At 52.7% G+C, this 64,738-nt stretch overlaps 3 protein-coding genes across 3 annotated transcripts; all 3 read left to right on the forward strand.

Annotated features, from left to right (window-relative positions):
• Positions 1-14,909: 14,909 nt before the first annotated feature.
• LOC100900819 (fez family zinc finger protein erm) lies at positions 14,910-34,467 on the forward strand. The gene is made up of 7 exons (XM_029110678.1): positions 14,910-14,930; positions 18,624-18,928; positions 19,092-19,310; positions 30,162-30,436; positions 30,578-30,790; positions 33,235-33,441; positions 33,650-34,467. The coding sequence occupies exons 1-7, from the start codon at positions 14,910-14,912 to the stop codon at positions 34,465-34,467; spliced, it is 2,058 nt and encodes a 685-aa protein (XP_028966511.1).
• Positions 34,468-41,703: 7,236 nt separating this feature from the next.
• stau (double-stranded RNA-binding protein Staufen) lies at positions 41,704-45,689 on the forward strand. Its single transcript, XM_029110679.1, has 7 exons — positions 41,704-41,806; positions 42,851-43,281; positions 43,738-43,972; positions 44,091-44,632; positions 44,766-44,991; positions 45,102-45,418; positions 45,528-45,689. The coding sequence occupies exons 1-7, from the start codon at positions 41,704-41,706 to the stop codon at positions 45,687-45,689; spliced, it is 2,016 nt and encodes a 671-aa protein (XP_028966512.1).
• Positions 45,690-52,684: 6,995 nt separating this feature from the next.
• Positions 52,685-57,710, forward strand: LOC100901108 (uncharacterized). The gene is made up of 8 exons (XM_003740560.2): positions 52,685-52,766; positions 52,938-53,044; positions 54,652-54,787; positions 56,541-56,603; positions 56,698-56,750; positions 56,828-57,016; positions 57,114-57,187; positions 57,401-57,710. The coding sequence occupies exons 1-8, from the start codon at positions 52,685-52,687 to the stop codon at positions 57,492-57,494; spliced, it is 798 nt and encodes a 265-aa protein (XP_003740608.1). The 3' UTR covers positions 57,495-57,710.
• The last annotated feature ends 7,028 nt before the right edge of the window (positions 57,711-64,738 follow it).

Genomic DNA, 64,738 nt, shown 5'->3' on the forward strand with positions numbered 1-64,738 from the left:
CGATAACTCGGGGTCACCCTCAGTCCGACCATCCGATGCGCCCCGTTTTACTTCGGGACAGCAATCGTAGACGATAAAAAAATGTTCAGGAATTTTTACTCATATTGATGAGACCTATGGGTCCGGAGGAATGGGGGAGGGGAGAAGAGGACGGATACGTTCACTCGACTCGATGAATCCATTTGAAATAATTGTCTGCGTGGACGGGGAACAAGAGGGACGGACGAACGGACGCACAAGCGAACGAGCGAAATCCATTCGCATGCTATGCCCCATCTCCATGTCTCTTCGGTCTTTCTCCCCCACTTCATTTGTTGCCAGGTTTGTTGACTGCTCGGTTCGTTCTTTCGGTCTGATGATCGGGCCACCGACTCGATAGGCATTTGCCGATCGTCTTCATCGTATAGATTTCCGTTCTTGATAGAGACTAATGAAAACTATACATAAGCAAGCGTCGAGTGATCCGAATCCACCGACGGCGATTGAACCGAAAGGAGTCGACCTCGGTACGGTCTAAACCGCTGGATGCCTAGAAAATGTTAAATGAGAGTTCCCGATGTATCGAACTTAAGAAATTTGTCGTCAGGCACTATCCTATTCTCGTTTCGTCCGTTTTCTCGAGCGACGGTCGGAGCGCCTTAGCCGGTGCCGTTCCATCTCGTGGGTGCTAGGTAGTGTTGATGCTGGCGGTGAAATCATTGGTGACCGAAACTCTGTTGGCTGTTCTGGGTGCAGGACGCGACGGGAACGGCGGCGGCGGCAGCAGCGGTGACGACGACAAAGGCAGGATGTGTATCTTTGTTCTTATGAGGAGGCATCGGCCGCCGACGTAGTGTAGGATTGCGCTCATTTCAGGAGGTGGCCTCCTGAGTTTTTTTTTCTCTAATCTTGACGCTCATTGGCTCCGAGGCGGTCGAGGAGGCGGTGTCGCTTTTTAAAACGCTCGATGGAAAAAGGAAAAATAGAGGCCGGTAGTGAACGGCGAGAGAGGGGGTGCCACCTCGCAATGACCAGTAGTAGTGAAAACGCTCGGCTTGCTATCAGCCGGCCAGTCGGGTGTCCGAAGCGGAAGAAATACACCCTGCGCGACTAACAAACATCAATTTCAGTGCCTCGTCAGGCATTGAAGACTACCAGACACTCTTCGATAGATGAAAAATTTCTTAATTTTGGCCCCGTTCGTCGTCAGAGCAGCAAGACAGCAATTGGCTCGAGAGCCATGTCGGATAGTTCTATTTCTTAATGGGCGCTGCCTCCGTCAGACTTTCTGCGCCCGAACTTGCTCCCCATTGTTTCTTGAGAGCGGACTCTGGTCAAATCGAACGCCGAGTGCTTGATTAGTCTAAGGACCTGTCCCTTTCATCAATCTCAAACCCCACAGCGGTAACTTTCGTCTTCTCGAGACGGGCAGGCAGCCTCCACTTATCGACAGTTTCGGATTTCGAACCCGATCCCAAAATCATGGGACTGTGATCTCGGGAGTTGAGCGATCTGAGACTCGAGCCGTTTTGCGCGTTTCGAAGGAACATTCTCGGGTCATATGGAGCACATTCGGTGTAATGAGGAACTTGTCGTAGAGCTTCCCCGAGACGGTGGGGGCACGAGACGGATGGGGGAATAAGAACAGGGTAAGAGGGGAATATGCTTGCACGGTCGGCTGACTATGCCTAAAGGAGGTGTTGGTATGCCTCGCTGGACGCGTCTCGTTAGGAGCCGATAAGGGCCTCTATCCTGTTGGTTTGGCATGCCTACCTCGTTGGGGCATGGGTCCTGGTCGGTGAGCTCAACTGACCCTGGATTCTCCGCTGACTCGGTCGTCTTTATGCCTGCCTTGCTTTGTTCACTGTGCTTTGCGGATTGATGCTTAGAGGCCCATGCGATATGCACTCCGGGACTCTCCGTCATCCAACTGAATCCGAAACACTTTTCCCGCGCTTAAGCTCGTATTCAAGCCATGTTCGATCGACGATACAGCCAAGAACTCCGAGATCTACGCGGTTTCAACGTCATACGGAGATCCGCGTGGCCAGCCTGACGTTGTTTCGAGCGGAAGGCGACGAGGCCGGAGCCGGTAGCCGGTCATCTTCTGCAGCGAAGACGCGAGGCATCTTTTTGTTGAGCCGCAAGTCTCCCCGTGCGAATGCCAAAGCTGATCTCTAAACTCATTGCTGTCCAGAGTCCGCCCCCCAAGTTCGTCGACTCTGGTCAGTGAGGGCTGTACTGACGGGCTTGGTAAGGCGAGGACCAACATTGAGGACTTCATCCATTTCACCGTTTTCGAATATTGCTGGCGTCCCCAATGCTCCTCAGACACCGAGCAGCTCCAATTAATTGATGGGCAACTCTCGATTCGGTCACCCCGAATTTTCGGGAAACGAACGAGACTATTTCGAGCTCGAGCTCCTCCGATTCTTTTCCTGCAGAATCGGATTCGGGCGAAAGCGCGAAGGAAGAGGGTCACTATTGTATTCCTCGCTGCGGAATGGAAAAAAAGAGATGGGTGTGGAAGAAGAAGGAAACGTCCATCGGACGCGGCGAAACTTTTCCAATTCAAGAAAAAACATTCGAACGATCGGTATTCTCACCACTGCTGCATCAGCAACAGGGACTGCGGGAGGAGAGCGAGGAGTAAAACGAGAAGAATGGGTGAGCGAGCAGCCGAAGGAGGAGGAAAATGCATCTCGAATTCCTTCACACATCACCATCGGGGCTTTTTGAACTAACGGTTCGACGGTCGGGACGGGAGGCGAACTGGTGAGCTCGTCCTTCCGACTGGGCCGACGGACAGGGACGACCAGCCGGCCGAGTCCGGAACGTTGTGCGGTCGTCTGGGGCTAGCACCTCTTGGGTCATTCACGCGATTCACCTACGGCGACAACAGACGGGCAGGGAAACAATCGTCAGTACATGTTCTGCCCCTTCGGCACTAGGCGGACTCGATCGATTGTTCCGTGGAGAGCTGGTACGGAGTACGTTCGCGCTCCGTCGGAGACCGACGACTGAACGGACGAGAACGGTTCATAGGTTGTTCGCAACAGCTGTCTGCCTACCTGCATGTCCTGACCGCAGCGTGCGAAAGCGGGAGACGTCCGCTTTCGTCCCTCGCGTCGCAACAGCTAAGTATTACTCCCTCTTTTACCTATGGCAGAAGTTGCGAGTCTTTACGTCCGTCACCCGGCAGGTCCATCGTTCGTTCGTTCGTTGGTCGCGTAGCCGGTATTGGTCGCTTGATATTTCCCCATAAAGAACACGCAGGCAAGCAGCGAGCCACAGCATTGTGCCCAAGCTCGTTGCTCGGCAGAGCGAGTAGGCGCGCAGAGCGGGCAGACCACACAAGTGAGGAGCTCTGCTCTCAGAACATAAAACCGAGAAAAAAGCAAGGGCATAAAATGTACGCGTGCCGCAAACTCGGAGGGCTCAGGGAATGATATCGTGGATCTGTTCTCCAGCCGGCAGCTGCTCTCCTCGGCCGTGAACGCCTCCGTTTCTCCCGACGTATTCGCCCCGAGCTCGGGATCCGTGTGCGTTGTCATGGGATCTCGATATTCGGTTCCCCGATGCAGGAACAGATTTTCCCGTGAGCAGAGACCCGCCAGACGCAGAGAAAGTGTCGGGATATTCTGAGAACTTCGCGGTCGCAGCCCCCCGGGAATCGATGGAGGGCCGACCCATTATTATCTTGCCGCGGCTTACCTCCAGGCCTTATGGTCAAGATGCATATTATGCTCTTACGCAAGTCGCTCCATGAGAGATAGGGGCAGCTCGATTGGCCTCCCCGTGGAGGCAAGTCAACGATTGTTGCGGTCATTGGGACGCCACCGTTATTCGTGTATGTGCGACTTGGACGCGACGTGGCTTTCTTCGGTAACGAGCTCATCATGCTATTCATCGGCGCTCTGTGACTCCAGACACCTCGGACCAGCTACGGACAAGCAGAAAGCAACGAGAAGCTTCGTTCGGCCGTGGTCAGCGCTTGGAACTAATACGCGCTGACACCGAATTTGTTTATGAACGGGTTCTTATTACCATTTACGTGTTGCCGCACGGCGACGTCATGGTCATTCGCCCGACTCTATTGAATGTGTTGTTTATTCCGCTGTTAACTAGAAGGACAACACCAACCAACTGCTTTGTCTGTCTGAGTGAACGATGTCTTGTTGACTAAGCCGAACCAGGATCACTTTCGATGAATGAAGAACTTATCGGATCGAACGAAGGCTTCCCTCGGCAGAGACTCGTTGGAAGACGGTTTTGAGAAGCTACGAATATTCCGAACAAGGTCCGAATTCGCGTTCACGATAGAACAGTGTTGCTCCGATCGCGCGGCCGTGCTCCGGAGGTAAATTGGCGAAAATGCAGCGTCCGGACCAATGGAGAAACGAAGATTCGCCAACGTTCCTCCCAGTGACGCAAGGAACATCCCGAGCCTGCTGAATGGTGAAGTTCTCGTGCGGGTACTCGGAATATTCTGCCTGCATTGTTCGGGAATGTCTTTTTCTCAAGTCAGTGTTTTCACATCGCTGTTTTTTTCTCCTACAACGGTTTTCTGAGAGGTTGAAAAGTTGATCTGCTGAGGAATTTCGGGATTCGATGTCGAACTTCTAGGAAACAAACACGGAACGATAAGATCCGAAGCGTACATCTTCGACCTCCCAATCATCGCAGACCATCAGGTTAGCGCGGTGCAAAGAAGCGCGCTGAAGTCTTGCTCAAGCCGATGGTGGCTAACGAGACGATTTCTTTCGTAGAAATAGAAAAATAAACCTGCTGGGGGACAGCAGTCACAAGCGTTTTGACTGTAAGCAAAAGAAGAAAAATGTCATCCGTTCACGGAAGACTCAGTGCGGGAAATACTTCAAGTGAGTCACGGGATAAATGAGGTTCACCGAAAACTAGTAGACACATCGCAGGAGAGATCCGCAGCTCCGACTTTGGCTCCATGGAGCGGAGCGTGCTCCGTTCTGTGTATTCTGATAATAGCCGTCGTCGCTTGCGTCGTGGTCGAGGAAAATGAATGCGACGTGATCGAACTACAGTTCTCGGACTCAAGGGCCGCTCGTCTGACCGGGGAGTGAATATTCGATCCCAGAGTACAAGAAAAACTGCTCCAATTCCGGCGCTAAGTCTGTTTACCGAAGCTCGTATGGGGCCATTTATTATAGTCGCTGCCGGTGCTGCGGCAGTGCCGCCAGGAGCAGCAGGGAGCATCGAGGAGCCATCAAACACGAATCGAAATCCTTGAAAAAATGTTCTTTACGCAAATCTCCGGATCAGCCTTCAGGATTGCGATCGCGAGTCCGCTGTCCTGCTCGCCGCTTTCCTCTCACGCCAGCGCTCCCTTCTCCGAATTTGTGTAGCATGACGTACATATTCTCGTGTGACTGATCGATTTTTCCCGCGATCGTCCCCCCCTCCGTCGCCGCGCCGCCCGCCAACTCCCAACTCTTCCCGGTTCCGATTGGAGATCTCGAATCGGGTCAGCTCGGACTCGGAACAGAATCTTCAACGAGACGTCTCAGAAATGGGTCATATTCAAATACAGATTCGATTGTGATCCGCTGAGGAAATTCCGTTCGATCGCTGTTCCTGACACGACGAGCTCGGCGGTTCATTGACCAATCAAATGTTCGAGTTTGCTGTAGGCAAATACAAGGGGAAGGCTCTCTCTGATTTTAGCTCGATGCCGACATGGTCGACGGGAGCCTCGGCAGCAGTTTAAACATGATCTGAATATTGAAAGTGCATAGAAACGGCACAACTCGGCGGCATGCTTTGCTTCGCCCAGTACCAATTATGAATATTCCGAGCATGTTCCCCGCTGTTAGTCGCGGAGAAATTTGTGGATTTCATTATTCAGTATGTACGGCTCGGGCGAGCTTGCAATGGCTATCGATTCGTCCTTCCCCGCTACCTCCTGACCGTTCGCCATCGGGGGCGAATTCCCCTACGGCGACGATTGAATTACCTACAGAAATAATTATTTCTCGCGAGTGAGTTCGCGGGCAGAGAACGACATTTTAGGGAAATTCCCGCGCTTTCGCGATCGAGTGGAGGCCGCAGAAGGCACATTGTTCAGGTGACAGAGGATAAAGAAGCAAGTAGCGATCGGCAAGCATTGTCAACATTGACCGTGTCAATCAGTATTAGCTTGTTTTGGTGAGTGGTCAGAATAGCAGCTGGCGAGAATATGGAACGCCCTAGTTATTGTTGTATCATCAGCAGCAATCCTCGTGGTTGCTTATATGCAGAGGCAGGTGTCCGCGGGTCTGTTTTTCTCCCGCCAGGGTCATAACCCGGCGGCAAAAGCATGTATGGACAAGGAAGATACCGACTCGCGGACGGCGGCCACAACCCGCATTCGCACTCTCCTCCCTACATACATATATCCGTAAGTTTGTCTGCTTGTGAGCGGACGGCCGAGCGAGCGTGGGTCGGTCCGTCCGTTCGTTCGTGCGGCCGTCTATGCCCTACTTGTGAACACATACGCACAACTGAAACAATGCTCCGTTGAGTATGGCCCTCCGACCGAGCGCCTTCGTATGATGCCGATTAATAAAGAGCGGACGGAGCGAGGTGGGAACGAGTAAATGAGAGGAGAGGAGCTTGAGGTGGAAGAGAAAAGAAGCGGAGGAGGGTGTCGCTCAACGTGACCTGTGGTTTGTGGTCTGAGCGCTCAATCGGAAATCGTGGACTCTGTATCACAGTGTCACGACTATGGCTACTCCGAGCTGTCAAGTCCCATGGAATCGGCGGCGAATCCAGCGACGCATCCGAAATGGGCTCTTGAATGCATACGATTGATCTTCGAAGCTCTCTCAGTAGAACGAGCAAGTGGCTCGATGTCCCTCGCGTTTTGGAGTGATGCGGCGGACTGAGACGCATTCTGATCCCAAGCTCTCACTCAGAGAAGGGTGTGGTTGTGTGATCGGTAGCGCATTGTTTGTTCCGAGAAGTAACAATTTGAATATTGACGCCATATATTCTTTCCTCTCTCCCTCTGTTCCGAATAGGCGCAGTCGTTGGTCGGCAATGGTTGCCTCCTCGGCGGTAATGCTGCCCGCAAGACAGCCGGTCGGCCGGCCCGCCGGCTAGCGCCCCCCTCCACCCGACGGCCCCTCTTCGAATGTGTGTCACTTGCAAATTTGCTCAATTTCTCGGTTTCTCTTTTTTCTCCCGTCTGCTGGATCTCTGCGCCGTCTGCATCATAGTGGCGCTCGCACTCCCTTGCATCGGGGAGCCTTGCGCCACATCAAAGAGAATTTCGAGCGAAAAATTACTCGCGATTTTGCATTTCTCCTCCCTAGTCCCCGCGTGTTTCCTCTCGTCTCGTTTCCGCAGTCTGCTGTTCCAGTACTGTCCACGGATTCTCTAACGTTCGTACCAAATACGATCAACGTTTGTCACTGTTCCCTGTCATTCCATTTCGGAGCCTCTCACAATCGGTCAAATGATTCATTCATCGGCCTCTGAGTATTAATGACTCCAATGATGGCAGGTATCGCATAGAGTATCGCTTGTCGTGTTTCTGTCACCCATTCATCCATTCATCTATTCATCTATCCACTTCATTTCGAACGGTCAGTCGGTCAGCCGGGTTGCGGGACGGTCGGTTGACCGGTAGGTCAGTCCCTTTGTCTGTCTGACAGTCAGTTCGACCGTCAATGTCGGGTATCGTTTGCTGGACGCATCGGTCACATTAGGCGAATTGAATGGACCTGATGAACATTGCACTTGCACTCGTCACTGAAATTCATCCATTAAAGCAACTTTCAAATTGATCCATGTGGAAAGCGCGAGGACGATCGCCGATTTGCTCTGACTGACCGACTAACTTTCGATGCCATCTACATTTCGCCACAGTACAGGAGAACCCGCTATCGAGGATTCCGCGCGTTATTCAACCCTAACGTAAAATAAATGTTCGGAGAGAGTTGGACGTGAACCCCTTTATCGACTTCCCGCTATGGATTCAGCCGTTCAGGGCGTCCCGCAGGGGGGGGGTGCCCTCTCCGGGGCCCTGAGTCCGGCGGGCGCCGCGCTGGGAAGACGATCCCACGCGAAAGCTGAGGGCGTCCGCGTCGAACATGCGCTCGTTCATCTCGAGGAGGGCGAATTTCATATTCGAACTCGTCGAATCTACTATACATTAACGGTTACCAACGTTGGAGGACCGAAGCGAGCCGTGACCATTAAGTGTAGGTGTGGTATGGCCTGACTAGCTAGCTTGAACGCGGCGGCAGCAGCGGCGGCGGCAGTCCCACTTCCATGGCCATCAAACCACTGACTAGGTAGCAGCCGACGCACCAGTGGAGAAGAGATGAGAGAAGCTAACTTAATGGCTCAACTGGGAGTGACCCTTAAGTAGAGGGGGTCAACTTGATGAAGCTGATCGATCGAGGTGCGAACTTGTGAGTGTGCGAACGAGCCAGCCAAAAGTGTGCAACCTAATGATTTTCGAACGACCACCAACTCTCACGCCGTCTCCATGGCCGGCGTTTCGACGCCGCTTACATGTCACACGAAACTTCGACACGACCTCACGAGACTATTTAGATGTAGACCTATGTTCTCCATCTTGGTCTTGCCGTTTAGTGTTACCCTCACGACATCCCGATCGTCGGTCGATCGCGTGGTACATCTCATCTTCGAATCATTAACGCGACGGGATATGGAATCCTGTGGACAGTTGGCGACGAGAACTTCAGTGGATCATATCAGCCAACAAAGCTCAATCGAACTGATCTCAGAGACACCCCGCGTTACAGCGCTCCAGCAGCGAGTCTTTTTCTCGCTCGGTCGAGATGCTTCCCCGCCTCCCCCTCTCCCTTCGTTTCGTCCGTCGCTGACTGACTGTGGAATTCAATGGTGGAGATTCACCTATTCTTCAGGTGTATACTCGCACATCGGAGGGCGAGCCCACATACACACACGCAGCACCCAGTCCACAGCAGAGTAAGCTTGCTGGACGGTGAGTCGATTGGTTGCTTGGTTGGCTGGCCGGCCGGCTTGACCATTCCTTCCCCTCCCCCTCGCTCACCTCCAGGAGTCTGGCGGCAGGCATTCCGAAGTAGCCCCTGGCTAACACCCTTCGATGTGTTCGTCTCTCACCTTCAGCAGCTGACCATCTCAGTCGGCGTGGTCTCTTCGCTGGCTGCTAGTGAGTCATAACTCAAAACAGCTTTAAACTGCAATAATCTTCGGCCCCACCCATGCCGAGTGTCCAGTGGGCCGGGAATTGCAAAGACCCCTCCGAGTCTGGTCACTTTGATGAGGGAATGCTTGCCCCCCTCCGATTCCCCATCGGTCCCTTCGCTTCTCATTTGGGTTCCCCGTCCCCTCAAGTCCAGCTCTCGTCCAGCTCGCCCCTCCCCCACCGTCCCTTGCTCCTCATGATTCTGCGACGAGAGAAAAACTCAGCGAATCCAGATAGTCAGTGCTCCGAACAAACGATAGTTTCAAGAAGCTTTTTGCTCTCCTATCGATGGAGCGGCAGCACTATTGGCCATGGCAGCAGTCGTTTCTCCGAGTCGTTATAATCATCTGTGGACTCGTTGTTTTCTGTTTTTACGACTTTCAAATCGTCTCCGCCGCTCCTCGGATCTCCGCGACTCATACAGAAGCAGTTTGCCGCATAAGCAAATGCAAATTCCCGAAAGCGTACCGACCGCACGACGAGCGAAGTTTGATAAAACGCAAATAAGACGACATATGCTCTCGGCAAGAGGAAAGGAGACCGTCGAGAGCAACGTAAATATGTGAGCAGGAATCTACGCGACCAACTCCTGAGCTTTCGGGAGAGACGACGGCGAAATCGTATTCGGAATAATAGCGAGCGACGTTTTCAAACCCTTATGCGCCTCCTCGTCTTCCTGCCCCAGTCATCTCTTATCCTTTGCTGCGCTCGCCAACTTCATACACGTCCCGTCTCCGTTCTCCTCGTTCGCAGTCGTCGTCGTCTCTCCCAAGTTCTTCTTATTTCCTTGGTCTGGTTCCCGTCGTCCCCATCCCGCGGCTCGTTCTCCCAACAGCGCTCCTGCTACAGCAGCTCGCGGAGGGTTTACTAAATTTAACCATATTTCATCTGGCGCTCGTGTATAAACATTCTTCCTCTTCTCCGGAGGACGGACATATCCCCATATGGGTGGCTTATGTATGGTGCAGTTATGGGAAGGGAGGCATGGTTGAACTGGGCCGAGCATAGTCGAGCCGAACAGCCGAATCGCGGCGGCGGCTGCTGCTATTCTCCCCTGGCACGGGCCAAAGAAGAAGAAAATTGCGATTTTTCAAGACCAACAACCCCGCGAGCACGTTGACCACTCGTATTGGAGCAAAAGAAAACTTCGACAAAAAAAAATGAAACGGCACACTTTCCGAGAACTGGTGTTCCTACGCGTATCATCTCTTCCTGGCCGTTCTACGTCTCACTCAGCGGCATAACGGCAATCGTCCCAATTAGGTCGAATTCATTCAAAAACCTGTACCTGAGGTATTTACCTAATTCGGACCACGACCTCTTTTCCTTAATCGTCGCCGTGGCAGCCGAGAGCTCGCATAAGGATTTTGCGTCAAATCGTGTCCACGGTCTTGATGAAGAAGTTTAAGAATGGGCTTGCATAATCGCTGGGCTCGGACCGACCCCAAAGGCTGAAATCCCGCCTTCGTGATTCTCTCGGATTCTCAATTTCATGCATGCATCCATCCGTCCGTCCGTCCTCACCTGCGGCGCCCGCAGCCCACCCTTTCGAGCCGCAGGCTTCTCCTGCCGTTCGCATAACGACTCGAGCCAATAGAATCAGCCGCAGCTTTTCAGCCAATAACGATCTCGTGTGATTTCAATATTCTGGGAAAAAGCCAACACTGATTCGAGGCCGGCGGAGTCTGATGGGAATAAAACTACTCGGCCGACCACGCGAGCCTACTGCCTGCAAAGTCTACGGAGTACTCGTTAGGTGGGCGACCATTGCGACGAGTTCGACGACGACCCCTCCCATATAGAATTACAGCTTCACCAAGCAGCCAGCACGGCTGCAAGAAAAGCAGGCAGGCCGGCCGGCAACTCACAAAGATGGACATTGGGGGACGCGACCCCTTAGGATTAAACTTAAACTATGACTCATGGACTGCGAGCTATTGCTCCCGCTAGTCAAGCTCGCTGCTAGCTAGCGAGCGAGCGAGCGACAAGAGCACAACTAGACATACAGCAGTCGTCGCTTTCTCCGTTGTCCAAACTGGAAAACCTGAGCTGACCGAATCATGCAAGCAGCCATTGAATGAGAGAATAGTGAAAGAGACTTAAAAAAGCCTGGCTAGCCAGCGAGATGACCGGCCCGGAGGGAACCGACGAGGGGATGAGTGTCTGTCTGTCGATAGGGGGTAGAGAGACCGCCGAACGAACGGACAGACGGACCGATAGACAGACCGATGGTTGGTCGAATCAATGTGGACACACAGACGCGCGGACCAAATGAGACACTCCCTTTTTTCGAATGCAGCAATCGCTGCTTCTGCCGCCAGATGATTTCATCGGCTGCTTTCTCTGAGATTTCTTTCCGACCGGGGGTCCACTTCTTCTAACTCGGCCTAACACGATTACTACATCCTGTCTCTGTGTTCTAATCCCGCCCAGCCCATGGCCTTATCAATTCCGCTCATATTTACAGTGAGAGAGTTAGCCAGTCGGCTGGCCGGGCAGATAAAACACCACGAACTGCTTCGGTGAGGAATTTGAGTCCGAACGAGCGATCTCCGGCGATGTCTCCGGAACAGTCTGTTAATACTTTGAACTTCGAGTTTCAACAGAGCCTCGACACAGGGGGCTTAGATTTGGGAGCCTTAAAAATGTGCTCCAGCGGCCAGCGAGGCTCCAAATCAACCAGTGGCTACGCTTGTTGATAATGTGCGCTGCCAAACGTATTTTAGATTACCGCAATGGCGACATCTTGCTTTGTCGAACGACATCTGCCGCCAGAGATGAGGTTTGACAAAGTCAAGAAGCGGGGACAAGAATTCCTCTCCTCGACTAAATCGACTCCAAATTGTCGGGATCACCATCCTCGAGTTAGTGACTCCGCTGACCGATCGACGATAGTTCGAATCGTAGACACCGTCGACATCTTGGTCGCCGGCCGGGCAAATCGTCTTCCGAAGCACAGGCTCGAGCCAGGCTCGGGAGTTGCCGCAAACCCTCGAAGTCCCGGGAATTCCTCATCCCATCCAATTTCGGCATCATCTACCGAGATTCTGCTCAGGGTTTCGCCCCGGTCCCTCTGGAAGAGAGAGATGCCGTGTTTGATGAGAGTCCGTTGACGAGCGAAATTCCTAGGTGCGAGAGACGAGCAAATTTTTCGCGGTTCGAGTTGTGAGCCCAGTCGGCCATTTCGACGTAGGAACTACGTCACTTCCGCCAATCAGCGCCCACGCGAGCTGGCCACGCAGTCGACGAACTGGGCATTAGGGCAAACTGGGTACGGAGCGAGTTGGCCGGCCGCTCCAAGGAGCAACGAGCCAGGCGGGTAGTCAGACAGGCAGGCGGTTCGCGGGCGGGATCCGGCGGAAGTCTTTCATCAGCTGTGGTTGGACGGCGGCGGTGTCGAAGGCTCGCGAGTGGAAAAAGACGAAGAAGGTAGACTTACAAGAGATTTAGTGCAAGAATATCGGCGGACGTACCCAAAGGCAGCTGGCCCATAGAGGTGGGATGGATATGGACCATTGCACAGAACGGGTTACCCGCCCGGCACCCACCCGCTAGCTGGGAAGCGCGGCTAGGGTTCGGCACGCTCATCTTCACTCGTGCTCGTCGTGCTTACTTCGTTGCTGCCACCGCGTTTACAAACAAACTCACTCAAAGCAGAGGCAGCATCATCCACTTCGGAAGCGCCGACAGCGACAACAACAACAACAACTATAATGATGAGAGCCACACCGACCGCAGCACAGACTCCAACAGTGGCGACGACAGCAACAACAACGAAAACCGCAGCGACCAACATCACAATGATCTATCACTTTGCGAAGTTTGCAAGTACTGCATACACCAGCGTCAGCGAGCAGGAAGCGAGGGTCTAACGGGGTGCGGTTAACGATCCCTCTAAATGATCGATTTCGTCTTCGGCCATAGATGCAGCACACGGGGACAGCTTACACTGTTGATACATACACAAACGAACCGAGCATCCTACCAAGCATGGCGCTCACTTTTGGCGAATGCTTTCAATGCGCCTGATCGGGCGCTCTCTGTCAGCATCCTTCCGAATGCCGACTCAAAATCTAGCGCGAAGACCTCATTCGATTCATTGAGCTCGTGCGTGAATGAGCTGAGGTGGATCCGAGTCTGACAGCGATCCAAATCATAACAATGGAGCTCTTACTGGCGGGACTTCTCGCGATCCGCTCAGAAATCCCCCTCGAATGAATGGAAGTTCCTTCTTTGGAACTTCATCGAGCCCCCTACCGTGACTGCCAAGACACGAATACTGAGGACTTTCCGCGCGTCTCAACACGCCCAAGTCTCGCGAATTGCCACGACTTCCACTAGGCTAAGGACTTGCGGACATCGCTATACGTCAAAACGACGGTATTCGATACTGCTCTCGCACAGTGTGAGGTTGCGAGAGCGGAACCCACAGGGAGATACTGGGAAAGTTTCATTCGATGAGCAGCTTTCGTCATTCGAGCTCTTCTCGAGCGATCGACCACCAATTTATATGATGCCAAATATCTACGGGTAAACGAGATTCCGAGAATCTCGTTATATATATGTGGAAGGACGCACGCGCAAATCGACTCAGCTCAACCTAAAGGAGAAATTAGCCGTTGATTTAAGCGTACGCCTTACGGAATCCGAGTGGCAATAATCGTGACTTGATAGTTTACGCAGATTCTCTCAGTTTCGGAGCCGAGTCTAGCCTGTTGCTCGCCGGGGGAACTTCGACCTCAGTGGATCAGGCCGACTTTTGATAAAGTGCCATCAGGTTCGAGAATGAATTGCGCCTCATCCTTTCCCTGATTGCGCGCACGATCTCCCGCGTCGCGAGTGGTGGAGAGTCGTAAGGACAGCGCGGCCGCTATGGCTAATTCAAAGTCGCTGCTGCTTGTGATGGCGATGATGATGGCGGTGGTGGTGGTGGTGATGGTGGGTCTGTCCAAGGAGTTCAAGCTCAGCGTGTGCTTCTCCGTGCACCCACCAGAGGGCAGTGGGTATACATTCAGAGAGCTGGCAGGCAAGCAGGCAGGCAGGCAAGCAGGCAGGCAGGCGGCAGGCAAGCGGGCAGGCAGGCAGGCAGAGCAAGCAGGCAGCAGGCAGGCAGGCAGCAACCGTCGCCTCTCAGTGAGAGCCTGCACGAGCCCCAGACCACACCGCGCGAACCCGGTCTTCGCTTACTCTACAACGTGCACCGATCCGAATGGTGGTGGCAGTGGTGCCGATGGTGAATGATGTGCAGAACGGTGACGGAGTTGCCTCCTCGATCGTAGTGTCTGTTCAATGAGCGCTGGACGGTAGGCGGGCGGCCGGATTGCGCTCGCGTCCCGCGCGATTCCGTAGCGCGAGTGACGTCATGTACCACTGATTGATAGCTCAACGTGTTCTACCTGGTGTTCGTTCTGCCTCCTATGAAACTGACTGTGATAGAACTCGAGTGGGATAGTTAGCTCTGTTTTGTGACGTATTGTCCGACGGTGACCGAACGGGGGCAGTAGCGGACGATACGAGCAACAGTATATTACAACAAGCGACAACAAAAGCAACAAGCATAACAACAATAGCGGCGTTGACGGCGGCGGCGGCGAAGGTTGTGCGCGGACCGACAAGTTGAACGGTCAATCCTATCGGAGCGAGTTCAAGGACTGAACTCGTTTAAGTGTGCGGCTTTTGAAATATTGAGGCACGAGACAACCGACACTGCAATCTTATGATCCAGCTGGAATTATTCGTAAGTTGAATGGTATCCGACTGTTTTTCTCTGTGACATTCTGCTCTTGGATCGAATCTGAAGGCTTTCCGATGGAGTTCGATTTGGTTCGGGGCTCCGCGAGATGGATTGGAATGATCCGAAGCCGTGAAATTTGAATATCTCCGCTCACTCACGCGGCCGACGAGCACCTCGAGAAGACTACGTATATCGAAAAACTATTTGATCCCGATATGCTTTCGCGTCACGTGATGTGAATATTATGCAAATTAAAATTCAAGCGACGCGCTCTCCGAATTCCATGACTTACTGTACCGGGACTCCTTGCTGGATCGAGCCATTAGCCCACTCAGCCCAACAGGCCTCCGGATTCCGTAGATTTGCGAGAAAAAAAAAAATCGGGGCAATCGAGTGATTTCCCCGCGCCTCGATTCCCTCGACACCAGCGATATCGGAACCTATCCGTGACGATTATCCTCTGATTCGACGCGTGTCGTCGTCATGCATCGAACGTGTCTGGATTATTCCATCGAGACGCATCAGAATCGGCCTACTGAGTTGGATAGTAGAGCTGTCAAGAGCATTCCGGTTCTACACATCGCTGTATTGTAGAACGAGTTGAAGAAGAACGATGCCGTGAAGTCCAACCCTCTCTGGGCGGGCGGGCGCATATGCACGGCCCTCAGTGGTCCGCGCTGGCTCCCTCTAGCGGGCCCCAGGGTTGAATATTCCAGCGCGTCCCTTCCCTCGTCTTTGAATACCCTCACTCTATTCCTCGACTGCGCCCGCTCACTCTGAGCGAGTGAGTGAAGTCGGGGAACGGTCCCAGCACGCGTTCGAATATTTTATGAACGCGACCCGCCCTTCGCCCGCGGGCCCCGCCACCCTCTACGATGCCGGATGGCACGCGAATCGTGCCATCATTTTTATGCCTACGACGAGCCGATCGAAGGCAGTGGTTTAACTTATAGCCGAGCTTGACAACTTGACTTGACAACTTGACTCGCATGGCCCGTACTGGACTAGGAAATCTCCCATCAGATGGAACCGGAGTTCTCAAGCCTCGATGAGCCCCCGATCGGGACAATGATCAAAAGTTGACGTTTGCCCTTGCAACGATATCAAGTTCAACTCGAACTCCCTAAAATTGTGGGTGGCTTGACCGCTCGAGATCCTCCGACGGAGTTTGCTCGATGGAGCCTGCGAGGGCACAGTCAAACCTCAAGTGCTGTGTTTCCGTTGAGGAACAAGTTGAAATCCGATTGGCCGGGTTGACATTCTCATGATAAATAGTTCCCCGGACGTCGCCAACATCGCGGATACGGAACGATGCTCGGACTCGACCTGAGGTCTTTCCGTTTTCTACCTACGAGCGAACGGAAGGACCAGCGAGCCGACCGAGGGGACGGGGAACGAGAGATTCGGAGCTTGACGACAAGTGGTCAACTGGCAACGAGTTCGGGTAATATTTCTCCATCCTATGAATTTGGGGAACATTTCGTGTGATCCTGGGCAGTTCACGATCTTTCCCTCGCCGACTACCGAAATCTCCCCATGAATGTCTTTTCTGTTCACGGTCTTGACTCTGGTCGTCTGGACCTTGTGAAACGCGGCGTATGACAATCCGCTCCGGGTAGATCAACTTTCGTGGGGCACCAATTAGTCCCAGCCATCAGCGAAGGGAGCGCAAAGACATTACAGCAGTCGAGGGTGAATTTTACGAGTCTGATCCCAGATGCGAACGTGTATTGCCGTGCGCCTATCGCTCTCGCGAATCTCCAACGCTTCTTTCTGCTTCTGATACGTCCCTGATGAGTTCGTGGCGGACCGCCTCCAGATGGCTCAGACAGAGGACTTTTTTCATCGATTCGGGAAAGCGAGATCGATCTTTTTGGTGCCGAGATACATTCGGAAAGAGATTTACGCAAAAAAAAGTTATCATGAGCGAATGGCTCCCGGTCGACGTGCCGTCCGAACTTATGCAATTCGTGGAAGCGAATCGATGGCTCTGGGTGCTATATGGATAGGGCGGATCAGCGACATCAGCGACAGTCAGACGACAACTGTCGGTCAGAGTTGGGGGTACGAAGCGTTGATTGGCTTTTAATTGTGTGTTGTGCGAGGCATGTTCCCCAACATAGTTTGAGGCTTGACCTCGAATCAAACTCAACATTAATCAAGTACAAAACGCTCTGGGCGGTCGCCTCGGCCGCCACCGACCGAGTGTGGTTCCTACTCTAGCTGGCGGTGCTAACGGTGGTGGCGAACGGTATTGTAGGCAGGGCCACAATTAGCAATAATTTGACAATCCGTATGTAATCAAACGGTGATCAAACTGCAATGATATCTATGGCTCTCGGCTCAGATATGAGCTTTCACGCTGGATGTTTAACACGAGAGCTTTCTGTTACTAATCTACTCTCACCGCGACAATGTGGCGGGTCATGTTAAGATCACGTCCGATCACAGACTATCATCGTGATCTCTTTGAGTGGGGGCGCTTTCCGCCACTCCACATGAGCTGACTTCTGCTTTTCCATATGATATTCGAATAGGCGTGTTTCTGAGCCCTTGAGAGAATTGGAGGGAGAAGTTGCCTGATTCAGCTCAACGGGCGTGATAAGAACCACAACAAGGGCGAATCATTCGATGATAACCCCCTGCGAGCTCGTTGAGCGAAGCGCGAGCTTGAGCCGATTAGCATCGGTGCAGAGCAGGAAGACGAAAAACGAGCGGACTCGAAATCCACGAACCGTCGTCGCCTTCCGTCGTGTCACGCACTTAGCAGTGCTCCGCTTCCGTGGCACAACACATCTCCAGACACTGCATACTAGGTAGGTCTAGACAGACCTCGAATCTTGGAAAATTCACGGAATGATCGCGCCTTGCTCAGTGAAGCCCAAGTGAGTACGATCCCGGACAGACGCGGCCATAGCTCAAGATCTTCGGCTTGATGTCTTTTCGCGGGACGGGGTCACAGGTCGCTACTGCATATTAGGTCCGCGGCGGTCGGAGGTGACTCCATACATAGTGAGCAACGCATTTCCCTCTTATGCTGTCTCTCGTTCGGGGAGTGACATCGACATGAGGGAACGGGCGAAGCCACACGGCCAACGTGCTGGCAATAAATCAGGAAGCGCATTATTGTTTTGTTTATAAGCCGGTGATGATCGAGAGCCGCGAATATTCGGCTGCGCAGCAATCACGTCTCCCATTCGAGGGAGGAACGGCGACCACTTGTGTCGTCGACCTGCTCGTCGTTGTCAACGTTGCCATCGTGCCTGTTGCCACTGTCGTTGATGGTGGCGAGCAAGTCACCACTCCGACAAGCTATTACCGGCCCGAGCGCTTTCCCCGACGACCACATAGGCAAATTTACGAGGACACTGTCGCAATTGGCGTCGGCGCCAAGTTTTTCGGCCGAGTATAAATCTGTCAGAGTTTTCCCCCTACTCGACTCATGTGCAGCGCCCTCGGCCTCCTGCTGTTCATTAAGTTTGATGTGGAATCTTAAAATCGTAAAAACGTAGCCATGTGTAGCGCGATTCGACGCTCGATATTTGTCTACTATGTCGTTTTAACTAATATGGGTCACAACTGGCATCGCTATTTCCCCCAACTCTCGCCGGAAAGAAACGGTCCTGTCGCGAAATAGTATTCGTTCCGCCTGAAATATTAGTCGCTCAGGCGTTCATCATGCGCTTGCCGTTGCAGGAACGAAGTCTGGACGCCATGGATTACATGAGCCAACTGAATCAGATGCACCAGTTGCTGCAGCAACAAAGGGCATCTCCCCTAGTGCCTCCTCAACCTCTTCTGTCCCCGCTGCCGCAAATTCCGTCACCCACCGGAAACAATGGCGGCCCGTTGAGAGCCCCGCAGTCGTCGCGCCGACCGTCGGCGGCAGCTGCGAAACCTTTCACGTGCAACGAATGCGGTCGTGGATTCAAGTATCTACACACTCTTCGTTTTCATGTGAAAACGTCGCACGATTCCGACGGAGGAGGCGCCGAGCCTAGGTGAGTTATCTTTCGGTCGATTTTCGGATCTGTCACCCAATCGATATCTTCGCTCCTGAGACTGCACGTAGTTTGTGAATTATGAGCCCCACGATCCCCTGCCCTGCTGTTCTAGTTCGAGATTAAGATCCGGTCTTAATTTGGCTTTCTTCTCGGGCCGCAGTCCAACATTGTCCCATAGACTATCTCGTATGCGCAGAGAACCGGCTGGAGGAAGCACGAGTCCACCCTCGCCCACGATGTCTCCAGTGTTCCCGTCTTCCAAAAGAGATCAGCTACAGATGATGGGTCAAGCGATGCCTCTGCTTAAGAAATCTCTCGACGGTGGCAATTCGGACGATCAGCCATTGTCTCTCACGAAGAGGACCTCGCCAGGCGTGGGGTAAGTTCATGCGAAGTTTCGTTATTTATCGTGGGTCCGGAAGTCGACAGGTGATCGTGCGCATAAACCTTCGGGGGCTCCCCGGAGGAGCTGCGCGAAATGCTTGAATTCATTAGTGAGCTGCTCGATGAACGAAATCATCACCGGAAGAGTCGTACAGCAGAGTTGACAAAGACCACTCATATGGGGGAAAGTTGTGATCCGTGACCAAGACTGAAGTCGATGATCTCCGATTCGCGTGACAACGCTCTACTTGACGGAACTGGAGGGGCGGACGCTTGCAACTTCCGTGCAGCAGCCACTTGGTGGAGATAGGCGCTAAATCCGTCCATTACCGACATCTCGTCGAGCTCATGTGTCGATTAGTTGGCTGTCCACAGAGTCCAAAGCGACTTCACTCGGAACAACTCGGATCGAAAGCCACGCGGCTGAGCGAGCGAAGAGGGTCAAGGGACCAGGCTGCGAAGGCAGTTCACTCGACACGGGGTTGATGATCGTTCGAACTTCAGACGATCGATTACCCCTTCGATGGGAGGCGTCACGCTCTTCAATCGCGTTCCTTCTTCTGGACTGATTCCACGCAGAGAGAAATCGACAAATCGGCGGCGAACAGTGAAATTCTCACGCGGCATGAGCCCCGGCCATCTCGAGCGGGACATTGACGGAGACTTTTCGTCGGACGCTAAACCGCCGGAACGACGTGCCTTCAGTGGCACGTGAACGGTGGACGACCATTGCCGCAACCAGAATCGCGATCACCGCCATCTGCGCGTGGTGGAAGATGTGCCGGAGACGATGGAAGATATCTCTGATTAGACAACTGATCAGCATAGTATTACCGTCGGCATCTGCGGTTGCGTCGACAACGCAGGCGTCGCACGGCCGCCGAGCGAGCAGCATCGCTGTCGACGTCGTCGTTATATTATAATGGAAATTCAGCTAAATCTCGATCCTTCAGCAGGCATAAGAAGCGAGAGACTGACTCGTCAAGCCTGCGGGCGGGGGGCGGTCGAGCGAGCGAGTGAGAGAGAGAGCGGGAAAGAGAGAGAACGAGCGAACCACCGAGCCAATATCGCGTTGCGGCGTACGGTCGCCTGCCTGCTTGGAAGCTTACTACTCTTCGGTTGATCGTTCGGGAGCCGTAGGCACCCGAAAGGTAGCTCGGAAGCCAATCGGGCCAACACGAGATGAAGAATGGAAGAAAAAGCGAGAGAAATACGGGCGCACAAGAAACAAGAGCGCGCTCGCTTGCCTTCGTTTTGGCATGGGCCTCGCTCCGCGACGGTAGACGGCGGAACGGGACGCAGGGAAATTCAATAACTCCCGGCCAACGAGCGCCTACTCGCGCCGTTCCCACTTTCAACCTACAACGTCTCGTTCTCCAACTGCCCTGCCTGCCCGCCCGCCCGCCTGCCAGTCCGTTTGCCCGCCAGCCCCTCTGACGGCCCAAGCGTCCGACGGCCGTCTGCCTGCGCGGCCGAAATACCCCACGTCCCGTTTTAAGTCCGGCCCCGCTAGGCTCCCCGGGTCCTTTTGGTAGCCCTCTTTGCTTAGTCCTCGTTTCGGTCTCTTTCGCGTTCTCCCGTCCCCCTTCTGTCTGAATCTCCCGTTTACCCTCCTCCAATCGGCTCCTCCTTGGCAGGCAGGCAAACTGACTGCTTGGTGCGTACTGTCGGCTGCATCGGTGCCCGCTTTCCTGCACCCGCTGCCGTCTTCTTGGCGAAGCAAACCATATTGCATTTCGTCATATCAAAGTTTATCCACCGCTCCCGTCCGACCGCCGAGCTGGCTTCGCCCGCTCTCCTCCTGTTCGGCAGCTTTGCCTTCGCGGAATTTCGTTTCATGCGTTTAGGCAACGCAAGGGAGAGAATGCTTTATTCAACAGTGTACCTGCGAGCGCTCCTCCATCCTCGTTCACGGTCGACTCGCTATTCTGACACAATACGTCCTTGACGAGCGATCCTGGACGCACTCGAGGGTTCCGAGAGAATTCCTGACCGTCTCCACTGAATCGAAGGCAGAAGATATTCCGTTAGATGAAACTTGAAGTCTGCATCGACGTTCGCTCCGAGACCCGATTAGACGTCACGCGTCCACGGTGGCGCATCGTTCCAACGGGGAGATGTTCCCGATCGCCGATAGATCTGGTTCGTATCTGCGCGCTCGGAGCCTCAACCCGTACCGTGTACGATCTGCGTTCGTGTACATACACGAATGTGCCTACGTATGGTAAGCAGAAGACGAAGCGGGAAATGATAGAGAGGGGAAAAACCCGCCGGACGACGGCCACGTCGTGCACTAAATGTCTTATAGCTCGTTCCTCTGGCGGTCCCCGATGCTCCTTTCAAGAACTCGCTCGCTCGCCCACATATTCGGCAGTCGATGGCGCCCGGCTTAGGCCATCTAAGGCTTGTATTGCCACTGGCCGGTTACATGCTTTACTGGCCGCTTGCTTGGAAGGTTGGTCGGTCGGTCGGTCGTCTGGCTTGCTTACTCGCTCGTTCGCCGTAGGAACGGACGGCGTTTCTTGCCTGCTTGGTTAATACCCTGAATGTACGTGAGCCGCCTTAGTGCTGTTACTCGCTGTAGAACTGGCGGTGGCGGCGGCGGCGTGGCTGACTACGGACGTTTCGAAGCTAAACGTTCAACTCCTTCGTCTAGTTGGTCCGGAGACGGCAAGCGAACGCTACTCCGCCCGCTCGCTCGCCCCCCCTCCTCTGCCACTACCCGCAAGCAACGGTGATGGCACCGCCGCCACCATGACCACCGCCGGCACCACGACTGCCGACTAATGACCCCTGCGCAGAGCGGCGACCGTGCAGGCAGCAAAACACGCAGGGAGCATAAAACAGCCTCCTTTTCCTCAGAAGGCGTAAGCTCGGGTCCGTGCATTTGGTGGAGCTTCAGAAGAACTCGCCGTTCTCCTGTCCAACGAGACCGAAGAGATATCTCATTCGTCCGAGGCGCCTCGCATGTCGGTCAGCGAACGCCGGGCGCAGCCGTGCTTGGCCATCAGGCCACCTCGAGGGCGTTCATGTGACGGCAGAAACAGAATATTTCGCATGAATTCCGCTCTACTGGGAGTCGTCGATAGGGGGGGGGGTTCGGACCGCGAGCGGCCTTAATAATAAAATAATAATGTTGATTAAAATCATCGGCGATCGCAAGACTGCGCAGGACCTCGGGCAAGGGGACTGCGAGTCCTCCTCGAGGTTTTGGTCGTAGGTTTTGAGCCTTCGGGACTGCTCTATCGTCTCGTTGCGAGCTAGCAGCGAGAAGGAACCGCGGTGCATTCCGAACGGGTCGAAACAGTCCGGGCACTACCGATATATAGTGAGTGAGCTATGAGGAAATGAGCGAAGAGACAATGACCACCCCGGCCGGTCACCGAGCTGCTTGGCCAGCTCGCTAGCGTGCCCGACTGGCTGCAAGTCACAGTTGGTTTCTCGGTCGGTCCGATGTGCTAAGCCGATAATCCATCCATTAGGAGTTCTATTCAATCATGGCTCTTTCACGCCTTCCTCTTTGGCCTCATGTCTACATATATGCTGTTCTATGTTCGTTGTCTCTCTCTCGCTGCCGTTGCGTCTCGCTTTCCCCGCACATCTCCCCCGCCATCCGAGCGTGTATCTTGGGAATCAATCTTAGGGCCGAGCCATCGCATCCCTCGACACTCTCAGTGATACTTGCACGTCGGGATCGGGGATCATCAAAATAGGATAGGGTAGTCCTTGATTTCCATTTCTTCGGTCCTATTCTTCCATCGACGGAAACCTCCCATTATCTCTCACTCTCGATTAGCTTCGAGCACCACGAATTCAGGGAGCTCCTCCCCGAGTCTTATTCCTCTGATCCTGTGCGCCATTCAGTCAACGACGACGACGATGACGACGACACGGTCACTCGGTTGGTCGGTCGGTTAGATGCTTGGTTCGCTTGTTCCTCACTCTATCGGTCGGTGATGAATCGGTCTCGGTGCCGGCGAGAGGATGAGTTATTCGTTTGCAATTAATGCTCACGCTGTATTCCTCCCTGGCTGGCGGCCTGGTTGAACGAGCGAACGAATGAACGGGCGGTGCCGATGCCGCTTAGCATGTGACCAGCTCAGCAGCGGGCCCGATAGCGCGTCGCCAGCACTTTTGCATTGGTCGGCCGCCTGATGTCTGTCTTTTTTGCTCCTTCTTCTTCTTCTCCGCCGCCGCAGCCGTCGTCGTCGTCGGCGCCTCGTACTCTGACCGACCATGTATCTATCCTCACCGGGTGCTTGCCACGCACTGAGTATCTCTTGATGCCGAGATGGACAACACACGAGCGAACATCTTCTTCACAAGATCGAAAGGATGGATGTGTTGATGTTCAGCTGGAGCTTGTCGTCGGTGTCGTCCCAGTCGAACAGGGATCCTAGTCAAGCAAGGGTCGTGCGAGCCGGACAACGAGCTTCTCGGCAACCACGTGGACTAAACAAAGCGAATAGAGAGGGCGAACAAAGAATCTAATAATACATTACAAGCTCCAGCAGGCAAGGCTCCATGCGGCTCCTGGGCTCAACGCTTCATTAGCGATAACGAACTGCGTATTCATCATTATCTCACCCCTACAGATCCTTTCCCTCCATCTCCTTCGGTGGGTCTCGGCGCGGCGATGCGAGACAAGCGAAATAAGGAGGAGGGGAGCGAGCACGGAAGGAAAGCACGGCGGGGGCCTGTGGAGGGGAGGGAATCGGATGAACGCCGACGGAGGAGCGAGCGTTCGAGGCAAATCATAGAATGGGGGCAAGTGGTCAGACTTAGGACAATAGATGCTGCAGTGCCACGCCATTAGCTGTTTGCTTTCACACATCTACCGCTCTGCATATGCCGAACTCCCCTCGGCTCAGCCGGATTGAGCGTAAAACGGGCCAACTGCAGTGGGTATACAGGAACGCACGGTCGGAATTTCCGCACCATCAGATGATAAGATTTCCTGAAACTACGGATAATCAAACTCTCATGACTTTTCGAAATCACCGAATTTGAGGAGGGAATAGCGCTCAGGTCGGCAGGCCAGAACAACGATATTCTGAGCATGATTAGTAGTCGCGCTCCCGACGGCAAACGTTGCCCGAACAAGAAAGATCACACCGTAGAGAAGTCTGCCGGTCGCTGTCTACTCTAAGACTCGGACCCCGTCCGTCCCTCGATTTTTCCCACTCGGGGACATGATGGGATTTTTCCCTGTTGGCGTATCTCCGTTTTGTTCTGTTGCGACGAGTCTCGTTTTCCCTTGCAATTCTCCCCAAACCCCTATTTGAGCTGCGGTGGCAGCAGCTTCCTCCGGGCACTGTTCGCTACGTTCGCTGATTTTGTCGCGCTCCGTCTTGCGTAGCAGACAGACCGCGCTCCGCCGACGTACACGACGACAAAAACGCTCTCCGTGCAAAACAACATTTGGGCGACAAGTTTTTGCTTCTCCTGCCAGATGCGAGACCGCGTTTGCCCTGTGGCCGCAGCGAGCGCTATCAACAAAGGAGTCCGTTGTTGGTTATTTAGGTCCATTGCCTTTCGCATTTGTTGTTTGGAAGGGGCGCGGGGCATAAAACGAGATCGGCGCTCCGCTCGCAGTTATAGATACACGCACACAAACAGGCACGACGCTACGAACACACAATCTGTGGCATTGAGCATTTCAGGACCGAATCATGGGTTGCCGATCTTATCGCTCCCATACGCAGTGGAGAAGCGCTGAAAATCAAGTTTCGGTATTTCTTCCGAAGCCACCGTTGGATCGGTGTTTCGTCTGTCGTTCCCGGATCCAATCAATTCCAGGGACCGCTCGCGGCAGCTTCTGCCTGAATTGGGAGTTTCGAATCGACGCCGGGACGCTTTCGTTAATTGGCGCGATTGCTCTCAAGAAATGCTTTATTTTTTTCCGAGAAAATTCCTGACGGCAATAACGCGGAGCGCGATCGACGACCCCATAGTCGTTTGTTCCATATGGCCCTAATACTCGACACGACCCTCAACGGCTCAGACTTAGAGCTCGGCGTGGCTAACGACACCTCGAACGGAAATCAATGGATCTGCCTAATAAAGGCTTCGACGACCATTGGCGCGGTGCATACCTCCCCTCGCGGAGCCGTCTATTCCCTTCCTCGAGATGATGAGGCATCTTGACAGACTGCATCACGCAAGCAGGCAGGCGGGCAGTCAGTCAGCAAAGCAGGCGCAAAGACGAGTGGTCAAGCGGACGGGCATGCAAGCTAGCTAGCTAGCCTTTCTTGTCTTGGCTGCTTGCCCTGGCCCGGCATCCGATTCGACAGGCAATCCGATCAAAAGGACGGAGGAACTGACAGACTGATTTGCATCTCGCTATGGGGTCAGCCGTGCTAATAGATTACATCGTTAGCACCCCCATACAGAAACGCAGAGCGAACAAACGAACGAAAGGATGTTGGACAGTCACACGCAAGTTGTGTTTCGGCGCGCAAAGCACGGACAGGCGCGCGGACAGACCTCCCGACAGCCGAGCAAGGTGGAATACATAAGGCTTGATATATCTATGGCATCTATGGAAAACACGAGCATTTACATGATAATCTGATTATCATCCTCTCCCGGGCACACGAGACAGGCCATGTAGAGCGTGAGTGTTTCTATGTGTGTGTACGTAGCACTGACGAGGCGACCGCGACTATTCAGAGGACGCCTACAGCCTTTCTTCGCACGGGGAGGGTCTCGATCATCCGCGTACACGGTACGGTTTCACTGCATCGGCGATATCCTCTCGTGACCACCCAAGCTGAATCGGTGCATAGAAAGAAAAGGTCGGCGGCGCTCGGAGCACACAAACCCCGGTCGGTCGAATCAAGCCGCAAGGAGCGAGTAGTCTATACCTACACACTCGGCAGCCGGAAGATGTTCCATCAGCGCTAATGTTGTCGATGTAAACGCATTGCGATGTTCTTTTTATGCAAGTGACCGGCTCTCTGTGTCTATCGGTGAGCGGTGTCTGCATGTCCGCGTCTCCCTCGTAGTATGTAGGGTATTCGGATGTCCGCGTACGTAGACATGTGTGTGTCTTCCCTCCTGTCTCTTCTTCTTTCTCGATGTCAGCGGTATTTCTATTCTCGTGCTGATGGCCACGCTCTCGACCTCGTTGGCTCGCTCGTCCGTCCATAGTATCTACATTGATGAATAAGCCGAGCATTAATGAGCCGAGTATCGATACGGCGCCAGAGGTCTGCTTTCGAAGACCGATGTCTTCCTGTGGGTGGCCGCCGTCTCCTACGACGACGTCGTCGTCGTAGTGGTTGCCGTGGTCTTGCCCGTGTTGTCTTGGTGTGCTTGAAAAGCGAAGCATTTTCCCTACACGTTGCTGGAGGATTTCAGCTGGTTGCTGCCTCCTGCCCCTTCGGGCGTGGCTTCCTTTCTGCTCAGATTTATCCTAAGGAAAAGTTCTCCTACTCGCCCGCTCGATCCTCTCTCCCTGGTCCTAGTCATCGTCTTCGGAGTCCTATTGATTTTAGTTGGAGAGATGTCGATATCCGGCCCGTATTCTACGCTCGGTGTTCACGGTCGGTGCAACTTGTGCGGAGAAATCTTCTTATGATAAGCGCGTCGTTGCCCCCGCTTGGCCACTATTAACAACGCCTTATCAATGTACGAAATGGAGCCTTGTTCTGACCCGGCCTGCTCCTTTCCTCTTAGTATTTGCTCATAATATTTCTCAGATAAGTCTCGACTCCCCAATGATCCCCTTATGATGTTCAGCTTCAATGGATGCTTACACAAATGTAGCATCATCTCTACCGCCTATCCCCTCCCGCCCTCTGTCGTTTGCTTGCCCCTGCCGCTCCCGGCTCATGCTCGTCTCCTATGTTTCGGCCCTCGTCTCGGATGGTCGTTGGTTTCTTTTTTCATCTCTTCCTCGTTGGCCATATTTTCTTCTGCTGTGCGCGGAAGTTTTTTCCCCCGAACCGATGCGGGCGATTCTCTCGGCAATCGCGATCAGTTTTTTCGTGACCCCTGATCGCTCTGATCACACTTCTCGCTCGCTCGCTGTCGTCCGCGATTATCGCGAGCCTCAATTCCACGTCTTGTCGTGTCGCGACGAATGTATTTGACAGGTCTTCACACTCCAGCCTATTTATTTGATCCTCAGGTTGTTGCTTATCCGCGCTGTATTTACTGTCGCGCGGCATCTTTCGCTTCGCCGATGCAGATTTGCATCGAAACACTACAGCCCGCGCCACGGGTCCAGAACGCGGGCTCGAGCGCAGTGAAGTCATTTCACTGCGTCGATCAGAGGCCGGATCAAGCCTACGTTCCCGACCGAGCCGGAACCGAACACGAGGGGTGGTTTCCGCCAAGCAGGGCTTGAACCTCGGAGGCTCGCCCGGGAAGTCGGCTCCAGATCTCGATCTGGTGTTGTTCTGATACATATACGCCTAGACCTCTGATCCCAGCGACATCTGCACGGAAGACGAGTGCTCCGTGCATTGCATAAGCTGTTGCACGCAGCATCTCGATAAGACCCGCTGTCCGGAGCACATGCTCGTTGGCAGACAGACAGAAGGCAGCCGAGCAGACTAGCATAATGCAGCCCAACGTTCCACTGGATGACTGACTGCTCAATAGAGCTGCGGGGTCGTACATATCATATTAGAACGTAGGCGTAAGTTCTGTCCCGACCCCGAGAATCACGCTCCATGGGCGGCCGATACGGAGTTGAGCGCACGCGGGATCGGGAAAATCTTCGCTCGCGCCCCAAACGCAAACCTTGACTATGTGCTTACGCCTATGTCTCCGGTAGATTTGATCCGAGCGTCTTCGCTGGCCCGGATCGAAAACGCTTGGATCCAGCTCGAGTGATCGTTCGCCTGGTAAAGATAGCTATGATTTATGGGGGATCAACATCAAAACAGAGATATGCACATGTCTACGGTCACCCCACGGGGATTGAAGAGGTCTTTAGCTCTGACTGAAAATACACACACTCACTCCCGTGGATCACGATGAGACATTGATCGCTAGATGCCCGGCGCTTATTGGTCTCCCATCGTCGGAGTCGACGATGCAAAGCTCGCCCCTCTGCACAGAATGGAGGCAAGTGCTCAGACTTGGCTTCGACAGCCTCTTGTCCCTCGCTTATGCCGGGAGGTCTCCGTGAAGGTCGAAGCGCAGAGAAAAAATTCCACAGCCGAATCGGTGGAAAGCCTCGACTGATTGCTTACGTGCTATTATTGCGAACCCGAAGCCCAGGGAACAAGTCGAGCGAGCGTTCCATATTTATAACATTGTACCACCGAAAAGCGTACCAACCTCGAGAGAATTCTAAAGGGAGCGGCCATACAAGCGAGTCGGAGGAGAATCCGACGGGTAGGGCAGCGGGGCAGGTACAAAAGCAAAGTTGTTCTACGCTTGTGCCGAACGGAACTCGGTATTAAATAAAATAATAATCTGCTTTTCGATTGTCCATTGAAAACGTGTCCAAGCTCCGCGTCCGTGCCACGTCCTGTTCCAATTCAATTATTAGATGCTTCCGAAGCAGAACAATGTGTTTCAAAGTTGCCGCTAGAATCCGAACTCGGCCATCGAAAGCCCACGTTGCCGATTTGCCTCACCAATGACTATCTGACCAGCTGACTGAATAAATCATAAACTTAGCGAAAAGAGAACTCCGAATCGGCCGCGTCGCTTTTCCCTTCGTATAATTCGATGGACGTAATCGAGCTGAAGACAGAAAGATTCCTCGCAAACCTATATCAGAACGTATCCGGATCCGGTTATTCTCTCTGATATCCTCCCGAATATTTTAGCTTCTCGTGACTATCCGACGCGGCTCCTCCAATATCGTTGCGATGGAGGAGCCGAGGAGAGAAAAGATGCTTATTCCGAGCAAATCCATCGGGTCCGATCCACGCGCGCCCAACTCGAGAAGAAAGACGGGACTCTCGTATGAAAATGTTTGAGCTCTCGAGGGTGGCCAAAATGTAAAAAATCGACGACAGCTTTGGCCACGTCGCCTCGTAGGGATCTTGGTGGTAGTGGTTGCCGGCTTGGTGGTGCTCTGGAACAGCTGTGTGAATAGCAATTTAAGGGATATGGCTATCCGCCGGATATACGAGCAAGACATTGCCCAGTCGTCAGTCGACCGAAAGATACAGTCAGTTTGCGTTCTTCATAAACACCACGTGTTGCAGCTAGCTCGGACTTGGGGAGGATCCCCCGGCATATCTCCTAATCATAGCCGAATACACTAAAGCAAACCTGCACCCGTGAATGAAGGATCAATTTCGCGCCCTGATGAGATAGATTCTAAAACTTCGAGAAGAACCGATATCGCATGAATTCTCGCCGCAAATTCGGACTCAAGCTCGGAATTGTCGAAATGTATCCGCCTCGAAATCTCTTAGAGCGCAATGGGCTTGCCGCCGCGATGCTCTCCGGGTGGCAGACAGGCGTAAGGCAAGCAGACAAACTGGCTGGTGGGCTCGAGCTTTAAATATGGTGCTTGCATCGCATCGCATCCGCTCGTTCCCTTGGAGGTTTCGTTCAAATGGCCTTAACGGCAAATGTGCCCTGTGGGAAGGGAATATGCATCATGAAGACAGATGCTGCCAGCTTCCCCATACGGCTTGCATGGGGCCCGTGGGATCGAGGTGCATCTTTCACAGTTCGCGGGGTCAAGCCCGCCGTCGTTCGCTCCTATTCAGAGGAGACGATCTAGGGGAGCCCAAGAACACATGGATGTGGGTGCGCGAAAAAAGCTGGGAAACTCTTCCAGCGGCATTCTTTGCGCAGCGGATTTGTCTCCCAATGAGCCAGATCGCGTAAGCTAGCTGATCCTAATCGATTCCATTCTTACTCGCAGGACCATACCATCACCACCCATGCTGCTATCAACGAACCCTACACCCTCGCCGTCGTCGATGCCATCCCCGATGCCTTCACCAATGTCCTCTCCGGTAGTGAGTACCTCGGGAGGACATCCTTGCCAAGGCTCTGGTCAGCAAGGTCATGGCTCGAATCCGCCTACGGCCCCTTCAACGCCAACTCCACAGGAGTCGTTTCATGCGCCCTCGATTCTCCAACTCATGAAGAGCATGCATGTGGAAAGTCAGACAAATCTTGCCATACAGATCAAAGGTGAGAGGCGAGAGGTCTTCGGAACAGAATGAGCGGCGGCGATCGGATCGATCACGAGTCCGGTTCGGACCCCTGTGGAATTTCCTCCCGATGTGATTGCGTTCCCAGTGTCTCTAAAAGTTTCTTTTCATTCTCGCTCAGGTGTGTTGCCGGACGGGAGCAACATGAAGCAATTCGTACTGTTTCGCTGTGGGATTTGCAACCGTACGAAAGCTTCTCTGGAGAGACTCCTCGGTCATCTGATATGGTTCCATTTTGCCGATAACCGTAAAAAGCACTGCAACAAATGCGGAGCGCTCTTCCGACTCAAAGATCAGCTCGACAACCACATGAAATTGCATCAACTCGCTAAAGGTGAGCCGAACAATTCCGATCAACTTCTTCGGAAGGCTTCGCCCCCAACGCCGACCAGGGAGCGGATACCTCCTCCAGATAATGGAACAGAAACCGAATGACACTGTTGCGTGACGATCTACCGCCAGATCCTAAGACGAATAATAATTCATTCAGAGATCGAATCAATGATGATCTCCGCCAGGAGAATGATATCGAAGATTGGAATCTCGAAGTCAAAGAGATTCGGATCGCTGGCCGCAGTAGAAGTTGCAGACAACGCTCTTGTCCCTGCGAAGCCGAGAGTGAAAGTCTTCCGGTAGGGGAAAGCAAGGCCAAGCGAGCACGGTGGCGGTCGAGCGAAATATCATGGGACGACAATCTGAACCTCATCCGTCCGGGGAGTGGCCATCTAGCTTTGGTGATAGTGGTGGTCCTCGTCGTCGTCGTCGTTGTTGTCGTCGTCTGGGCTTAAATTTCTCGAGCATTTCGCTTGAGGCGGCCATTCCCGAACTGTTAGCCGACTGCTGCGCATAACTGGCCTCATGAGTCAGCGAGCTGCTCACGGTTAGCGCTGGTTAGTCCCCGTAGGCAACCTCATATTTCACTTCGACCATAGGAGCTTTAAACCGCGTTGCTCCTGCTTCTCCCAGACAGTCCGATCGAGCGAACGAGGCACGATGGACGGACGGACGGACTCACCGACCGACCAGGAGACCCAGTCCTTCTTCGCATATATAGGGACGCTCGTCCGCTCGCTCGGAGCGCTGAGGGACAACGGTGGAGAGTCGCACACTTCTTCTTGTTAACCATGGGGAGAGGCAGTATAAGAAATTCAAAGAAGTCCTTTTTTGCCTTCTTCTTTTTCGTCTCTTTTTTTTTCATTCGTCCGTCCGTTCGTTCGAGTGCCGCTATGGTTAGATTCGAAGAGGGCTTTTGAAGTTATTGCAAATTCCAGTAGCTTCGCCTAAAGCTGCTCGAGCTCCAACACTGGCTATAGATAGCTAGATAGATGGATATGTGAGCCGGTCGGTCGGTCGTTCGCTCACTCGCTCCCTTGCACGGCGAGCGAGTGCATATCGATACGCGCTACAGCGGTCTCGCGTAGAACGGGAGAATACCAACGAGAAGAAATATCGCTCCACCCTCAAAATGCAGCGGCGGGGCCGGACAGTTGGGCGAGCGAACGCGCGAATTCGAATTCACTTTCGCTTTGTTTTCGCGCCATCGGCAAAATACATAAAGGTGATGTTCGTCATCGGGTCTTGTTGCTTTTCCGAGCCGCCTCTACTCGTTTTTAGCCCCCCAATTCCCGATCTCCCGCCAACCTTCTCCCCCTCCGCAGCTCCGTGCCCGTCACCCCGCCCCTCTCTCGGTTTCCCTCTGCCGCTCGGAGTCGCACTCCCTACTCGGTGGTCACTGGCTGTCAACTGTCGTTGGATGTGCTGTTCGAAGAGCGTCCGTTCGTTCTACAGTCGTCGGTGTCGTTGTTGCTGACCGGCTGGCTGGCTGGCTGGCTGTTGTCCGGTTTGATGTCGCCGCACTGCTGCATAAGACTCGCTTTTTTCCCAATACGAATAGTAGTTGTGAGATGGCTGTCCTTTTATGAAAACATCCACCGGTCAGTCGGATGTCAGTCAAGTCGCTCGCTGAGTGACAACTAGCTACGATTTTGCATTTGAAGGATCTCCTTACACTCTGCATAGCCTCATTGACTGGCCGACTGTCTGACTGGCTGGCGGGCTGGCGGGCTGGCTGGTCGACCGAACGAACAAGCGACTGGATGGACGCTCAGCTGTGTCGCGGCCCTTCTCGACTATTTGCGATTGGTCAGGGATGTCCGCTTGCATTCTGAGGGTTTTAGCATCCAGTCGGCGAGGCGAACGGTAGCAGAAACGAGCGAAAAGAACGAACGAATTTGCAGCCCGCCAGCCCGCGCGCTGCCCGGCGGCCAGCCAGTCGAGCAAAAGCTCAGTGTTCCTCCTCGCTCCCCTACCCACCTTGAAACTCTCTTTGAGCTTTGAAGGAACGGACCGGCCTCCTCGTCGTGTGCAAAACAAATAAGCCCATTTCATCGTTGCCAGTTTGCTTGGCAACTTTTCAAGCGGGAGAAAATTCGAGCCAATTCGATTCCAACGCGCAGAAGATTTGTCATATTCAATATATATGCAATGCGGACCGACCAACCGACCGGCCAGCCGGCCGACCAGCCCGTTTTCTCGCCCACCCGTTTGCCCGCCCCGACGGAAGCTGACGGGGCGGTCAAGCTTTCAACATCCTCTACAAAGAGCGAAACAGACTCCTCGAGAATATGAGAAAAATATCTATACTGTCCACGAAGAGCACCGATTGCATGCCCTTCATGATTCAGAAAGATGGTCGTGATGTTCCTTCCTTTCTCAAACAACGCCCCATTTGACTCCTTGGAAAAACTTTGAAATTGAAATTCTCCCGATCTTTTACAGAAAATGCAAATAATCACGATGGACAGAAGCATCATAGGGAGACTCGCACGGAGTTGACGGAGGATTTCGAGGATCGTCGATCATCCATCAAACGTGAACCCGAAGATTCAAATCTCCACGCGAACTCGAACAACAACCAGATTTTACCGCAGAATATGGGCACCACGCCTACACATCATGCGCCTGCGGAGGAGCTTAAGAAAAAGGGTGAGACGAGCATGATCTGCCCCTTGTGGGGAATCGGCTCCTCAACGGAACCGATGAAACGATAGCTCATAACAAGCTTCCTTGCCTCGAGCATCGATTGAGGCGAAAAATTTGAAAGATGGAAACTGACTTCCATGATTTGATGATAGGTCCTCCTTTCCAGTGATTTCGAGCGCAGCTGACTCTGACTGATGCTTTTTCTTTGCAGTTTCGTCAGCGACGGACGGTAGTTTGCCGTTCCACTGCAATTTTTGCGACAAGTCGTTCGATAGGCTGTTTTCGCTACAACGCCATGAGAGGATCCATACAGGAGTGAAACCGTGTTATTGCAAAGTGTGCGGAAGAGGCTTTAGTGAAAGACGCAACCTGCGACACCACATGATTCGCTTCCACGCCGACGACGAGATCAAGGAGCAGTTCAAAGACGAACTGCGTGGTTTCGACGTGCGAAAGCTGGGAGCTCTGCAAGCCGAGGACGATTTAGAAATGGAAGAGGAAGCCGACGCAGATCGAGATTCCCTCGATCGGGAGGCTTCGGTCGACAGACTGGACCGCGGTTTCACGTCGAGTCCCGAACAGCCCCCTTCGACAGCAGGGAGCGATGATCTGAAGTCGGCCGTTTCTCTCCGATCCGAAGTTCCACCGGGAGCAATGGAACTCGTTCAGAGATTGTCCCAGAGCCCTCCAAGCCCTTCCGCCCAAGCGGCTTTCGCAAAGGCAAGTTCCTTCTTGGCGCTGATGGCGCAGCAGAATCAACTACAAAACGTTCAACAGATTCAAAACAGTTTAGCCGCTTTCGCTCCTCCATCGTCGAAGCGACGAAAAGGTATTCCAACCAAATACACTGACGGCCCAGGGGGTCTGGACGAAACTGGAGCGCTTCATGGTCTTCCGCCGCCGACCGAGGGTTTGTTCGACCTGTCGGCGCAGGGTCAGGCCCAGACATTGAACAACAATTCCGCAACTCCAGAGGAGACGAAACTGCCATCAATGCCGACCGACCTCAGCGTCGGTAGCGAGCACTAGAGCGCAATGAGTCTTGTACTACAAACAACAGATGTCTCGCAATCCAGGATTGGAGAATTTCCTACTATGAAGAAGAAGAACCAATATTTTGATCCTCAGCTGACTGAGAACATCGGATAACTACAGCTACAACATGAAGTATGGCTATTGAAAATGCCCAGAACTACACTCACGGTTCTCCAGCACCGAATTTGCCTCCCCTTGCCCTCTCCCCGATTTCCATGATGTTCCAATCATCCTCCAATCATTCCATTCCCCCCCTTATCTTCCTCCCTCAGCTGTCCTATCCTTGCCATCTCACTGAACTTATCAACCTAGAGCTGAATTATGGGACGAAGAGAAACGAGTCTGAAGACGAGCAACCAACCGTGGGTGTTGGATCAGTGTACAGAGAAATACATCGGCAACAGCGGAGAATATACAGCCATCATCCATGGGACGTAGCGAATATCTTCTATTCTACTACTAGGTAGTAGTAGGTGGACTGGTGCTGCTCAGGCCGTACAGAGACAGGTGGTCTCGATGCATGCGCGGACCTCAGCTTCACCGAACAGTCGACCTATGAAAAACTTTCTTCTGACCCCGCTCGAGCCGCGATGACCGCTGCAGCACATTGTGGAGTCATCTCGGAGGAGACCGGGGTTCCGATGATCAATGCAAAACAGTAAAAAAAATCTACTCATTTCAACTCAAATCCAGAATCAACGAGGTGTCTGGAGGGCCGATCCGAAGGGGCTCTTGTTGACTGCGTGCAATTTTTAGAAATGACCCCATCCTAATGATATATCTTGAAGGAATGGAAGAAACTCGCGATGACAAGAAGAAATGAGTACTGAGAAGACGGTGAAGACGACGAATATAACGGAAAAATGACGAAACCCATGTATGATCATAGAAATGTGTTGAATGTTCCCTTGCGTTTGCTAGGTTGGGTCTTTCTCCTTTTTGTGTATGTCGGAAAACATTTCTTCTTGTCGTGTTGCCTATTGTTCATAATATAATGATGATGATATTAATTATGAGAATTTCGACGAAAACGATTGTACGAACTCTGAGGATGATTACCATGATCATGACGAGTAAGCTGACGATAATGATAATAATGATTATAACAATAATGATCGAGGTGGCGACGATCGATTGTAACGATGATAGCAACAGAAACCATTTAAAGTATGACAAGAAGGTGACCGCGAGGATGAGCGAACATATTGAGTGATTGTATTGTGGAATTAATTAATCGCGTCATAGAAATAGTCGGAGGTGGTTCGGAGGCGATCTGGCGCTCTGGTTCGACGCAGAAGATCGAACTGGGATGTCTTGAGGGCGATAAACGCTGCCTCCGCCTAAAACAGAATCCTCAGGCGACTCGAGGACCGGACCAACGGCTCAAGAACGTGTCACGCGGGCAATACGGTCCGCCTCGAGCACACTGGGTGCTAGGTAATTAAGCAGGAAACGCGAAACAGTGCCAATCGTAAATAGACCGTGTGGCGCACCCCAAACATCCGTGCACTAATCTACGTACACCAAACCACTAACTGGACGTCTGCTGTACGCGGAGTCGCCACTCTGCGTGCGCGAGCCACCATTTCCATTGAAATTCTTCTACGGGTAACTTTGTCACGTCAATCGCGCACGGCAACGCCGAGCGGCCGACATGTCGATATAAATCTTCGCTTTGGGACGATAGCGAGCAAATACCGGTGTGCATGCGTGTGCGTTTGTTGGAGCGTAAATTTTGTCTGGAACACAAAGCGAACAATGCAATATATGATGAACTTGATGATAAGGATGACTATGATCGAGATGATTCTACACTGATATGATACGCCAGAACACAAGAGACACAACAAAGCCTGCTTCCTGCAGGCCGAGCGGACACAAACTTCTCCACTCAAACAGAGAAAGAGAAATACCCGATTACATACTGCAACACAATCGAAATCGTAAAGTTTGATTGCGATTGCCGACACCCGACCCGATCCCGGGTGGGCTCCCCACACCGAACACGGCTACCATAATTTGAGCAGGACACAACTGGATCGAGGCTGTTCTGAGGACACGAATGCTAGAACAAGGGACAGTTCCCTCGGAATCGCCGAGGAATTCGCGTTTCGCGTCACATCAGAGCAAGAGGTTCCGGCAACACGATACAACGCAAAACGACGGACACACATAGATACGATGAAAAACGGGTTCAACGTCATTTACAGAAAGGCCACTCCACGGATGTTCCACCAGTTCAATCGCGGGAACGGCTCCGAATGAGGCTCGTTCGAGATATGAGCTCGGATGTACACGCCGAATCGAGCCAATTCCAAAGGAACGACGGAAGAATATTCATCAGCGATGCGGGAAATTTGAATTAATTGAAACACCTGAGCGTTATGATACCGCTTACGCGGGGACTCCCAATCGATGCCGAAGGAGGCCTATGATGTACGATGACGAGTGATTATATTTATAATATAATGGAAGTAATGAAACAAAATCAATAAAACTGTAGTAATAACAACAAACTGGACCGAAGTCTCCTGCCTCATAAATATCGGACCCGACGGCTTCGGGTATTCTCTGAGCAGGATCAAGACCACTCTTCTGACCCGATCAGAGCCTAATTGGATCCTGGGCCATCGAGAGCGAAGATCTCGAATGAATGTCATCCAGCTTCTATCCGAATTCCTTGCCGATCCTCCTCTCTCGAAGATCAACCATGGGAACATTCACGGGAGATGTTTCGCGAGTCTCGAGCTGTCACGAGGTGCTGTGGGTGTATGCATTCAACGAGTCCTCGATATTGGGTTGATGCAAGCTCAGGATCGAATTCCAAGGCGCTTGGGGTTGAACTCATATTCGATGAGCAAAGACGAAGACGGTCTAATTTTTCCAACACATAATTTTTTATAACAAGGTTCTCTGCGATCGACTTCCGAGGGAGCTGCTGGCATCCCCGGAGGGCAGAAGGTCATCAGGACAAGACGGCATTTGTTATCCTTGAGTAGCAGTGTGTATGCGTGGCAATGCCAACGGGAACGGGTCTGAAAGACGCGCCGAAGAGCTTCGCGCGGGGCTCGAGCATGAATCTGGATAAGCTGAAGCGAATGCTGCGGGGAAAAGTTCGGAGCAGAGCGACACGGGATTTAGTCCGTCCTAGTAGCTTCTCGGTCGGAAACTACGCGATGCGGTATCACTGCTCAGTGAGGAAGATCGCCACCCCCTTCGTTATCGCGTCATGTCATGACGATATGATAACTGATGATAGACGCGCCTTATCAGATGTCTACCGGATGGGGAAAATCACGCTGAAATTTCGTCATTATCATACTTTTTCGCTCTAGCCATCCTGTTTCTCAGAAACGGGCAGAAACGTGAATTTTCCGTGGCGATATCCGTCGTCAATTGTTCCTCAGTCTTTGTACCTTCGCGAGTATAAGCCTTCATTCACGCCGAGGCTCCCCGGCAGACCGGAGGAGTCTGGTTAGGTGCTCGATTGAGAGCAGCTCCGGAGACTCCCTTGGCCAGGAGTGCGTGACATACCTTCCCGGTCCATCCACCGAGAGAGTGGACAAATCGGATTCAACGTGAGGTACGTGATATTTGAGACCATCCTCGAACCAAACCAGGCGTCGCGTGCCGGGAAACGCTGACATCAGAGCAGAGAATCGTAGACACTCGTCTCATTCTGTGTAGAACACCTGAGGATCTGCATCACTAGTTTGGCCTTTGATCAGCACTGGGTAGCGCTGCCCCTCCTCTCGCATCGTAAAAACTGTAAATATCTCGGAGGAGAAATACCCTTTTACTTTCGCAGAGCATGGGAGAGGACGCCCTAGACATCGGAAACGGCCCGATTCCGGCGGACGGGTCGGACTGCTCCACAGCGAGTTCCACTGCTCTGAGACGCTCAAGTACCACGGTGGTAGCGACCCGTACCACAGTCGATCGGGGATGGGATAATATGGCGGTGTCTATGAGCTTATAGAGAGCCGCGAGAATCAGGAGTGCGAGTTGGAGCGAGTCCACGATTCCTCCGATGCTTTGCTGAGTACACCGACTTCTTCACTGAAGATCAGGGACACTGCACTTCGCCCCAAGATGACAGGTGAGCTTCTCGAAATACGCCAAAGCCACAGCTGATCCGGAAATCGGCTCTGGAGAGTGTCCCCGAACCTCAGAGAGCCCCCTGTGGATGACCGTGGAGAGTTCTCTCCGCGGTGCGCAACAGCTTCGAATGGAAACTCGGCCGAATCTCTTCCCTCAGCCGTGGAGCGCGACTGAAGAGTCGGATTAGCCGAATTCGCGGTGTTTCGGATCAGCTGGATCTCCCGATGAGCGTAACCCACTTAACCCGAACTCGTATTCGGGGGTACCGTTGCGAAGGTCTTACTTCCATATATTCAAGGGGCGCTAAAACTGGGACAGCATTAGGATCACAAAGTTTTGACGCGGCGAGCTGCAATTTCTTCATTCAGTGGAAATGCGTGGGTTCGCGCAGCGGACCATTCTGAGCGCCAGACCGCGGGGCGAGATCAGCCCAGGAGCACGATGTGACCCTGCATGACGGAACGCTTTTTTTTCCGAAAGAACTGCCGTTCTCGGTAAATACTCGATCCCCCGGACTGCGGAAACGTGATTCGGGTTTTGATTACTCGCTCCCCCCTTGCGATTTGTCGGAACAGCAAGACTCGCTGCATCGAAGCCTCCGTTGAGATCGAATAGTGGATCCTCCTGATCCCTTCCTTCCGCTTGCGATTTGCTCACGACTCGCGACCAGTATTGTCCTTCTATGGTGAGTCAGATCGACCTGATATCTGGCCGCTTCAGCAACTCCGGCTTGCGAGCTCGAACACTTCACAGGTCGCTCCTCATTCCCTTTGTTCGGTCATCGCGCGGACTAGCCCTTTTCGCCGGCGCGGTAACGAGACGGGCTCGGTGACGCAAGAAGACGATTAGGCGACGGGCCCACTAGTTTCCTTGGAAGGGCTCCGAGTAATTGAATGAATACACACGACACGCATACGCACACGGACGCCCGATCCCTGTTTCTCCAACTTCCCAGAGGATGCGCGAAAATGCAGGCGATAAGATTGCTCTGAGGTAAATGCTCGGGTGACCGACGTCTCGCGCGATATGTCGCATTCTTCTCGTGAGTTTCGAGGTCATCTCAACCGAACTCGGTTCGCCTTCGGAAATCGAGAACACTAGGAACACTAGGAGATCCGAACTACACATGACATCCAATTTCTACACCTGCGGATGTATGCATCCGGCTACCGTGAATCCGTGGAGTCCGCGTAGTAAAAGAAACTCAAGTATCAAGGAAAGGGCTGGAGCGATGGAATCACCGACGCCGCTAGCAAGCGCGGGAGTCATCAAGCACGTCACCCGTATTCTCGACGAATCGACTGTACCCACGTGTATGAACGAGCGACGATTGTGTTTCCCCATGCATATATTCATTCTTGGACAATGATGGGCCAGAGCAGGAATGCAGAAGCCACATTGTCGACACTGGTGCTTCCGCGGCGCTTGCGGTACATCACACTTCGGACAGAAGCTTATTCTGCCGCCGTCGATCAGAAAATCCAAGCGTGGACGGTCGTGCCTCATCAAGAGACGGTACATTTTTACAATGTTCGGCGGCAGACTCTTGATCAAGCCGAATCCCTGGCTAAGCCACGAAGTGAGACTGCAGTCACCAATTGGGATTTTCGACATCCCTAGCGTACCCATTGCGACCTCCGATTTCGTGAGGATTGCGTGAGGAGATGAGAATCAGCCGCGTTGTTTGAAAATATTCATTTGCCACGGCTTCGGTAGTATTCGAACAGCAGAGTCTAGGCAGCCGTCGTGACTTTGTATGGAAGAGAGAAGAACGAATTCATTACGCGCCCCCTCATTTCGGTCTTCTGCGGATTCTCTATTGTGGGGATTCGGTGGAATTCAGTCTCGATTGACCCGCCAGCTCTTGGGATACGCTCGACGAGGAAAAGTCCAACTGACGTTCAGCTTTTCGAAAAGACTCGTGGAGATGGACCCCTCGCTTCGCGGTTAGCGGGGTTCAAAAAATAATTTCCGGCGCTTGTCCGCTCCGAAGTCAAACTGCTTATCGTCGAGATGCGATCCGGGTCTCATTCGCTTGACGACTCCTTAGATTTCGTTTCCTTTTCCTCGAGCGTCGCCCGACACCAGAGACAGCGGTAGATCGGCTCGCGCACTGATGGAAAACTCGAATGTCGACATTCGTCGTTCGATGAGCTCTTGTTGATCTTATCGTGAACGGCGACGGGGCGGAAAGCCGCCGTCCCAGCCGTCACGATGGACAAGAGTTACTTCACGAAATATAGAATGCGAACCTACATTCCCTACCTACGTTCCCTCCGGACGACATCCACTTTATTTATCCCGCGGATTGCGTCGTCTTCCCGGGATTCTGTCGATACGGGTGGAGGATATCTGTACGGTTCTCACTCCGCAAAGAACGACACTGTCGTAGTGAAGAAAGCGCACGTCGGGCCTACTCCGCCGCGCCCAAACGGTTCGCTGAGCCTGGGAATGTGGAACCCGCATTTCGGACAATATTGCAAACAGAGTTTCTGGAGGAAGAGAACCATTTCGAAAAGATGCTGCTGCTTCCCCCGCGACCCGGGCTCACACCTGCTCCGACACCGATGCGAGATGCGACTCGGTTCCGCTTTCACCGATCGTGACCGCAAGTTCAACAAGCCCCGATCTGAAATATTTCCACCGCTCCGACACCATCATGACGGGACCGAATATTTCCCCTTGCTCGCTCGCTGCATCGTAGGAGCCGCGTCTTCGCGAGTGGGGTATTCCCTAACTCAATTGATGCGGTTGGAGGGTCTCGATCTCATCCGAATAGTCAGAAATAATCCGACGGAAATCTCCGGAAAGCTTCCACGACAAAACGTGCAACTGCGTCAATGCAATGCGCGCTGAAGTAATTGCGTCCGAGGTCTTCACGAACTTTCACGGCACGCCTTCTGGATAGGTTTCGTATAGGATAGGTTTTTAGTGTTGAAGCAAAAGCGCTCGTAGCTTGCCTCCGAAAAGTTGGCAGCCCTTGTGATGAAGAGGTTCTGAGTTAGACGAAGTTTTATACTCCTCGCCTCAGAATTTATGCGGCCTTTTCTGCCGAATTCTCGCGTATGGCGTGAGTTTCATGGTGTGTGTTGGTGCGCGGTTCGAATCTTGGGAATAATTTTCAACACTATGATTGTCGTGTTCCGCCTGGTCGTCGTTTTCGCCGTCAAAGCCGTCAGGATTCACATTCTTCTGCTGTGTTCAGCCAGGACTGTATTGATACTGGCATGGAGTAAGTAATATCTGTATGATCGATAAGGAAATTCCAGCTGAGCTCGACGCCGGTAACTCGTTCGAAGATAACGTCGGAATCGTTGAGCATCGGCAGGACGAGCTCGATCAGAGAAAATGCTGACTTGTTGTTGAAGACTCAGCTCAATGAGATCAGTCGCTTCCGGCAGAGAGCAGCCCCCTCCGACCGAGGCGACGTCATGTGGCGGGAAGCATCTCCGTTTCCATGGAGCATATTCAACGCACCTGGGAGGCTTAACTATCCCCGCCTAAGTTAGACGTCGGAATGGGAGCATAGAGACTGCAATCGCCACGAAAGAGCTTGCTCGACGCGATTTACAGAAATCTGCTCTTCTTTTCCGATGCACCCGAGATTCTATCAGCGAGCTGATCTTGGCTGAGTCGCTGAAAGAAAGTATTGAGACTAATTCTACAATAGAGACGCCGGCTTTAAAAACGGCCGGGCTCCCACAGTGGTTGCATTGCTGCCTTCTCGATCGTAGGCATTGAAAACCCATCAAGAACCCTCAGCCCGGCGAGGGTGTTGCTGGCGACCGAAATTTCTCAAAGCGATCGTCCGCTGCTCGGCTCCATGTGGGGTGGGCACAGTGTATCGGCCGCGCAACTTTTTTCCATCTTGGCTCATGAATGAATACTCTACTCTCGTGATGGCACGGACGAATGGGCTGCTTGCAATCAGAGCAAAGAAGGGCAGACCGTTTGACCTGTTTAGGGCACGAGTGATCAATTAGACGAAAAATGATCACGGCGGACGCTGAATCCTACCCATGACAGGAAAAGTCTCCTCACACAGACAGTCCATTGAGGACAATTCAGACAGAGCATCGGGGACATGGTCTTGTCCGCACCTTGGGGCATAGATGAGCGCACACGGAGAAGCTCGAAAAAAAATCAAAAGTCCTGCACCATATAATCCGGAGATCTGGGTATCCCACCAGGAAGATCGAAAATCGGAAGAATCGTAATCGAGATTTTTCTCATATCGGAAAGCGAATGAATGTAACTCGTTCCTCTCTAATTACAGAGATGTCGACAGTGGCGCCAAGTGCAGTGCAGCAGGAAGCTTCGGGGGGAACGGTGGACACCACCAGGGACAGCGGTTCAGCGAGCCCAGCGGAGGGTCGGGAAAGTTCAGCGCCTACAACGGAAGGAGGCGATCGCCAAAGTGGGTCCTCCAGCCCAGCGCCGTCCACGAGTCCATCCCCGTCGAAGGACAAGACACCGATGTGTCTCGTGAACGAGCTTGCTCGCTTCAACAATGTGCAGCATCAGTATCGCCTTGTTGAGGAGCAGGGGCCGCCCCATAAGAAGACCTTCACCGTCATCCTCAAGCTCGGCCTGTCCGAAGAATACACTGCGAGTGGGAGCAGCATCAAACGAGCTCGACACGCCGCCGCCGAGATGGCATTACAAAAAACCGCACTCAAGCATCCAACGCCAAAAACCAATGGAAAGGTGTGTCTCTACTTTCCCGACGGGTCAAGAGAACACTCACGCAATGCTAAGAAGGAATGCTGTGACCATTCTCGTGACGCTCGAGTCACGACATTCCCGCATACGCATGTGTTGCTGCTGGAGAATCACCGATAGCGGAGACCTTGGCTCGGACTCGGTCGCACGATTTCGGGGCTATCTTGATGCTATTCCGGAGCTCCGAATCCGATCGCCGGTTCGAGCTTCCGGCCAGGAAGTCACGAAACACTCTAAGGGGGCTATCGAGAATCGGCTCTCCCTCATACTCACAAGACTCTTTAAAGATCTCCCGCGACCGCTGCCCTCTTCGGAGGCGGCTCGCTCGTTCTCCATGCTAGCATTTTTGTGAAAAAAAATTATTCATTCATATCCTCAAGCGTGTATATAAATTACTTCTTCGCGACGGGACTTGTCTAATGAATGTTCGAACTTTCCCAGGGCTCCAGCGGACCACTCACACCCACCGTCGAGCTCAATGCTCTAGCCATGAAACGTGGAGAGCCGGCCGTATATCGTGTGGTCGAAATTCCACGTATTCCGTCAGCCTACCTCCCGCCATTGAACTATCGCGGGAGTTTGGCTTATGCCCGCTATCAACCACATTACCCACCCCGTTTACCACCCTCCTACCGCGCCATTCTCGACGTAGGCGAGAGGAAGTTCATCGGGGAAGGTAGGTACCAAAGCTGGGACACTCAGCGCCCACCGTGTACCCGAAGCCAACGGATGCATCGCTTGGCTCGTTTTACGACACGGTAATACGTTCTTTCTTTTTTGCAAATCCCCAACAGGTAACACTGAACAGGCTGCCCGTCATTCTGCTGCGGAAGTTGCCTTGGCGTTCTTGCGGAGCTTGCCGCTCCCGGAAACGACGAGGAAATCCGTGGCAGTGAGCGAGGACGAGGATGACGATGGGAAAAGTGCCATAAGCGTGGTCTACGAGATCGCGCTCAAAAGAAACCTGCAGGTGGAATTCGAGGTGGTCAACGAATGCGGTCCGCCGCACATGCGGAAGTACACCACACGATGCACTGTGGGCGATGTATCCACCGAGGGAACCGGAAACGGGAAAAAGATCAGCAAGAAAGAGGCTGCCGAGAAAATGGTCATCGAGCTCAAGAACAGCACAGGAACAACTGTCAACATGATGAATGCGACCGCCACGAATAACTCCGCTGCCACGGCAAACGTCATCAAAGAAGCCAGTCCCGAACAGAAAAAGACCACCACCCCGAGAAAGAAGAGTAAAAATCTGATCAAAGAGCAGAAACCGGACGGTACTTTCTATGGGCAGGGCATCAATCCCATTTCCAGACTCATCCAAATCCAACAGGTTCGTGTTAGAGGTGCTACATATGTACGTCTCGTTTGTCGAAAGCGGGACAGCCCGCGAGACATTCGGCAGGCTAGAGCGGAATTCGTATCTCAGCGAGTCCGGAATTCCGATTGTTTGTCTTTTGTCGAAGGCGAAGAAAGAAAAGGAACCCGCGTACACGGTGCTCTCGGAGAAAGGCGAACCGCGCTCGCGGGAATTCGTCATACAATGCAGTCTCGACGGAGGAGCCATTCTCACTCAAGGAACCGGTCCGAACAAGAAGACTGCAAAGCGAAAGGCGGCCGAGGCCATGCTGCAACAGCTCGGATACTCGAAGCCACAGGCGCAAGAGGCGGGACTGAATCGGGATGAAACAGGTTCGCCGGGGTAGTTTGTTGAAGTCTCAGATACGAGAGCGATCGATTTCCCCCTCTTCGCACAGATTTGGGCCTGAGCAGATAGTAACGGAATCCTCCAATTTTTAAAGAAAATGTCGATCCTACCAACCTGAACCGTCACGAGGCGAAATCCAACAATTCGAAGTCTGGGCAAAAGACTCTTGCGGATAAGCAGGTCGCCATAGCGAAGGAACTGTTGGACAATGGGGTATCCGTCACCGCCATGGAAATGGGCTCCCCAGAACGACAGACCTCGGCCATGGCTCCCGAAACAGGGTCCCTCATCAAACCTAGGGACCAGCTGAACTATCTCGCCAAAGTACTGGGAATTCGCGTGTCCTTCATGAATTTTCCGAAGGGCAACGAGTTTCTGTCTCTGGTTGCGCTCACCTCGAACCCTCCACAGGTGAGAACGGGGCCTGATTAGACCTGAGCAGAAAATTCCACAGAAAACTCTGGGAGGGGAATGTCATCTCAGCGTGACATCTCTAAATATGTTTCTGCTATCATTCTAGCAATGTCATGGATCCGGACGCACGGTCGAAGAAGCCCAGGACAATGCAGCTCATTCGATTCTCATAACGTTGGCTCAGCTTGGAATTGATTCGATTCAGAGCAGTAACAATAACAACTCTAGCACCAATAGCCGAGCGACTACAGCGAACTCGGCTGCCTGAGCTCTACCTCTGAACCGTTGTAGGTCGGGGGCTAGAAAGTCACCGGTGAGTCACTGAAGACGAATTGACTGCCGATGAGAGGAGCTTGCGCGAACCAGGCACTGACTCAAACGGATCATCGATGTATCATACATAAGTCCTCGACCCGAGTCTATCGGCTGGATATCACAGTTCTCCAAGATCCCATTTTGTTCAAGTCAGATTCGTGCTGATTCTATGCTCAACATCTGATTCCAGGCACTCAGAGTCGGAGCCGAGATTGACTCTAGGGACATGCGGGTCGATGATCGTAGCGACAGCTGTAGCCAACGAGCAGAATCTCGAGGGCATATGAGCCTAAAAGCTGCAACCGCCCCGAATCGCAACCCCTCTCTCTCTCTCAGAAAGGCTTGCAAACACTATATTTACAGTATTACAACGATGAGTGCGTCAGTTCCTGATATTGAAGCACGTTTCTCGCTCCCGCCACAGAGAACGAACTTAATCGCTGGCCGACACGCTTTTCGGGGCGCGGTTGATCAACTGTTATACAACAATGTTTTGTTAGTTAAGTGTCGAACCTATTGAAGGGTTGACAATTCAAACTCTCAGAGAACCACAAACCTTGAGGTTGTGCCTAGGTATTCCCCTCATTCTTACATATTTATAATCGACGACGATTACAGAAAGGACAAATAATTAAACTTATAGACAGACAGACAGACAGACGAGAAAACTCAGAAAAAAACGAACAAACGAACGAACTCCATTAGCCGCAGAGTTGATCAATGTGGGTTCAATTCAGAGCAGTTCAACACCCCGAAGCTTTTTTTCTAGTCAACCTCTTCACATCACATGCAGTTCGAAATGAGAGAGCTGCGCATGAAAACATTTCAGGCGGGCGAGCCGGACTGCTCTGAAGAGAGTCGACGTCTCTGAATCGGCAGCGATCTCCGCGAGAGGGTTCTTTCGGAGCTCCAATGATTCCCCAGCGAATAGTTGAGGGATGGACGAGGAAACTGACGGCGACAGTGGTAGAAAGGAAAGGGAGGGAGGTAGAGAGAAACATACGATTGTCATGTGAAATGAAACCGTGATAGTAGCTGCTAGTTACAAACTGTAAGAGTGGCTCGATGATTGTCCAGACGTCGGCGTCGATGCCTTGCGACGGCGTCGCTCATCTCGAGCACCCTCCGCCTTGTGCTCCGGTTGTGCGTAGCTTAGGTAGATGGTGGAGTCGCCGAGCAGTTTCGCATTGATCCTCCGCGGAGATTGCGCCCCGGGCTACACGAGCTATGCGAGCCTCGTGATTCAGAGTACTGCGGCGTTTGTAGCAGTCTCTGCAGGAGCAAGGTCGAACTCGAATAGGTTCGAGTAGGTAGACAGTTACTGTATCGACGACGTGACATATTATCATAATCGATAGTAGGTCTGAGGTCGTAATACTGATCGGTCCAGAGGGAATAGCGGAACATAGCTTCGTCGGATTCAGAATCGTAATCCAAAGGGATGGTTGTGCGGCGCGGATCCCGCATTCACGGCGCTGCCACGTAGTCAAATCTTCGGCGAACGACATCAATTGACTTGAGAAATAATCGATACCCATAACTTCCTAATGGACTACGATTCGAGCAAACTATTGTAACTGTCTACGTATTTGACGCTATCGATGATAGATTACGAGGGTAATCCTTTAGACGTTCGTGAGCCACGGTGCGGTAGACGCGCCCAGCCAGAAGTTACGATAGACTCACGCGCAAGTTCTGGTTGTGAATGTCTCAGCTTGCAGTGACTTAATACCTCAGTGGAGGAAAACCTGGGGAAGAGAATATTAGAGAGGCACCGCGTCAACAGGGACGTTACCTGCTCACTGGTCGTAGGTCGTAGAGTGAAGGCGAACTCTGTTCTCGACGATTAGATCTGAAGTTCTGTGTCGCTAGATCCGCTGGGAGAAAAGCCTAATGAACATCAATGAAGAATCGACACTCCTAGCGGTTTTGAGTGAACCCTTAGCGGCACCGAGAATCCCCTCTTCGCCTGACGGGACCCCTTTTTGATTCAGCGGCCGATAGGCATCCGATTCCAGGCAGTCACTTATCAAGCTCTCGGAGGAGTGATCACCAAAAAAGAGATGCAGTGACTGGTAGTCAGGGAAGCATTTAGTCGGGAAGCATTTAAGCACCCAATTCATTCTCCGTTATCACCCAAAAGACTGATCCCATCGGGTTTCGTGCCCCTCGCGAGCTCAGTGGTCATGTACGGAGGCGGTTGCTTTAGAGCGCTTAGCGCGCGAAGCATATACGAGCGCGCTTCCTTCATCTTCGGGGACTTTCGAGTCGTTGGGCTTGATTCCCGAAGCCGGCCGATATTCCCCTTCGGGGAATAAGATTCCTCAATTCTGAAGTGAGGCTCCGGTGCAAGTCGGGATCTGAGAGGATGCAATAGCCAGCGCTGGTTCACTCTCCCGTCGCTTCTGTGGCAGCAGAAAGGGAAAATTATCATTCCCAACAGCGTCGGCGGGCGTCTCCCTGGAGTGCTTGAGTTTCCACGGCGCACTTCTTCCTCAATGTGGTGTGTTCGGGTTCTTATCAATCCTGCGCTTCTTTTCGACCCCGCTCAGGGAAAACTGCGATCGAGGAGTCTCCAGCCATACCTTCTCATTAGTTTGATGCTCATGCAGAAAGCATTGGCGAAAACAAGCGACAGAAGAGCAATAGACCGAGCTCGTGGTTTCCATGCGGACACTTCAGGCGGCTCCTCAATGAGATTCCGGACCACCAATTGCCCAGCGAGCAATGTTGCCGAGAAACCACAGCCTCTCTGAATGCATTGATCCTGAACTGGAAAGATCCAGGAGAGACCTTAAAGCCCCTCGGGTGTATCCGTTCCATGTCTCACGGGGGGGCTTATTTGCAACCGTTCTCGAATGGGCTCCCTCTAAACGTTCTGAAAAATTGGAGTGGTGAAATCCGTCTACGAAGCTCCCTTTCGCACGGTATTCCGCTCGTTTTACTTGCGTTTAGTCCAATGATCGGGAATTGCGAGGGGTCCCTGGTGCTACTCCACTGAGAAACTAGATATGATCGCGGAAAACTTTTAATGAGATTTTCGCTCCCACATGTCGAGCTCGCCTCTGTGCCATCGTATTGTCACCAAGCTTGTCGACCCCTTATAATATCCGACTTTCGAGTCCATGGTTCTTGGTTTTTTGAAGAGAAAATTGGTCTGAACATCGAATTTAATGTTGCGGTGGAGCTTGAACTCCTGAATTCCTCCCTCTTTCTCCGAATTCTATCATTACTTGATTGAGCGCTGTGACTCAAATCAAAAGTCTGAGAGTACATCGATCAAGACTGGAATCTGTCGCGTTGAAGGTCAAGCGGCCAATTATTTCGACGGGAATGATATCAGACGATCTTGAGACCTGGTTGGAACTGAGTTGCGACTCTTTCGTCTAAGATAGACCCGATTCTGGGGCTCCTACAGACTAGTAATGGAAACGTATCAAGAGACGTTCGGTGTATTCTGTGCATCCTCCATAATCCTATCGTTCAGAGAGATTTGGAACTCACAAACATGAAACTCTGATCAATCGGAGGACTATCGGTGGATTCTTTTCGATGCGGCTCCTACTGTATCCCGCAACAATTTCACCTAATCATTATACCAATCCTTCAGGAAACAGGAATCGAGGACGCAGAACAAAAATGACGACTTTTCTTCATTGATCAATATGGAAATGAAACAAAATAAATGCGATACAAATTGAGGTGAGGCGTATCGGGTCGCGGTTGTGATTTCTTGACATGACCCATCGTCTCCTCTCTGAGTTATGTTACATAGTGAAACTTCGATGTGTTTTCACTTCATTCTCTAGATAGGTCTTTGATCGCAGCTGGATAGCTGAATAGCGGCTGGGCTTCGTCACGGATTACCCGTGATGATCTCTTCGAGGCATGAATCGAATAGGGATAGTTATAATTTCCATGCTCCAAGCGCCGGATGGAGATCAGGTCCCAGTCGGCAGGTGTCATGAATGCTGCTCGGCCTGTGTGGGTTTCACTCTCACAGGGCGAGCCTCACGCTTGCACTCTGCGGAAAAGAGTGCGGAGCTCTTGCGCGTTGAGTACTGCGAGGCATTCGGACTCCTGATGAATCATCGCCCTCCCTATACGGAAACGTCAGGGAATGTCTTCTCCCCACGAGGGAAGTCGCACCGGATTCTTGTGTACGGGAGTCGCTACTCACCATGATTCGCAACTCTTCCCCGACGTACCTGGTGATTCCCCATTCTAGCACTTGCTTGGTCAGCCCCCTCGGTGAATCCGTCTCTGCCTGCGAAATTGCGTTGGATTGATCTTGGCGCGTAATGCCCGCTCGCGTTCCACGTGTCCATCCAGGGAGCCATCGTCATCGTCTGGCACCGGTCGCCTGGCAATCGCTACCCCGAGACGTCTGTGTCTTTCGTTCTGCGAGAGTCCTCCCTTTTCACTCAGAGATCTGCTCCTGGAAAGGCGAGCCCGAGTCTGGAGCCTGAGAGTATTAGCTCTCGCTTTCCGCAGTTCAAAGGAAAGAAACTCCGAAGGACGACTCCAGCAGTGCAGCTCGCAGCTGCTTAATAAATTCTAATCAGAGGCCGGATGATCAAACGTTCATCGAGAGAAGATTGCGAATGCTATCGTCCCTCGCGCAAACTCTCGAAGTCGCAACTCTGACCACCTTATCTCCGAAGGCATTGCAGGTGTCCGACTGGCAAATCCATTCATGACGCATTTTGATTTTCTCTGTTTCAATATCGAATCCAGTCGGTGAAGAGCGAGTATTCGCCTCCCTGGCCCTCGACCGTGCTCGTTGTACTTATTCAAAACCAACATGGGTGTCTATCCTTAGCCGCTCTAATCCCATCGGAATGGGGTGCGCCGACCGAAAGATGGCTCGGGTAGCTATCAAAACCGTGAGCGAATCTGTGTAAATCCTTTGATCAATAATAGCTACGCCAGGCATTGCTGAGAGCTTACGAGCGTAGTCAAGCCACGGGGACATCGTTGAGAATTCCAGTTCACATCGAGTGACACAATACGCATTCTCATGTCCTCAAGTTCAAGAGCAGATCATCAGAACAGTTCGAGGTCAACTAGCGCTGGAGCGAAATACTTCTGTCGTGAGACCATGTAATAGTTCATGTCCGGCTTGACGGAAAAATCCTGGCGGGAATCTGGCGGATGCAAGATTCCCGTATTCAGTGACACCTCCCCATATCGGACATCAAGTGACGGTGAAAAATGTTTTGCTATCACCGTGGGTCCTTGCTTTCTGAGCCGTTACCGGGAGGTCCTGCTGCACGTAGTTGGCGAGGGATAGTGAGATCAATAGATTTCCAAGCGGTTCAAATGCCTGCTCCATGCTCACCTCTGCCTCAACATGTTTGAAACACAAGAGATAACACCCGGGATAGCACACTATTTCTGTACGGTTACCGACGGCAGTAGCGGCCTCAGACGAAAACGTCGATGCGAAAGCTCTGTTGATCTCAAGGCGCTCACGGAGCTCAGTCTGACCCTTGGCAGTCTCTTTGACTCAGCTCTCAGCTCCTAAGTCCAAGTCCTCGAGTCGGGGTGGCCTTCTTCGAGGGTTGGGGCTCATCTCGGTGTCAGCGAGGCTTCAATGGCTTACGAAGAGCTACGGCCCGTCTTAATTCATTTTTGGATGAGACACCTGCTCCGAATTCGTGGTAGATAGGGGAAGTTCACAATAATTTACAATTAGAGGAGTGAACACGGAATTTCCACATTGGGACTCCCAGTTCACAACATGGGACGCTCGTCAGTGAATTTGGGGGACCACTTTGTGAACACTTACGAGACACAATGAAGAAACCGATGACAAACGCCTTTCCCATATCGGTTCCCGTTCCGTCCATTTCCCATTTCCTTTTTTAGTGTCACAGATGCCGGATCTCGAGCTTGCATCCTTGCGTCCGAGGAGGATATTCATCGGGACGATGATTCGTTAATTGTGTCGATAGCCAGAGGAACCTCGCTATTCGTGCCTCGTGACTCCGGTCATTCCACAAGGCAGATGACGTTGCCGGCTGAATCCCAGGAGAAACACTGGTTTCTTCCATGTTCATCTCCATTGTGGGGAACCCCACCTTGTTCCCGCAAATCTGTTCAAAACGACTTGGTCGAGCGCATGCTGACTTCTGATTTCGTTCATTTGGAGGAAACCAAATTTTGGATTCGGCCGTATGAACACGGCCTTCCGGATGGTTCTCGGTGGATTCTAATGCGTGACATCAGCCTTGCACCGGTGGAGAACCAGACCATTGTTGGATCGACGCGAGGATTTCCCATGATGATTGTCTCTCAAGAAAAGCAGCCTGGTGCTCCCATGGAGGTGTTGACTATTCTCGACTGCTCGGTTTGTCCGCTCTTGTGGCTTATCTACGGCGCGGCTAAGAAGGATCAATTGTTCGAGAAACTCGTTTCTCCTAACAAAAGGATTCAGCATGAGCGATCCGGAAAAAGCCGATCGCGGAGTATTCGCGAAGGCGACGGATGAAAACGATAGTGATGCAGGAAATCGACACCTTTCAATGAGAGCGGGGAGTGCACGCCGACTTCAAAGGGCTCAACGCGGGAACGTGGTATTTCCTCACGATAGTCGAACGAGGGGATGCTCGAATCACGGACCGGACCGCTTCCGTATAGCCATCAGTCGGCGGGATGGTCGGACATACAAGTATACAGAGCAGATCCGCTCAGCAAGACTCCGTTATCTCTGTATGCTCGAGAACACTCTTTATCGAGCGAGTGATTCGTGCGCGGAGAAAGTCAACACTTTCGAAGGTCGCGCAGGCGGGCCTAGCCAGAGTTCTTTAATCCGATGGGAGTTATCTTGCCTGGCTCACCGGAGCTTATACGGCGGAGTCATTCCAAAGATTCCCACCAAAGTCCTGCGGGCGGCAACTGAGAAGGTTTGTGACCACGTTCTCATGCTTCGTCGCTCAGTGGCATATGGTACATTTCGGAATGCGATTTCTGGTGCTGTTGGTGGTTGCTGTTTTCTGTCGCGTGGAGACCAAGCCAATCGACCCGGGTGAGTTAGGCATATGTTCCGAACCTGATAGCTATCCCGAATGCACAGGGTCTCCCCGATTTGAGCCTTGTGGTGCGCGATCGCGTAAGACCCTATCGCTGCAGAACACCGCGAAGGGGGGGGGCATCCTTGTGTCGGTAAGTTATCAGCTCATGTGGATTTTCTTCGCAGAATGCCAGAAGCAACTGGACTGCAAGGATCTCGTGTGTCATCTACAGAAGAGATGCATAGAAGAGAAGGATCGGGAACACATCATTGAGATAAGCGCCACAAACTTGGTGAGCCCCTCGGCGTTAGCACTCGCAGTTGATTCGAGGCCTGCGGGAGACATTTTGGGGACCGGATCCCTCCCGGAAAGTGAAAGACCGACAACCATCATCTACGATCAAGCCGTATTTCATTTTTGTTTTGGCGATGTCTGGGGGGAATCCGGAAGTGAGACCTCTTGAATGAGAGGCCGGAGACGGTCTCATAGGATTCGAAGCGCTGGTCACAGTCTGCTGAAGGAGCCGTGAAATGAGTTGACGTCGAGCATTCCGAGCTGCCTCAAACGAGTCGATACTCGGAATCTCGATCCTCCCGCCGCGATCTCTGACCTCGGCCTGTCAGCTATTATGACCATTAGGCCGGCCGGGTCGATTCCAAGCCAGAGTATATCATCCCCTGTGTCCTACTTTGAGATCCGGCGGGAGGTTCAACCCCTGTCATCCGGGTCCGCGTACGCGCAGGCTCCGATCAGCCGGCCGATTTCGGCGGGAATTATTCGTTCCCGGCTCAAATCAGCCAACCTCGCTTCGATAATAGGCGTCACGGTCAGAAACTTGGATCATGCCGGAGTGACTAAATTGCGCGCTCGCGGGGGTGGAGCAGGGGACTTCAACCATCGATTCTCCAGAGGCAATGGTTCCCAAAGTGGGCTCTTCCAAAACCAACCGTTTCGTCGACAATTTTTCTGGGATCCGCGCTCGGCTTTTCGTGGAACCCCGGGGCTCCATCGATTGCTGGGTCCCGCGCTCGAATTCCCGTGGCCTTCGATGTTGGTTCCAATTATTCAATTCAGGACTTCACATTCAATCTCCTTTCCTTCAACAACCTTCCATCATCTTTCCCCCACAATGATGTTAACATAGGCCCGTGTGTTATGAGTTCGATTTCCGTACAGCGGGACGAAGTTCTCGAGAGGGTTCTGCGAGAAAGAAAGCGAACCACTGCCCTCAGGGATGCCTCCCTGGTGAATGTATCCTTCTCAGACGATACCTGAGTCTTATACTCAGATCAGTTTGATCTCGGCTTCCGTTCCCCTGTCTAAAAGTGGAAACGTCTACGTCTGCTTTCACGTCCTCATGGTCTAGATCTCCTCCTGGTCGCCCGCGGTGGGGTCGCTCTGTCGCAGACAACTGCTTCCAAATCTCAATACTCAGGTTCTCGGGCATAGCCTGTCTCGCGCAGGGTCGATCTCACCCTTTTGGACTACAGTGTATTTCGTTTTTCCTCGCACACCCTTCGACCTCGGTCCCTTTCGACCAAGATCGGTAGGAGCAAAATCGCACTGACCTCAGTCTTGAGCCTTGAACGCTATCCCGAGTCTGCAAGACACCGTAGTCAGTCGGAGTCATACCGATGACAGAGTGACGATGAAAGAGAAGTGCTGTCGCTCCGTGTGAGGAGTCGAAATCAAACTACTTTAGTGATGCCAACAGTTCGAAGCTATTTGCATCAATGTCTTCCACCTAGACAGTGTCCGGAAGGGAGAGAAACGTGCTCGGTTATATCCATGTATAGTAAGGAGGATCCGTATCAGCTACTTCGACCGGAGGCTGACACGGCTTTGTTGCGCTGTCGCGAGTTCTTCCTTTCATTACTGATTCTGCGACTGAATTTGCAGGAGGCGGCACGACTGAGTCGTTTTCAGAAACTTCTCGCGACCCTGTCTAAAGATTTCATAACACGCCAAAATAATGCTAAAACCACCACCGAAGGAGGAACAACGAACGTGGTAGAAGCTTCGACCGAAGGACAGAGTACGACCGAGATAGACCTCTCGACGGAAGAAGGAACAACGGACGAAGGAGATACCTCGCCCGCGGCGGAGTCCACAACCCGGGCGGGAAGCTCTACCGAACCGGGAAGTACAGCTGAAGCAGGAGGCAAGACGGCCGTATCTTCCGCGGCGACTGCGGAAGAATCCCTCCGACGGAGACAGAGAAACCTCCCGCGACGACCGCGACGGAATCCTCCTCCACGGACACAGAGGAACCCTCCGCGGCAACTGCGGGGGAATACTCCTCAACTGACGCAGAGGAACCCTCCGCGGCAACTACGGGGGAGTCCTTCTCAACTGACGCAGAGGAACCTCCCGCGACGACCCCGGAAGAATCCTCCCCCACGGACACAGAGGAACCCTCCGCGGCAACTACGGGGGAATCCTTCTCAACTGACGCAGAGGAACCTCCCGCGACGACCCCGGAAGAATCCTCCCCCACGGACACAGAGGAACCCTCCGCGGCAATTGCGGGAGAATCCTCCGGAACGCATGCTCAAGAATCATCTGAGACATCCGGGGAGAGCTCCTCCGCGACGAATGACTCCTACATAATGAATTCAAGAACAACCGGAAAGGATCCAGACGAGGAGCATGGAGAAGCGAAGGAAGAGGCGGAAGGTGATGAGGTCGAAGAGGGCTTTGACTTCAAGAACGGAGGAGATAAGAATGACAGGGAGCCGAGCGAGGGGAGGCAGTCTCAGAGTGACAGCTTCAGAATAGCGAAATATCATCGAATGGATGGAACAGACGCAGGATCGCCAATACGGATATTCTTCGTTGAAGCTCCTAATGCAGGTGGGTTCTACCAGGTTAATATTTTGCTCCACTCGTTCGAGCTTATTGAAGCTCTCACTCATCCAGTCACAGAGAGCTCCCTTTATTTGACGGAAAAATATTTAAGGTTTTCTTCTTCAATTTCTACATCGATTGCGCTGGAGGGATCGGGAGCGATCGTTTTTTCTAGGATGTTGCTTTCTGCTGTTCGTCCTCATGAAGGCATGCTCCTTCGCGGAAGCTCAAAAAAAGCAGCGAATGTAGGCATTCCATCTGATAAGAGAGAGAAGAGCCGCGGCGCCCGTACCGTGGATTGCGAGAAGTTGTGCATCCGATTCGGTACTCGATGTTTTCTCGAGCGGTCTACCCACTCCGGCGATAGTCTCCTTACGTGCCTCATGATCAGTCCAGACTCTCAACCCTTTTCTGAAAAAAAATCGACATGCTCGCCCACACGAGGAAGAAGCCTAGAGACTGGAGAATGCACGGATCGATGGTGGACAAATACAATATCCTCGCTGTGACCTCCTCGGTGTGCTTGCCGATATACATATTTCGGGAGATAATGACGGCTATTATAGCCTTGACGTGAATCTCCTGAGTCTGAACCCTCGAGCGATAAGCATGTGGTTTGCCCGTCGTGCGCCCGTGCTCCCGTCGGAGTGCTCCCGAACAGCGGGATCAGAGCCTTGCTATGCTTGATTGAGCGAGGTTTTGAGTGAGTCAGCCATCTACATGCTGCATCGCTTGCCTCCCAGATCCTCCCGCATGGCCCAATGAGAGTCTTTGATCGAACGGGAATCTGATGTGATCGATCTTTCCGCTGAGTCCACACGGAAGTTCCTGAAGAGCCTGGGCATGGACTTCCTCCGAGATACACGGAGGAGGGGGCGCGATCCCTCGGTCTGCCGCGAGAAGATGAACCCATCCTCTCTATTAAAATCGCGTTTTTCCAGCGGACACGAGAAGACCGATATCGCTCGGGAGGATCGAAATCATAGCATACCAAGGGAGAAGCCGTGAGTGTTTGTGTGATCGAAAATATACCTTCAACACAAAATGTTCGCGAGAGTTAAAAAAAGACGGTTACTGATCGAGAGACCGTCCTTCCAGCGGTGACTTACGACGTACCGCAATTAGATGAGCTAACCCAGGAGCTCCGGAAGGTGAGACGTCCGTCGAGTGCGGTCGGAATATCATACCTTCTGGCAGCGAATTCTGATGATGACGCTGGGAATTTCAGGGTATCGTCAATGAGTTCCGAGATGTTTCGATCGATGTCAGGAGTGCATCAGTGAGGGAAGGAGAAAATCGTCGACGAACGGTCAGGATTTTATTTGTCGTCGGAATTTCTGTTGCTCTGGTGATTCTCAGCCTCATCAGTGTGCTGACTGTGAGGAGATACCGGCGGCGTCACGCCTTTGCGTACATGGTAGGTAAACTAAGCTTCCCGACAATAGATATTGATCAATTCGAGCAACAATCTACTCCGGCTAGTAGTCAAGAATTCACGTCGGACTTCTCTCTAGGGCGCCAACCTGGAAGCGCACGAAATGTTCTCCTCGGCAGAGATCCTGGAATCGGAGAATCCCGGAATGCGGAGGTTGTATCGATAAATTTGGGGACGATGCTGATCGTGTTAGTCTCGTGGTTCCGTTCTACTCGTCGAGTCGGCGATAAGCTCATCCATGTCTCCCTCATCATGTTGACCAATTCGTCACGTTTGTCAGCCATCAACGAGAAAATTCTCTCCGGTCGCGTTCAGCGCCTGCAAGTCTAACCGTTTTAGATTCTAACGTTTTTGAATAATCCTCAGGAAAGCTTGGAGTCTCAAACGACAAGCTAATGATATCAGCAGCGCACCACACACCCCTGGTACATTCAGGATGAAAGAGGATGTCCGGATGTGATAATGCATTTTTAAAGAAGCGGTTCTCGCTCTTTTCACGGCCGCTCATTTGGCTACGAAGGGTTGACTTTTAGATTACTTGGAGCTCGACGGCGTGTCCTTGGAATCTGTGCATATTTATACGAAAAATCCGGAGATGATGAAGGAGTGACCCCTGAAGCCCTCTCAGTACGGGTTGAGTCATTCAAAAGACGAGAATAAATAAAATGCTTCGGAAGCGAGTTCCACTCCAGCTCTTGCTATTCGTCGAGATAAATATATCAGCGGCAGCTCCCGAATTCGCGAGACAGAAACTTTGCCCTTACCTCTTCTCCGGGTCAACGGTCCTGCATCCTCTCGTGACCCTGATCTTCCGTCCTGAGGGCAGACGTTGATAGAGCGGAGATTGCTCAGCCCGGAGGGCTCATTGTAAGACTCACGAGGGGGATTCGTGAAGTAATGTGCTATTATAGCCGAGGGCGGGCATTCTTGCCTCTTCGAGAGTCTACCCGGATACCTGAGATTTCCCATTCTGTCTCTGAGTCCTAACGCAGACCGAATCGAATTCCCTACCGATGAATACTATGGCTGGCGCTCTTGCTCGCAGAGCTTGCAAGATTTGTCGTAAGGGTTTTCAAAAAGTTTCGGATGACTTCAATAGTGTTCGTTTGGGAGTGCCCCGCTTTCTCCCTACTACCCCGTCGCGGTCGGCGTCGCTACAAGAATAGTGTGCCAAGGAAAAGTTCCCCGGATGCCGTCAAGCGATGCCCTCGCAGAAATCCTCGAATATCTCGGCCGTGAATTGGGTACCATTACCCACTCCTCCGGTAACCCGTATCGAAGCATAAGACTTTCGAACGCTTCTACAGAATTATCCACAGTGATTTCCTTCATTCGTATAATTTCCGGCCAATCCGAGAATGCGTCTAAGTCGATACGGTAGCTAATATATGTATCTGTCCTCGGACCAGTGGAGTCTGCATGACTTCGGATCCGAGGGCCGGCTAGTCGCTCTCATGGGGATAGAGGTATTTCGATCGGATTCTCATTGACCGGTCACCGATCGTTGCATTTTCTCCCTCAGTCTTGGACGGGCTCTCCGATATCAGGCAAGGATACATGGGATCTAGCGGGAGCATTTCTCCTGCCCTCACTCGGGTGGCCTCCATGAGCGGGCTCAGGAGTCGTTCTTGCAACTCGTCTACAGCTTTGTGCCTGCATATCTCCTGTGATGCTGAGCTCCGGACCTCCGAGTACATCATGGATAGGGGATCCTCGCGGGAAACTGCGAGCAAAACGTCATCATTGTAGAATTCGCTCACCCAAGACAGTGTTGGCCAGAGGAGTGTTGCTGATCGGATTTGTTGCCCCGACACAGGCAGCTTGCTCATAGTTTCGTTGCCAACGTTTTCGCCGTTGAGCAATCATGAATCATGTCTGACTTTGCTCCTGAAAATCATGGCCACGCCCACGAAGCCCGAAATAGGGGCTCTGGATATGATCCCTTTCCAATTGAGCGCCCAATCTCGCGGATTACCCATTTGTGTCGGTGGAAGAATACCACTAAAACAAGCTCAGTCAACGATGGAATGAGAATTAACGATGCGTTCCGTGCTCATACCCCTCATGTGATAGATTTCGGTGCGGTGAGATCGAGCCCCGGACGAGGCTCGAACCTCCCGCGATGTGTAAAGTATCTACGCGCTGGACATGTATACTCTCTTCAAGAGCACCCGGGGGTAGCAGGGGCGTATGTAGCGGAAGAGGTTATGGGGGCCATGGCCCCCTGCAAGATGATGCGTTCCTTATGCTATGGGATGGGAGCGAGCCGCCATATCAGATTCCTGCCTAATGCGAAGACCCGATCTTGTCCCCCTCCAAGAAAAACCTCGCCTGCGCTACTTGAGTGTAGACGTAGACGGTGGAACGTTTGGCAACTGCTGTTCCCAGGCGCTGAGTAAGTGCTACTGGGGTTACTCTCGATGGGTCCAAAAAGCCAGTCAGTAGGTGAACATCACGCATCTCGCACAGAAATAATTGATCTGCCCCGCCGATCATGGACTCCGCGATTTCCGTGAAATATCTGGCGTCGAGGAGAGTAGTCCTGAGGGCCACCTTCATACCGTAGCCCTTGCTGTTAATTCGCCTCGAATCTCGAATCTATCCTCCCAGCTTGAAAATCTCCCTCTCCGAAACAACCTCGGCGGAAGAAACGTGAAGTCTCTCAAGTCGGACCCTGAGCGGGTTTCTCGGAGCTCCGAAACGTAGCCGAAAGGAAGGGATGCTTTTCCAATTTAGAGGCGAGAATTCGAGAAGGGCGCGCGGCGGCGGCGCTATAGTTCGAGATTTCGTCGGTTCGCATCCGTTGGTCTGTCCTGTCGATCGAGGACAACGAAGTGAAATCAACCACAGCAGACGGCATCGGCGCCGAGAGCAGTCGCGGCTCGCGGCAAGCGTATCTCTGTCCGTGCTTCGATGTGTGTTTGTCCGTGTTGCGTGCCGTACTCCGTGCCAGGAAGCGTCTTCGTGATCTCTGTTAGCTGAATTACCGAAGTGTGTTGATGACTCGCGTGATGTGTTGATAAGCTCAATCAGTGCTCCATCAGCGGACGTTCATTCATCGTAAGTCTTTGAGCATCAGAAGTACCCCGCCGGTTCCGTCTGCCGAGACTTCGAGCTTATTCGGATTCCCGTCTACTTCGGAGGTTCGGGGTAGTCGGAGTCTCATTCATCTCTCGTAGCCTCTCGCCTCTTCCCTCCAACGCACTCGGATCGTTTAATGACTTCATTTGATCGCTTAGAGTACAGGCAAATCGTGCGAGCATGCGACCCCTTCGAGCTCCCATGATCCCATGATTACTCTGCTGTATCGAGGACTCTAGTCAATTGGTCAATCTTCCGGTTCCGGTTACTCTTCATGAAATTTTCCTGTATGGCCAAATTCTATACTGAGTCGCGGCTCGCGGCAATCCTCTCCAGGCTCGTCGGGGTTCCGGGGAAGAATCGTGATAGACCTCTAGAAAGTTTAATATTCCCATTCGGGTCGTAGTCCTCGCCGAGGCCCAGTCCGGTGTCGCAGAATGACCTCCCTCGTGTCTCCGGTCGATCATCTATCATTTCGAGACGAGAATCTCATCCCCTCCGAGACGGCCATGTCAACGCCCCACAGCAGAGCCGTGACGTCTTGGATTCCGATACGTGGCTAGAACAGGAGCTCGTTCCCCGATCAAGAGCTGGCAACGGCGCGCGGCAGCGGCGCCATAGCCCAAAATGTTTAGAATGCGTCTCTGTGTCGAAGATGACGAAGTCGTGGTGTGATGCGGCCGCGAAAGCAGTCGCGGCAAGCGTCTCGCCGTGTTCTTCCGTGTATTCGGTCGTGCTACGTCGTGTATTCGGTGGTGCTTCGTCACCGAAAATGCCTTGGCACCCTCTGCTTGAATGTGTCTCCGGAATTTCTGCCTTAAAGTGTATTTGTGCTCTCTGACAGGTGGTGTCCTCGGGCTCGCCGAGCGCTCTCATCGGAGTGTCTTCTAGGCTACGTCATAGGCGGGATCAATGCATTACCTGCGGACATACCGACTCTTTGAGGGTAAGTCAGCCCCACTATCGGGAATTCCTGGAACCCCTGATCCGTCTGCTCGGAGTTTGAACTTATCCTGACTCCCGTCTCCGTCGGAGGTTTGGAGTTTTCTCTATCTCCCGCTGCTTCTTCATTCCAACTCTCTCGGATCGGTCCGAAATATCACCTTCGCTAGGAGAATCGTGGGATCCTGAATCCTGAGAGCTCGAGGTGGTCCACAATCCAACGATTCGAAGAGTTCCCAGGATTCCACGACTCGAAGAAGTCCCAGGATCCCACAATTCGAAGAGGTCCCAGGATTGCTCTTCAATATTGGGATAGTAAGAGTAAATCGTTCAATCTATCGACAACCCGTCGGCTCCCATTTCCCGTCCGGCCGTTTCCTCTTCTGGGTCGCGGCTTGCGGCAATCATCTCCAGGCTCGTCGCGGGCGCGCGGAAAAATCGTGGTGGACGTCCAGAAGGACTCAAATTCCTCTATGCGGCGTAGGCTTCGCTCAAGGCTATTCCGGTGTCGCCAGAGTAGAGTGAAGGCCGCTGTCCTCGCCCTCGCCTTCGGTGGATCATCTCAGGATGAGCATCTCTTCCCTCTATGCGGGTACACGCGAGACGGAACTCGTGACTTCTTGGGGCTCGCACGTTTCTGCAGATTCCAATGCATAAGTCGAACGAGGGATTGCTCGGTCGATCGATAGTTGAGACGGCCGCGCGGCGGCAGCGCTGCGGCCTAGCCCCACGTACCGGTTCGAGCTCGTACGTCTGACGAAGATAGAGAATGGAAGGTGTGCTGAGGCAGCGGAAGCGATCGCGGCAAGCGCCTGGCCGTCTTCCGCGGCGTAACCCTGTCCCTCATCGTGGTCGCTGTCAAGCAGAGTCTAAACGACTTCGGAGCGAACTTTCCGAGGTGTGTCTAAGGCTCGCGTGATGAGCGGGATCAGTCCTCCATCTGTTTACGCGGACTCGATGAGCGCGAGTGAACTCGTCCATCGAGGTCTCGTTTAAATTAGTCAGAACTCTGATCGCCGCTCGGATCGTTCTCATGAGCCTTGTGGCCTGTTCTCTCGACTTTTCGCTTTGACTGGCCCGTCGTGCTCCACGAGTTTCGTCTTACCCGTGTGCAGGGTCCCAGTCTGCCGTCCCTCCTGATCGGGGCGATTGAAGTCATCCCGGATCCGGATGCTTCGCGGACTCGAACTTGGTCTCTCGGAGGTCCGAATGTTTCACATCCCGCCCGCATGTCCCGCTTTCCTTCAGTATGCCGATACGTTTTGCGAGTCGGACTCGTCCTCTCTCGCGGATCGCCTCGAAAACGGTGTCGCTCCCTGGAATACGAATAATTCGGGATGTCTCGATTTGAACGATACGAGACTGACTTCGGACTCGCCCATTTAGCGCGATAGATTAGGATGGGCTTAGGGGTAGGAGACGGTGTGGAGGGAGGTCACTGTTTGAGGACGAATGAGATCCCGATCAGACCTCCTTCGTGACATGATTCGAATATATCGTTCCAGTAGCGGAGCAAAAATGAATTTAGAGCGATTTTTGTGCGGTCTCAGTCCTCTGAGCGAGGTTTCGGAAACAGGCATCGGAAGTCCGATTTCGGCTCCTGATACTGATCTGAGATCTCATCATTTCGGAAATGGTTTCATTCTCCCCGTTGAGAGCGGATTCTGTACATCGCTATCTGGTCTGTTCCGCATGTCGCGTCGTAAGCTCGGCTTTCGAGCTGATTGAAATGACGCGCCCAAAGAGGCGTCCAGGGGCGCAGGCATGTTCCGTGACCAGAGCCTCTCGCTCACCCCGAAGCTCCGGATTGATCGAGTCGGAATAAGGTAATCTGTCTCCAGGACGCGCGAGTCCCTCTCGACGTCGGTCTTCGATCCGGTTCACAGTCCAAGTCGTCGGTCGTCCGGGTCTTGAGAACGACAGGACTCAGTCCGGGATGTTCTGTCGATGAAGAACTCGGTCGGCGCGGCGTAAGTCTGAAGCGGCATGCACAGTGCCTGCGTAATTCCGCGAGAGGGTCAGGACACTGAGTTTTTGAGAGGAAACTCCTGATCCAGTTTCGAACCAAAAGGCCAAGCTCAGCTACTTGGTGCGGCTCTATCTGCCTCTGTCGCACATGGCATTCGTCCGCCTCCTGAGCCATAACTCGACTCAGGGAACTTCGTCTCGCTTCAGAGTCTCATTCGGATTTGATGATCCGATCGTGAAGGGAGGGGCGTAGCTAGACATCCTCTCCACGAGGCTCTATCACGGCGAGAAGGCGGGGCGGCCGCCGCTTTCTCCAAACTCGACGGCCCGTGAGCTCGCGCTTCCATTGAATATGTATAGATGCCGCGCTTATCATCGTGTGTATTCTCGTCGCCGATTGCGGCGGGTCCGATTGTAAGGGAAAGCACACCCGTCACTAGAAGCGAGCTTCGAACCCGATATCGTTCAGCTATAAACTGACAGAGGGGAAGCACGACAAACTGCCATTCTGATCTCAGTGTGAGCCGAGGAGGCTCCGGAGGGTCTCCGAGCATGATTTCTCTGTGCCCTCACAATGAAACCCCGTTATAGCGGACCCGGATAATGCAGGTTAAAACGCACCGGTTGAAACCGGTTAAGACCGGTTAAAATGCACCTGCTCGTGCGAGGCGGAAATTCGGAGGCGACCCTCTCTCGAGATTCCTGCACGTGCGCCTCGCAGCGAGAGCCGAAGCGATGGCCGCGTAGCTCCCAGCTGCTGACGATGTCCTCAAGAGCTAGACATTCATGCCTCGATATCGAAACTGAATTTGAAATGATCGACGAGATAACGATCGGTGTGAGCCAGGCCACTGAGTGGGAATCGTGGAATGTCGGAGCAGTCTGCGAACACGATTTGAATGAGTCGAGACGAAATCTGAAACGCAAGCGACAGTTAAGTGCTCAGCAGGAGGGGGAGATCAGGTCCGCGGCTCATGACGACGTCCAGAGAGCCCTTCTCGAATATCGTCGCGTGGTTACCAATCGGTCTCTCGTTTGTGTAGAGAGTAGGGTCGATTCTCGGGTCGAGTTCTGGTCGCGATACTGATGCTGGCAACAGCCTGAAGTCTTGATTCTAGAAGCACTATTGCCAACTGCTCCGGGCAGCCGGTTGCTTGTGTAGCAGAGTGTGTAACAGCATTTGTAGCGAGGCCGAGTCCGCGCACCTAGACTTCCGTGATGAAGACGAGAAAACGAACCAGGAGCCTCCTATGAATGAGCTTCATTCGGGGGATTTGGCTGAATATGCTGCGATCGAATATGGAGTCTGGACACATGAAACTCCCACGGAAGGAAGCATTAGGAGAGATCATACCGCCTAGCCTTCCAGATGCCTTGGAGGCAATTGAAACGCTCTTAAGTTTTGTACACAATCGCGGATAGCTGTAGCGGAGAGTCGAGACCTTATTTTTCATTCATTCGAAGCATTCTGAGAAAACCATTATGAACAATGTCAACTTTTTTCGTGAGTCCATGCATAGCGACTACCAACACCTAACCCACCCCAGTCTCCCTAATCTGTCTTCACGCTAAGGATTTTCTGCTTCCACTGAAACGTTAGTCGATGTTTTCTCCACCGGAATTGAAAACTTGAGCCTCTAGCTCTTCTTACCCTCGCGCTTGCTTCCGAATAATGATTCTAGTCGCAGTTCCCCCTTGTACCTTCTTCATTCG

This window comes from Galendromus occidentalis, unplaced genomic scaffold, assembly GCF_000255335.2.
Source record: "Galendromus occidentalis unplaced genomic scaffold, Mocc_1.1 scf7180000077006, whole genome shotgun sequence".
NCBI lineage: Eukaryota > Metazoa > Arthropoda > Arachnida > Mesostigmata > Phytoseiidae > Galendromus > Galendromus occidentalis.

Coding starts and splice junctions, on each gene's coding strand:
- LOC100900819 (XM_029110678.1), top strand. CDS start 14,910: ATGATCCAGCTGGAATTATTC. Junction 30,437..30,577: donor TCTTGCCATACAGATCAAAG/GTGAGAGGCGAG, acceptor ATTCTCGCTCAG/GTGTGTTGCCGGACGGGAGC. Junction 30,791..33,234: donor ATTGCATCAACTCGCTAAAG/GTGAGCCGAACA, acceptor GATCTTTTACAG/AAAATGCAAATAATCACGAT.
- stau (XM_029110679.1), top strand. CDS start 41,704: ATGATTGTCGTGTTCCGCCTGGTCGTCGTTTTCGCCGTCAAAGCCGTC. Junction 43,973..44,090: donor GAGGAAGTTCATCGGGGAAG/GTAGGTACCAAA, acceptor AATCCCCAACAG/GTAACACTGAACAGGCTGCC. Junction 45,419..45,527: donor TCACCTCGAACCCTCCACAG/GTGAGAACGGGG, acceptor CTATCATTCTAG/CAATGTCATGGATCCGGACG.
- LOC100901108 (XM_003740560.2), top strand. CDS start 52,685: ATGGTACATTTCGGAATGCGATTTCTGGTGCTGTTGGTGGTTGCTGTT. Junction 52,767..52,937: donor GACCAAGCCAATCGACCCGG/GTGAGTTAGGCA, acceptor TTTTCTTCGCAG/AATGCCAGAAGCAACTGGAC. Junction 56,604..56,697: donor AGCATACCAAGGGAGAAGCC/GTGAGTGTTTGT, acceptor CCGTCCTTCCAG/CGGTGACTTACGACGTACCG.